The sequence below is a fragment of the Oncorhynchus masou genome, unplaced genomic scaffold (genome assembly GCF_036934945.1).
Source record: "Oncorhynchus masou masou isolate Uvic2021 unplaced genomic scaffold, UVic_Omas_1.1 unplaced_scaffold_617, whole genome shotgun sequence".
Lineage (NCBI taxonomy): Eukaryota > Metazoa > Chordata > Actinopteri > Salmoniformes > Salmonidae > Oncorhynchus > Oncorhynchus masou.
The window spans coordinates 1-52500 of NW_027012598.1; the positions used below are offsets into that span (position 1 = coordinate 1).

General features: G+C 45.2%; 1 protein-coding gene across 1 annotated transcript; it reads right to left on the bottom strand.

The window, feature by feature from the left end:
• Window positions 1-5256: 5256 nt before the first annotated feature.
• On the bottom strand, window positions 5257-39647 carry LOC135536429 (protein phosphatase 1 regulatory subunit 14B-like; the record flags this gene model as incomplete). The annotated part of the gene is made up of 2 exons (XM_064962766.1): window positions 39414-39647; window positions 5257-5341 (listed from the first exon to the last, which is right to left on the bottom strand). Coding segments are annotated over exons 1-2 (319 nt in total), but the record flags the coding sequence as incomplete, so codon positions are not given.
• Between the last annotated feature and the right edge of the window lie 12853 nt (window positions 39648-52500).

The window sequence follows — 52500 nt, forward strand, 5'->3', positions numbered from 1 at the left end:
GGAGGTTTAATATCCTGACCTAGTGAGATATACATGGAGGTTTAATACCCTGACCTAGTGAGATATACATGGAGGAGGTTTAATATCCTGACCTAGTGAGATATACATGGAGGAGGTTTAATATCCTGACCTAGTGAGATATACATGGAGGAGGTTTAATATCCTGACCTAGTGAGATATACATGGAGGTTTAATACCCTGACCTAGTGAGATATACATGGAGGAGGTTTAATATCCTGACCTAGTGAGATATACATGGAGGAGTGACCTAGTGAGATATACATGGAGGAGGTTTAATATCCTGACCTAGTGAGATATACATGGAGGTTTAATATCCTGACCTAGTGAGATATACATGGAGGTTTAATACCCTGACCTAGTGAGATATACATTGAGGAGGTTTAATATCCTGACCTAGTGAGATATACATGGAGGAGGTTTAATATCCTGACCTAGTGAGATATACATGGAGGTTTAGTATCCTGACCTAGTGAGATATACATGGAGGAGGTTTAATATCCTGACCTAGTGAGATATACATGGAGGAGGTTTAATATCCTGACCTAGTGAGAGATACATGGAGGTTTAATATCCTGACCTAGTGAGATATACATGGAGGAGCTTTAATACCCTGACCTAGTGAGATATACATGGAGGAGGTTTAATATCCTGACCTAGTGAGATATACATGGAGGTTTAATATCCTGACCTAGTGAGATATACATGGAGGTTTAATACCCTGACCTAGTGAGATATACATGGAGGAGGTTTAATATCCTGACCTAGTGAGAGATACATGGAGGTTTAATATCCTGACCTAGTGAGATATACATGGAGGTTTAATATCCTGACCTAGTGAGATATACATGGAGGTTTAATATCCTGACCTAGTGAGATATACATGGAGGAGGTTTAATACCCTGACCTAGTGAGATATACATGGAGGAGGTTTAATATCCTGACCTCGTTAGATATACATGGAGGTTTAATACCCTGACCTAGTGAGATATACATGGAGGAGCTTTAATACCCTGACCTAGTGAGATATACATGGAGGAGGTTTAATATCCTGACCTAGTGAGAGATACATGGAGGTTTAATATCCTGACCTAGTGAGATATACATGGAGGTTTAATACCCTGACCTAGTGAGATATACATTGAGGAGGTTTAATATCCTGACCTAGTGAGATATACATGGAGGAGGTTTAATATCCTGACCTAGTGAGATATACATGGAGGTTTAATATCCTGACCTAGTGAGATATACATGGAGGAGGTTTAAAATCCTGACCTAGAGAGATATACATGGAGGAGGTTTAATATCGTGACCTCGTGAGGTATACATGGAGGTTTAATACCCTGACCTAGTGAGATATACATGGAGGAGGTTTAATATCCTGACCTAGTGAGATATACATGGAGGAGGTTTAATATCCTGACCTAGTGAGATATACATGGAGGAGGTTTAATATCCTGACCTAGTGAGATATACATGAGTTTAATATGACCTAGTGAGATATACATGGAGGTTTAATATCCTGACCTAGTGAGATATACATGGAGGTTTAATATCCTGACCTAGTGAGATATACATGGAGGAGGTTTAATATCCTGACCTAGTGAGATATACATGGAGGAGGTTTAATATCCTGACCTAGTGAGATATACATGGAGGTTTAATATCCTGACCTAGTGAGATATACATGGAGGAGGTTTAATACCCTGACCTAGTGAGATATACATGGAGGTTTAATATCCTGACCTAGTGAGATATACATGGAGGAGGTTTAATATCCTGACCTAGTGAGATATACATGGAGGTTTAATATCCTGACCTAGTGAGATATACATGGAGGAGGTTTAATATCCTGACCTAGTGAGATATACATGGAGGTTTAATATCCTGACCTAGTGAGATATACATGGAGGTTTAATATCCTGACCTAGTGAGATATACATGGAGGAGGTTTAATATCCTGACCTAGTGAGATATACATGGAGGAGGTTTAATATCCTGACCTAGTGAGATATACATGGAGGTTTAATATCCTGACCTAGTGAGATATACATGGAGGAGGTTTAATATCCTGACCTAGTGAGATATACATGGAGGAGGTTTAATATCCTGACCTGAGATATACATGGAGGTTTAATATACTAGTGGAGGTTTAATATCCTGACCTAGTGAGATATACATGGAGGAGGTTTAATATCCTGACCTAGTGAGATATACATGGAGGAGGTTTAATATCCTGACCTAGTGAGATATACATGGAGGAGGTTTAATATCCTGACCTAGTGAGATATACATGGAGGAGGTTTAATATCCTGACCTAGTGAGATATACATGGAGGTTTAATATCCTGACCTAGTGAGATATACATGGAGGAGCTTTAATATCCTGACCTAGTGAGATATACATGGAGGTTTAATACCCTGACCTAGTGAGATATACATGGAGGTTTAATATCCTGACCTAGTGAGATATACATGGAGGTTTAATATCCTGACCTAGTGAGATATACATGGAGGTTTAATATCCTGACCTAGTGAGATATACATGAGAGGAGGTTTAATATCCTGACCTAGTGAGATATACATGGAGGTTTAATATCCTGACCTAGTGAGATATACATGGAGGAGGTTTAATATCCTGACCTAGTGAGATATACATGGAGGAGGTTTAATATCCTGACCTAGTGAGATATACATGGAGGAGGTTTAATATCCTGACCTAGTGAGATATACATGGAGGAGGTTTAATATCCTGACCTAGTGAGATATACATTGAGGAGGTTTAATATCCTGACCTAGTGAGATATACATGGAGGAGGTTTAATATCCTGACCTAGTGAGATATACATGGAGGAGGTTTAATACCCTGACCTAGTGAGATATACATGGAGGAGGTTTAATATCCTGACCTAGTGAGATATACATGGAGGTTTAATATCCTGACCTAGTGAGATATACATGGAGGTTTAATATCCTGACCTAGTGAGATATACATGGAGGAGGTTTAATATCCTGACCTAGTGAGATATACATGGAGGAGGTTTAATACCCTGACCTAGTGAGATATACATGGAGGAGGTTTAATATCCTGACCTAGTGAGATATACATGGAGGAGGTTTAATACCCTGACCTAGTGAGATATACATGGAGGAGGTTTAATATCCTGACCTAGTGAGATATACATGGAGGAGGTTTAATATCCTGACCTAGTGAGATATACATGGAGGAGGTTTAATATCCTGACCTAGTGAGATATACATGGAGGAGGTTTAATACCCTGACCTAGTGAGATATACATGGAGGTTTAATATCCTGACCTAGTGAGATATACATGGAGGTTTATTACCCTGAACTAGTGAGATATACATGGAGGAGGTTTAATATCCTGACCTAGTTAGATATACATGGAGGTTTAATATCCTGACCTAGTGAGATATACATGGAGGAGCTTTAATATCTTGACCTAGTGAGATATACATGGAGGAGGTTTAATATCCTGACCTAGTGAGATATACATGGAGGTTTAATATCCTGACCTAGTGAGATATACATGGAGGAGGTTTAATATCCTGACCTAGTGAGATATACATGGAGGTTTAATATCCTGACCTAGTGAGATATACATGGAGGTTTAATATCCTGACCTAGTGAGAGATACATGGAGGTTTAAAATCCTGACCTAGAGATATACATGGAGGAGGTTTTAATATCCTGACCTAGTGAGATATACATGGAGGAGGTTTAATACCCTGACCTAGTGAGATATACATGGAGGAGGTTTAATATCCTGACCTAGTGAGATATACATGGAGGTTTAATATCCTGACCTAGTGAGATATACATGGAGGAGGTTTAATATCCTGACCTAGTGAGATATACATGGAGGAGGTTTAATATCCTGACCTAGTGAGATATACATGGAGGAGGTTTAATATCCTGACCTAGTGAGATATACATGGAGGTTTAATATCCTGACCTAGTGAGATATACATGGAGGTTTAATACCCTGACCTAGTGAGATATACATGGAGGTTTAATATCCTGACCTAGTGAGATATACATGGAGGAGGTTTAATATCGTGACCTCGTGAGGTATACATGGAGGTTTAATACCCTGACCTAGTGAGATATACATGGAGGAGGTTTAATATCCTGACCTAGTGAGATATACATGGAGGAGGTTTAATATCCTGACCTAGTGAGATATACATGGAGGAGGTTTAATATCCTGACCTAGTGAGATATACATGGAGGTTTAATATCCTGACCTAGTGAGATATACATGGAGGTTTAATATCCTGACCTAGTGAGATATACATGGAGGAGGTTTAATATCCTGACCTAGTGAGATATACATGGAGAGGTTTAATATCCTGACCTAGTGAGATATACATGGAGGAGGTTTAATACCCTGACCTAGTGAGATATACATGGAGGAGGTTTAATACCCTGACCTAGTGAGATATACATGGAGGAGGTTTAATATCCTGACCTAGTGAGATATACATGGAGGAGGTTTAATATCCTGACCTAGTGAGATATACATGGAGGTTTAATATCCTGACCTAGTGAGATATACATGGAGGAGGTTTAATATCCTGACCTAGTGAGATATACATGGAGGTTTAATATCCTGACCTAGTGAGATATACATGGAGGAGGTTTAATATCCTGACCTAGTGAGATATACATGGAGGAGGTTTAATACCCTGACCTAGTGAGATATACATGGAGGAGGTTTAATATCCTGACCTAGTGAGATATACATGGAGGAGGTTTAATATCCTGACCTAGTGAGATATACATGGAGGAGGTTTAATATCCTGACCTAGTGAGATATACATGGAGGAGGTTTACGGGGTGAGAGAGCGTCGAGCTATTGTCAACCAATTTCCAAGCTGATCTGACCCATTGTGATCCTCACAGGACAGGCATAACATAACAGATGTCAACAAGGCAAAGGGTTGTTTTGGCTAATTTGAAGAATCTAAAATATATATTTGATTTCTTTAACACACTTTTTTGGTTACTACATTATTCCAAATGTGTTATTTTATAGTGTTGATGTCTTCACTATTATTCTACAACGGGAAAATAGTTTTTTTGAAATAAAGAAAAACCCTTGAATGAGTAGGTGTGTCCAAACTTTTGACTACAAAATAAAATATGGGGGGTTGGAAATGAATTAAAGCTGATCTACCCCCCCGCCCAAAATATTAACAAATAAATACAATTTACCTGTAGTTTTGACAGCTCTCTCATCTTCACTGTTGACTTCCAGCAGGTCATCAATATCTATCTCTACCTCCGGCATCTCCTCTTCCTGCAACACAAGGCACACACAGTCAGTGATACACACACCAGAAAGTATTACATATGGAGATCAGCGAAAATGGGCTACAGGACGTCGTCACGGCATCTCTGTTCATTCACATTGTGTTCCTTGTCCGTAGCTTCATGCCTGCTCATACCAGAACCCCCACTGCCACCATGGGGTCCTACTCTGTTCAAAACTTTGACATCAGAAAACCGTTTGCCCACCATCTGCCGGGAACAGTTGAAACTGGGATTCATCCGTGAAGGGCACACTTCTCCAGTATGTGCAAAAATTCGTTTGTTGTGTAAACCCAGCTTGTTTTAGCTTGTTGTAGTCAGCCTGTTGCTAGCGAGCATCACTGGTAAACACATGGATGTAATGTTAGCTAGCAAGCTAAGGATGTTGGGTAATGCACTGATAAACACCATGTAGCTTGTCACTTATTTAGGATAGTTTGGCAGATTCCTGATGAAGTTGTAGACATGTTCCCATCAGTCGGTCCGTACTTCAGCATGTTTCCAAGCACCAATCGTTGTAACGTTGGGTCAGCTAAATGTGCAGCATCAGATTTATATGTCTGCATTGCATTGTCTTCATTTTGGCAGATTAACTCAAGTTTGTTTCTGAACATTAACTCTTGTTTTGCTCCTTTTATCTTCTCAGGAATGCAGACAACCATCCATACTATTCTGTTCCATAAAGACAGACAACAACCCATACTATTCTGTTCCATAAAGACAGACAACAACCCATACTATTCTGTTCCATAAAGACAGACAACAACCCATACTATTCTGTTCCATAAAGACAGACAACAACCCATACTATTCTGTTCCATAAAGACAGACAACAACCCATACTATTCTGTTCCATAAAGACAGACAACAACCCATACTATTCTGTTCCATAAAGAAGACAGACAACAACCCATACTATTATGTTCCATAAAGACAGACAACAACCCATACTATTCTGTTCCATAAAGACAGATAACAACCCATACTATTCTGTTCCATAAAGAAGACAGACAACAACCCTTACTATTCTGTTCCATAAAGACAGACAGACAACAACCCATACTATTCTGTTCCATAAAGACAGACAGACAACAACCCATACTATTCTGTTCCATAAAGACAGACAACAACCCATACTATTCTGTTCCATAAAGACAGACAACAACCCATACTATTCTGTTCCATAAAGAAGACAGACAACAACCCATACTATTCTGTTCCATAAAGACAGACAACAACCCATACTATTCTGTTCCATAAAGAAGACAGACAACAACCCATACTATTCTGTTCCATAAAGACAGACAACAACCCATACTATTCTGTTCCATAAAGACAGACAACAACCCATACTATTCTGTTCCATATAAAGACAGATAACAACCCATACTATTCTGTTCCATAAAGAAGACAGACAATTCTGTTCCAACCCATACTATTCTGTTCCATAAAGAATTCTGACAGACAACAACCCATACTATTCTGTTCCATAAAGAAGACAGACAACAACCCATACAATTCTGTTCCATAAAGACAGACAACAACCCATACTATTCTGTTCCATAAAGAAGACAGACAACAACCCATACTATTCTGTTCCATAAAGACAGACAACAACCCATACTATTCTGTTCCATAAAGACAGACAACAACCCATACTATTCTGTTCCATAAAGACAGATAACAACCCATACTATTCTGTTCCATAAAGAAGACAGACAACAACCCATACTATTCTGTTCCATAAAGACAGACAACAACCCATACTATTCTGTTCCATAAAGAAGACAGACAACAACCCATACTATTCTGTTCCATAAAGACAGACAACAACCCATACTATTCTGTTCCATAAAGAAGACAGACAACAACCCATACTATTCTGTTCCATAAAGACAGACAACAACCCATACTATTCTGTTCCATAAAGAAGACAGACAACAACCCATACTATTCTGTTCCATAAATTCTGTTCCATAAAGACAGACAACAACCCATACTATTCTGTTCCATAAAGACAGACAACAACCCATACTATAAAGACAGACAACAACCCATCTGTTCTGTTCCATAAAGAAGACAGACAACAACCCATACTATTCTGTTCCATAAAGACAGACAACAACCCATACTATTCTGTTCCATAAAGAAGACAGACAACAACCCATACTATTCTGTTCCATAAAGAAGACAGACAACAACCCATACTATTCTGTTCCATAAAGACAGACAACAACCCATACTATTCTGTTCCATAAAAAGAAGACAACAACCCATACTATTCTGTTCCATAAAGACAGACAAACCCATACTATTCTGTTCCATAAAGAAGACAGACAACAACCCATACTATTATGTTCCATAAAGACAGACAACAACCCATACTATTCTGTTCCATAAAGACATTCTGATAACAACCCATACTATTCTGTTCCATAAAGAAGACAGACAACAACCCATACTATTCTGTTCCATAAAGACAGATTCTGTTCCATAAAGACAGATAACAACCCATACTATTCTGTTCCATAAAGAAGACAGACAACAACCCATACTATTCTGTTTAAAGAAGACAGACAACAACCCATACTATTCTGTTCCATAAAGAAGACAGACAACAACCCATACTATTCTGTTCCATAAAGACAGATACTATTCTGTTCCATAAAAGAAGACAGACAACAACCCATACTATTCTGTTCCATAAAGACAGACAACAACCCATACTATTCTGTTCCATAAAGAAGACAGACAACAACCCATACTATTCTGTTCCATAAAGAAGACAGACAACAACCCATACTATTCTGTTCCATAAAGACAGACAACAACCCATACTATTCTGTTCCATAAAGAAGACAGACAACAACCCATACTATTCTGTTCCATAAAGAAGACAGACAACAACCCATACTAATCTGTTCCATAAAGAAGACAGACAACAACCCATACTATTCTGTTCCATAAAGAAGACAGACAACAACCCATACTATTCTGTTCCATAAAGACAGACAACAACCCATACTATTCTGTTCCATAAAGAAGACAGACAACAACCCATACTATTCTGTTCCATAAAGACAGACAACAACCCATACTATTCTGTTCCATAAAGAAGACAGACAACAACCCATACTATTCTGTTCCATAAAGAAGACAGACAACAACCCATACTATTCTGTTCCATAAAGACAGACAACAACCCATACTATTATGTTCCATAAAGAAGACAGACAACAACCCACACTATTCTGTTTCCATAAAGAAGACAGACAACAACCCATACTATTCTGTTCCATAAAGACAGACAACAACCCAAACTATTCTGTTCCATAAAGACAGATAACAACCCATACTATTCTGTTCCATAAAGAAGACATACTATTCTGTTCCCATAAAGACAACAACCCATACTATTCTGTTCCATAAAGACAGACAACAACCCATACTATTCTGTTCCATAAAGAAGACAGACAACAACCCATACTATTCTGTTCCATAAAGACAGACAACAACCCATACTATTCTGTTCCATAAAGAAGACAGACAACAACCATACTATTCTGTTCCATAAAGACAGACAACAACCCATACTATTCTGTTCCATAAAAGAAGACAGACAACAACCCATACTATTCTGTTCCATAAAGACAGACAACAACCCATACTATTCTGTTCCATAAAGACAGATAACAACCCTGTTCCATAAAGACAGACAACAATACTATTCTGTTCCATAAAGAAGACAGACAACAACAACTATTCTGTTCCATAAAGACAGACAACAACCCATACTATTCTGTTCCATAAAGAAGACAGACAACAACCCATACTATTCTGTTCCATAAAGAAGACAGACAACAACCCATACTATTCTGTTCCATAAAGACAGACAACAACCCATACTATTCTGTTCCATAAAGAAGACAGACAACAACCCATACTATTCTGTTCCATAAAGACAGACAACAACCCATACTATTCTGTTCCATAAAGACAGACAACAACCCATACTATTCTGTTCCATAAAGACAGATAACTAACCCATACTATTCTGTTCCATAAAGAAGACAGACAACAACCCATACTATTCTGTTCCATAAAGACAGACAACAACCCATACTATTCTGTTCCATAAAGAAGACAGACAACAACCCATACTATTCTGTTCCATAAAGACAGACAACAACCCATACTATTCTGTTCCATAAAGAAGACAGACAACAACCCATACTATTCTGTTCCATAAAGACAGACAACAACCCATACTATTCTGTTCCATAAAGAAGACAGACAACAACCCATACTATTCTGTTCCATAAAGAAGACAGACAACAACCCATACTATTCTGTTCCATAAAGACAGACAACAACCCATACTATTCTGTTCCATAAAGACAGATAACAACCCATACTATTCTGTTCCATAAAGAAGACAGACAACAACCCATACTATTCTGTTCCATAAAAAGACAGACAACAACCCATACTATTCTGTTCCATAAAGAAGACAGACAACAACCCATACTATTCTGTTCCATAAAGTTCCATAAAGACAGACAACAACCCATACTATTCTGTTCCATAAAGACAGACAACAACCCATACTATTCTGTTCCATAAAGACAGACAACAACCCATACTATTCTGAGAAACAACCCATACTATTCTGTTCCATAAAAAGACAGACAACAACCCAAATTCTGAAGACAGACAACAACCCATACTATTCTGTTCCATAAAGAAGACAGACAACAACCCATACTATTCTGTTCCATAAAGACAGACAACAACCCATACTATTCTGTTCCATAAAGAAGACAGACAACAACCCATACTATTCTGTTCCATAAAGACAGACAACAACCCATACTATTCTGTTCCATAAAGAAGACAGACAACAACCCATACTATTCTGTTCCATAAAGACAGACAACAACCCATACTATTCTGTTCCATAAAGACAGACAACAACCCATACTATTCAGACAACAACCCATACTATTCTGTTCCATAAAGAAGACAGACAACAACCCATACTATTCTGTTCCATAAAGACAGACAACAACCCATACTATTCTGTTCCATAAAAAGACAGACAACAACCCATACTATTCTGTTCCATAAAGAAGAAGACAGACAACAACCCATACTATTCTGTTCCATAAAGAAGACAGACAACAACCCATACTATTCTGTTCCATAAAGACAGACAACAACCCAAACTATTCTGTTCCATAAAGACAGACAACAACCCATACTATTCTGTTCCATAAAGAAGACAGACAACAACCCATACTATTCTGTTCCATAAAGACAGACAACAACCCATACTATTCTGTTCCATAAAGAAGACAGACAACAACCCATACTATTCTGTTCCATAAAGACAGACAACAACCCATACTATTCTGTTCCATAAAGAAGACAGACAACAACCCATACTATTCTGTTCCATAAAGACAGACAACAACCCATACTATTCTGTTCCATAAAGAAGACAGACAACAACCCATACTATTCTGTTCCATAAAGAAGACAGTTCCACATAAAGAAGACAGACAACCCATACTATTCTGTTCCATAAAGACAGACAACAACCCATACTATTCTGTTCCATAAAAAGAAGACAGACAACAACCCATACTATTCTGTTCCATAAAGAAGACAGACAACAACCCATACTATTCTGTTCCATAAAGAAGACAGACAACAACCCTTACTATTCTGTTCCATAAAGACAGACAGACAACAACCCATACTATTCTGTTCCATAAAGACAGACAGACAACAACCCATACTATTCTGTTCCATAAAGACAGACAGACAACAACCCATACTATTCTGTTCCATAAAGACAGACAACAACCCATACTATTCTGTTCCATAAAGAAGACAGACAACAACCCATACTATTCTGTTCCATAAAGACAGACAACAACCCATACTATTCTGTTCCATAAAGACAGACAACAACCCATACTATTCTGTTCCATAAAGAAGACAGACAACAACCCATACTATTCTGTTCCATAAAGAAGACAGACAACAACCCATACTATTCTGTTCCATAAAGACAGACAACAACCCATACTATTCTGTTCCATAAAGAAGACAGACAACAACCCATACTATTCTGTTCCATAAAGAAGACAGACAACAACCCATACTATTCTGTTCCATAAAGACAGACAACAACCCATACTATTCTGTTCCATAAAGAAGACAGACAACAACCCATACTATTCTGTTCCATAAAGAAGACAGACAACAACCCATACTATTCTGTTCCATAAAGACAGACAACAACCCATACTATTCTGTTCCATAAAGACAGACAACAACCCATACTATTCTGTTCCATAAAGACAGATAACAACCCATACTATTCTGTTCCATAAAGAAGACAGACAACAACCCATACTATTCTGTTCCATAAAGACAGACAACAACCCATACTATTCTGTTCCATAAAGAAGACAGACAACAACCCATACTATTCTGTTCCATAAAGACAGACAACAACCCATACTATTCTGTTCCATAAAGAAGACAGACAACAACCCATACTATTCTGTTCCATAAAGACAGACAACAACCCATACTATTCTGTTCCATAAAGAAGACAGACAACAACCCATACTATTCTGTTCCATAAAGACAGACAACAACCCATACTATTCTGTTCCATAAAGAAGACAGACAACAACCCATACTATTCTGTTCCATAAAGAAGACAGACAACAACCCATACTATTCTGTTCCATAAAGACAGACAACAACCCATACTATTCTGTTCCATAAAGAAGACAGACAACAACCCATACTATTCTGTTCCATAAAGAAGACAGACAACAACCCATACTATTCTGTTCCATAAAGACAGACAACAACCCATACTATTCTGTTCCATAAAGAAGACAGACAACAACCCATACTATTCTGTTCCATAAAGACAGACAACAACCCATACTATTCTGTTCCATAAAGAAGACAGACAACAACCCATACTATTCTGTTCCATAAAGAAGACAGACAACAACCCATACTATTCTGTTCCATAAAGAAGACAGACAACAACCCATACTATTCTGTTCCATAAAGAAGACAGACAACAACCCATACTATTCTGTTCCATAAAGAAGACAGACAACAACCCATACTATTCTGTTCCATAAAGACAGATAACAACCCATACTATTCTGTTCCATAAAGAAGACAGACAACAACCCATACTATTCTGTTCCATAAAGACAGACAACAACCCATACTATTCTGTTCCATAAAGAAGACAGACAACAACCCATACTATTCTGTTCCATAAAGACAGACAACAACCCATACTATTCTGTTCCATAAAGAAGACAGACAACAACCCATACTATTCTGTTCCATAAAGACAGACAACAACCCATACTATTCTGTTCCATAAAGAAGACAGACAACAACCCATACTATTCTGTTCCATAAAGACAGACAACAACCCATACTATTCTGTTCCATAAAGACAGATAACAACCCTTACTATTCTGTTCCATAAAGAAGACAGACAGATAACAACCCATACTATTCTGTTAAATAAAGAAGTCAGACAGAGTTGGTACCAAGATTGAACTGGGTCATTATTCCTCACTGGCCACCTGGGAATATTTACAAACTATGTTTGCACATAATGATTTCATTGTGTATTACATCATATTCTTAGCTAGGAATATGACTATTAGCATCAGCCATAATTCATCAATGGCACCATACAGGGTTCTATATGGAACACATTTTGGTTCAGTGAAGAGGAACTCTTGGGGTTTTATATTTGGTTCAGTGAAGAGGAACTCTTGGGGTTTTATATTTGGTTCAGTGAAGAGGAACTCTTGGGGTTCTATATTTGGTTCAGTGAAGAGGAACTCTTGGGGTTCTATATTTGGCTCAGTGAAGAGGAACTCTTTGGGTTCTATATTTGGTTCAGTGAAGAGGAACTCTTGGGGTTTTATATTTGGTTCAGTGAAGAGGAACTCTTGGGGTTTTATATTTGGTTCAGTGAAGAGGAACTCTTGGGGTTCTATATTTGGTTCAGTGAAGAGGAACTCTTGGGGTTCTATATTTGGTTCAGTTCAGTGAAGAAGAACCGCTAGGGTATATGAAGCAAGCGATAGAACATTCTTGCAACCAAAACGGGTGCACGTGCACAGTCCTGCAATATGCATGATATAGAACACACAGCAGAATTAGAGAGAGATAAGTGGGTCATGGTGATTATATGAGGTCTGTGGGGCTGAGGACATGATGATGATGATGATGAGGAGTAACAGGAGGAGGAGGAGTGGGTGTCGGGAAATGTCAAAGCTCAGCCCTCTAATCTGCAGCGCAATAAGGTGAGAGAGAAGGAAGATCCCTCCCCCATTGAGAAAGAGAGTGGTAGAGGAAGGAAAAGGTTAAAGAGGAGAACAGAGAGAAGCTCTCCCTCTCCCTCCCTCTCTTCTCATCTCGCTCCTCTCCTTCTCCCTCTCCACTCCTCTCCTCTGCCTCCTCTCCCTCTCCCTCCCCTCCCTCTATATTCCCTAAATACATCCTGTAGCTGTAGAGCTCCTTAGATGGAGGAAGGGACACGGTGAGCTGTGGAATGAAGAACCAGCTAAGTGAATCACACTGAACAGGCTTAAAAAAAACAGTGAAGGGATACAGTGAATTGTGGAATGAAGACACAGCTAACAGCTAAGAACAGAAAGAAGGCTGTGTGTCTTTAAAATAATGGTGTTAATGTTTAAAACCCATAAAATAATGATGTTAATGTTTATAACCCATTCAGAAGTCTTAAACAAGCTGCATATTGACTGGCTGGCCTGACTGGCAGGTCTCTCTCTAGTGATGTCTCTATAAAGGGTCCTAGCTGGCCTGACAATACACATTCTCTCTAGTGATGTCTCTATAAAGGGTCCTAGCTGGCCTGACAATACACATTCTCTCTAGTGATGTCTCTATAAAGGGTTGTATCTTCCTGGTCTCTGGGGAGGAATAGGAAAATTTGAGGAGAGAGGAGAGAGAGAAAGGGAGAGAGAGAGAACGCGAGACAGAGAGGGAGGGTGAGAGAGGGCGAGAGAGAGAGAAGGGTCTAAACAACCTCTGACCTTTTCTCCTTGTTTTAAGTCAGATATCTGGCACTGGGCTGTGTGTTGTAATGCACACACTTATCGGTGTATGTTGTGAATCTATTCCAGTCAGCATCTAGCAGTATCATCCATCTATAATTGGGGACAGATTAGCGGCTTTCCGCTTCACAAAATGAGCACTCGACAGTCGACCGGGGAAAGCTTGAGCAAATTTGACGAGCCGACTTGTTGGAAAGGTGTGCATCCTGTGACGATGCCATGTTGAAAGTCACGGAGCTCTTCAGTACGGGTCATTCTACTGCCAACGTTTGTCTATGGAGATCGCATGGCGGTGCGCTTGATTTTTATGCACACGTCAGCAACGAAATAGCCGAATCCACTAATTTGAAGGGGTGTCCACATACTTTGGGCAAAGTAGTGTATCTAGGCGTGAATCCAAGTTTATGATGGTTTTTAGGTTAATATTTGTGCATAAAAAAAGTGTTTTGACCGCCATTTTCCCCCTTAATTTTACCGACACAAAAAGATCCCACCAATGTTGAATGAACAAATTATCTGTCAACATTTAGAAAAATTGTACCAGAAACGTCCTGTTTCCATCACAGCTGTCATTACTATTTTTATACGGTATGATGTGAAAATGAAAACTGGAAACGTGGTTTGTTTTCTACAGCGGCTAGTAAATAAATCACACAGAGGAAGACGAGGAGAAAAAAATACCTATAAAACCCTTCCCCCCTCAGCTCAGGAGAAAAACCCTTTACTTAGCTACGGGGGTAAAGGGGGGATTTAAAAAAAAAAAATCAGGGTCAGTTGTTTAAACAGCCGTTATCATTTATGGTGTTTCGATGAGCTCGTTCCCCTCAGGCCTGACCTGTCAGTCAGTCAGTCTGAGGAGCCTGCAGGGCCTAATGATCAATGACAATCTGTTCAATGATGGACGGACATATGATGGCTGGTCGTCTACATGTGTTTGCTGGTTAGTCTGACCTAGAACTCCGGGTAATCATTAGTGCATTACTAATAATGTGTTAATATGTGGCCTGTCTGTCCATGGTAATAATGTAGCCTGTCTGTCCTTGGTAATAATGTAGCCTGTCTGTCCTTGGTAATAATGTAGCCTGTCTGTCCTTGGTAATAATGTAGCCTGTCTGTCCTTGGTAATAATGTAGCCTGTCTGTCCTTGGTAATAATGTAGCCTGTCTGTCCATGGTAATAATGTAGCCTGTCTGTCCATGGTAATAATGTAGCCTGTCTGTCCTTGGTAATAATGTAGCCTGTCTGTCCATGGTAATAATGTAGCCTGTCTGTCCTTGGTAATAATGTAGCCTGTCTGTCCATGCTAATAATGTAGCCTATGTCCATGGTAATAATGTAGCCTGTCTGTCCATGGTAATAATGTAGCCTGTCTGTCCATGGTAATAATGTAGCCTGTCTGTCCATGGTAATAATGTAGCCTGTCTGTCCTTGGTAATAATGTAGCCTGTCTGTCCTTGGTAATAATGTAGCCTGTCTGTCCTTGGTAATAATGTAGCCTGTCTGTCAATGGTAATAATGTAGCCTGTCTGTCCATGGTAATAATGTAGCCTGTCTGTCCTTGGTAATAATGTAGCCTGTCTGTCCTTGGTAATAATGTAGCCTGTCTGTCCATGGTAATAATGTAGCCTGTCTGTCCATGGTAATAATGTAGCCTGTCTGTCCTTGGTAATAATGTAGCCTGTCTGTCCATGGTAATATTGTAGCCTATGTCCATGGTAATAATGTAGCCTGTCTGTCCATGGTAATAATGTAGCCTGTCTGTCCATGGTAATAATGTAGCCTGTCTGTCCATGGTAATAATGTAGCCTGTCTGTCCATGGTAATAATGTAGCCTATGTCCATGGTAATAATGTAGCCTGTCTGTCCATGGTAATAATGTAGCCTGTCTGTCCATGGTAATAATGTAGCCTATGTCCATGGTAATAATGTAGCCTGTCTGTCCATGGTAATAATGTAGCCTGATGGTCCTTGGTAATAATGTAGCCTGTCTGTCCATGGTAATAATGTAGCCTATGTCCATAGTAATAATGTAGCCTGTCTGTCCATGATAATAATGTAGCCTGTCTGTCCATGGTAATAATGTAGCCTGTCTGTCCATGGTAATAATGTAGCCTGTCTGTCCATGGTAATAATGTAGCCTGTCTGTCCATGGTAATAATGTAGACTGTCTGTACTTGGTAATAATGTAGCCTGTCTGTACTTGGTAATAATGTAGCCTGTCTGTCCATGGTAATAATGTAGCCTGTCAGTCATTGGTAATAATGTAGCCTATGTCCATAGTAATAATGTAGCCCGTCTGTCCATGGTAATAATGTAGCCTGTCTGTCCATGATAATAATGTAGCCTGTCTGTCCATAGTAATAATGTAGCATGTCTGTCCATTGTAATAATGTAGCCTGTCTGTCCATGGTAATAATGTAGCCTGTCTGTCCATTGTAATAATGTAGCCTGTCTGTCCATGGTAATAATGCAGCATGTCTGTCCATGGTAATAATGTAGCCTGTCTGTCCATGGTAATAATGTAGCCTGTCTGTCCATGGTAATAATGTAGCATGTCTGTCCATGGTAATAACGTAGCCTGTCTGTCCATGATAATAATGTAGCCTGTCTGTCCATATTAATAATGTAGCCTGTCTGTCCATGGTAATAATGTAGCCTGTCTGTCCATGGTAATAATGTAGCCTGTCTGTACTTGGTAATAATGTAGCCTGTCTGTACTTGGTAATAATGTAGCCTGTCTGTCCATGGTAATAATGTAGCCTGTCAGTCATTGGTAATAATGTAGCCTATGTCCATAGTAATAATGTAGCCCGTCTGTCCATGGTAATAATGTAGCCTGTCTGTCCATGATAATAATGTAGCCTGTCTGTCCATAGTAATAATGTAGCATGTCTGTCCATGGTAATAATGTAGCCTGATGGTCCTTGGTAATAATGTAGCCTGTCTGTCCATGGTAATAATGTAGCCTATGTCCATAGTAATAATGTAGCCTGTCTGTCCATGATAATAATGTAGCCTGTCTGTCCATGGTAATAATGTAGCCTGTCTGTCCATGGTAATAATGTAGCCTGTCTGTCCATGGTAATAATGTAGCCTGTCTGTCCATGGTAATAATGTAGCCTGTCTGTACTTGGTAATAATGTAGCCTGTCTGTACTTGGTAATAATGTAGCCTGTCTGTCCATGGTAATAATGTAGCCTGTCAGTCATTGGTAATAATGTAGCCTATGTCCATAGTAATAATGTAGCCCGTCTGTCCATGGTAATAATGTAGCCTGTCTGTCCATGATAATAATGTAGCCTGTCTGTCCATAGTAATAATGTAGCATGTCTGTCCATTGTAATAATGTAGCCTGTCTGTCCATGGTAATAATGTAGCCTGTCTGTCCATTGTAATAATGTAGCCTGTCTGTCCATGGTAATAATGCAGCATGTCTGTCCATGGTAATAATGTAGCCTGTCTGTCCATGGTAATAATGTAGCCTGTCTGTCCATGGTAATAATGTAGCATGTCTGTCCATGGTAATAACGTAGCCTGTCTGTCCATGATAATAATGTAGCCTGTCTGTCCATAGTAATAATGTAGCATGTCTGTCCATTGTAATAATGTAGCCTGTCTGTCCATGGTAATAATGTAGCCTGTCTGTCCATTGTAATAATGTAGCCTGTCTGTCCATGGTAATAATGCAGCATGTCTGTCCATGGTAATAATGTAGCCTGTCTGTCCATGGTAATAATGTAGCCTGTCTGTCCATGATAATAATGTAGCCTGTCTGTCCATGGTAATAATGTAGCATGTCTGTCCATGGTAATAATGTAGCCTGTCTGTCCTTGGTAATAATGTAGCCTGTCTGTCCATGGTAATAATGTAGCCTGTCTGTCCATGGTAATAATGTAGCCTGTCTGTCCATGGTAATAATGTAGCATGTCTGTCCATGGTAATAATGTAGCCTATGTCCATGGTAATAATGTAGCCTGTCTGTCCATGGTAATAATGTAGCCTGTCTGTCCATGGTAATAATGTAGCATGTCTGTCCATGGTAATAATGTAGCCTATGTCCATGGTAATAATGTAGCCTGTCTGTCCATGGTAATAATGTAGCCTGTCTGTCCATGGTAATAATGTAGCCTATGTCTGTCCATGGTAATAATGTAGCCTACGTCCATGGTAATAATGTAGCCTGTCTGTCCATGGTAATAATGTAGCCTATGTCCATGGTAATAATGTAGACTGTCTGTCCATGGTAATAATGTAGCCTGTCTGTCCATGGTAATAATGTAGCCTGTCTGTCCATGGTAATAATGTAGCCTATGTCCATGGTAATAATGTAGCCTGTCTGTCCATGGTAATAATGTAGCCTGTCTGTCCATGGTAATAATGTAGCCTGTCTGTCCATGGTAATAATGTAGCCTGTCTGTCCATGGTAATAATGTAGCCTGTCTGTCCATGGTAATAATGTAGTCATGTCTGTCCATGGTAATAATGTAGCATGTCTGTCCATGGTAATAATGTAGCCTGTCTGTCCATGGTAATAATGTAGCCTGTCTGTCCATGGTAATAATGTAGCCTATGTCCATAGTAATAATGTAGCCTATGTCCATAGTAATAATGTAGCCCGTCTGTCCATGGTAATAATGTAGCCCGTCTGTCCATGGTAATAATGTAGCCTATGTCCATGGTAATAATGTAGCCCGTCTGCCCATGGTAATAATGTAGCCCGTCTGTCCATGGTAATAATGTAGCCTGTCTGTCCATAGTAATAATGTAGCATGTCTGTCCATTGTAATAATGTAGCCTGTCTGTCCATGGTAATAATGTAGCCTGTCTGTCCATTGTAATAATGTAGCCTGTCTGTCCATGGTAATAATGCAGCCTGTCTGTCCATGGTAATAATGTAGCCTGTCTGTCCATGATAATAATGTAGCCTGTCTGTCCATGGTAATAATGTAGCCTGTCTGTCCATGGTAATAATGTAGCCTATGTCTATGGTAATAATGTAGCATGTCTGTCCATTGTAATAATGTAGCCTGTCTGTCCATGGTAATAATGTAGCCTGTCTGTCCATTGTAATAATGTAGCCTGTCTGTCCATGGTAATAATGCAGCCTGTCTGTCCATGGTAATAATGTAGCCTGTCTGTCCATGGTAATAATGTAGCCTGTCTGTCCATGGTAATAATGTAGCCTGTCTGTCCATGGTAATAATGTAGCCTATCTGTCCATGGTAATAATGTATCATGTCTGTCCATGGTAATAATGTAGCCTATGTCCATGGTAATAATGTAGCCTGTCTGTCCATGGTAATAATGTAGCCTATGTCCATGGTAATAATGTAGCCTATGTCTGTCCATGGTAATAATGTAGCCTACGTCCATGGTAATAATGTAGCATGTCTGTCCATGGTAATAATGTAGCCTATGTCCATGGTAATAATGTAGCCTATGTCCATGGTAATAATGTAGCCTATGTCCATGGTAATAATGTAGCCTATGTCCATGGTAATAATGTAGCCTGTCTGTCCATGGTAATAATGTAGCCTATGTCCATGGTAATAATGTAGCCTGTCTGTCCATGGTAATAATGTAGCCTTTCTGTCCATGGTAATAATGTTGCCTTTCTGTCCATGGTAATAATGTAGCCTGTCTGTCCATGGTAATAATGTAGCATATGTCCATGGTAATAATGTAGCCTGTCTGTCCATGGTAATAATGTAGCCTGTCTGTCCATGGTAATAATGTAGCCTGTCTGTCCATGGTAATAATGTAGCCTGTCTGTCCATGGTAATAATGTAGCCTGTCTGTCCATGGTAATAATGTAGCATCTGTCCATGGTAATAATGTAGCCTGTCTGTCCATGGTAATAATGTAGCCTGTCTGTCCATGGTAATAATGTAGCCTGTCTGTCCATGGTAATAATGTAGCCTGTCTGTCCATGGTAATAATGTAGCCTGTCTGTCCATGGTAATAATGTGGCCTGTCTGTCCATGGTAATAATGTGGCCTGTCTGTCCATGGTAATAATGTAGCCTGTCTGTCCATGGTAATAATGTAGCCTGTCTGTCCATGGTAATAATGTAGCCTGTCTGTCCATGGTAATAATGTAGCCTGTCTGTCCATGGTAATAATGTAGCCTGTCTGTCCATGATAATAATGTAGCCTGTCTGTCCATGGTAATAATGTAGCCTGTCTGTCCATGGTAATAATGTAGCCTGTCTGTCCATTGTAATAATGTAGCCTGTCTGTCCATGGTAATAATGTAGCCTGTCTGTCCATGGTAATAATGTAGCCTGTCTGTCCATGGTAATAATGTAGCCTGTCTGTCCATGGTAATAATGTAGCCTATGTCCATGGTAATAATGTAGCCTATGTCCATGGTAATAATGTAGCCTATGTCCATGGTAATAATGTAGCCTATGTCCATAGTAATAATTTAGCCTATACTGTGATACCACTGACAGATACTGACAGATGGAACCATGGGAATACGCAGGTCTCTTGGCTTAGTGAAGACCAATAATATAATAACAATGTCTTCTGAGACTTCGTTGGACAACATGGCTGTTGTCCAGTGTTACTTTAATTCAAGGTCGCCTTTGAGGTCAAATGAAACCAGAATTGACTTCTGTACATTCATTCTATAAAAAGGTCAACAGACCAGACCTGTTCAATCAATCACAGAGACATATCACATACATTAACAAAACACTCCAACCAGGACCGAATGAAGCACAGACCAGACCTGTTCAATCGATCACAGAGACAGATCACATACATTAACACAACACTCCAACCAGGACCGAATGAAGCACAGATCAGACCTGTTCAATCGATCACAGAGACAGATCACATACATTAACAAAACACTCCAACCAGGACCGAATGAAGCACAGACCAGACCAGGAAATCGAGCTCCCAATCAAATATATTTTATAAAGCATCAACAGTGGCTAGGAAACCTCCCTAGAAAGACAGGAACCGGGAGGAACTGGGGCTGGGATGGGACCAGAATTGTGACAAAATTAAAACACGAAGCAGACCAAACTCTAAAATCCTGCTGTGTGTTATAATATAATGTGCTACAGCTTGGAAAATACATACATGAGACTCTGGATAACAACATAATGTTTGTTTTCAACATCAGGGCTGTTTTCCTAAAGAAGTTACATCCACTTCGTGTTTTGTTTCCTTGCCACGATACTAACAAATATCGTCATACTGGTAGCGTCTCAGCCCCAGAGGAACCAGGCTCTGAGGGGTGACCTGTCCTCTACTGGCTGTACTGGGTAGAGAGGAACCAGGCTCTGAGGGGTAACCAGTCCACTACTGGCTGTACTGGGTAGAGAGGAACCAGGCTCTGAGGGGTGACCAGTCCTCTACTGGCTGTACTGGGTAGAGAGGAACGAGGCTCTGAGGGGTGACCAGTCCTCTGCTGGCTGTACCAGTAGAGATTATAGAAGGCATTGCCATTTAGGCCAGATCGTTCTTCAAGATGGTCAAACATAGATAACCAGTAGGGTCAAATTACAGCAGTTCAACACTTCAGGAGTAAATGTCAGTTGGCTTTTCCCAAACCTTCAAGGACATAGTGGATTCAGTGTTCAATCAACAGACTGTAGCCACAGTAGAGGACAGTCTTCACAGTACTGTATAACATATTGACCAACGCATCAGCTTCATGTTAATGAATGATCTGTTCTCCGTTTGTCTAACATTGAGCTTCACATGATAGTGTGGATCTGGTTCGAACAGAGGAAGGGGAAGAGAGGGGGAGGAGACAAGGTCATAGGAGACACAGACAGAGAGAGATAGAAGCTAGGACTTATAGTCAAGCTCTGAAAACCAGACTGTATAATATGTATAAGCTGGAAGTAGAAGCCTAAGTGTTGTTGTTCATTAGGTTACTGTAATTAGGGGAGAGGTGGTAGGGTGAGGGGAACATAATAAAATGAACATTTAAAAAAAATACCAAACCCTAACCACACTGCTAACCTCATGCCTAACCCAAACCACACTGCTAACCTCATGCCTATCCCTAACCACACTGCTAACCGTAATGCATAACCCTACCGATAATGTTGCTGCTACCCTCTCTTACGACCGAAAAGAGCTTCTGGATATCAGAACAGTGATTACTCACCTCGAACTGGACAAATATTTTCCTTTAATAAGTCCGATGAGAAGGATATACTGCTATCCGAAGAACAGGCCCAAATCCCCATCATTCGCGTGGAGAAAAGACAGAAGTACAGGGGCAGAGATCAGGGTGCATCGTCGGCGAGTGGGTAACCCGCCTCTACTAGCCGTTATATCGGACAGCATGCAATCACTGGAGAATAAACTGGATGATCTCCGTTCGAGACTATCCTACCAACGGGATATTAAAAACTGTAATATCTTATTTCTCACCTAGTAGTGGCTGAACGACGACACGGATTGGCTAGGTCTTCTGTGTATCATAAGGCCACTCAATGACGCTGTATAAGGTCCTCCTATTGGCTGGGGACTTTAATGCAGGCAAACTTTAATCTATTTTACCTAACTTCTACCAGCATGTCACGTGCAAACAGAGGGGAAAAATCTAGACCCCCTTTACTCCACACACAGAGACACATCCCCCACTCTCCATTTGGCAAATCTGACCATAAATCTATCCTCCTCTGTGACGTAGAAGTCCGTCACTGGCCGCGGGCAGCATTTGGTTCTTTAACGCACACACATATTCATCACTCCTCCCTGCGCCATAATAAGATAAGTTAACAATGTGGGTCGACACACAAATTAACTTCTGTCTTGGTGCATACATTTCACACTTGTCAATGTTCATATTTGAGAGATACAATAATTATTATACTTATCAATGTTGTGGATGAGCGCATTGTTTGTTTGTTCTGTTCCTCTCTCGCCATCTCTGTAGCTTCCGGGTATGCTGGAAAGGACCCGAGCTAAGGGAATTGGGTTGGCTTTATAGTGCCTGTCCCAAATGGCTCATTAATGCATATGGGCATATTGAAAGATATTGTCAGTAGTGATGTAATGTTGTAAATGTTATGTTGTGATATTGTTTAAAACCGTGTTGCAATGTATATCCTTTAGTATGTTTAGTTCATGGAAAATGTAGGTTTGTATTGTTAATTGATTAATTAATTAGGGTTAATTGTTCTGAGGGGAGGGGCTAGCCCTACAAAAGGAGCCTCTCTTTCAATCATGGAGAGGCAGTTTTGGATTAAGCTGTGGATGGGGCAGCATTGTTTTTAAGCTGTCCCATAAGGTAGACGTTGATGGCAGTACTGTTGTTTTTTGTTCCGGAATCACTTGTAAATAAACACCTTTGCACAGAAGAACTTTTGCGGTTCCGCCATCTTTTTTATTTTGATAGAGGTTAGGTTATCCAGTTTAGCCTTCTGGCCTACTCTACGTGACATCCTCATTCTTGCTTACAAGAAAAAACTAAAGCAGGAAGTACCAGTGGCTCGCTCAATTCGGAAGAGGTCAGATGACGTGGATGCTACGCTACAGGACTGTTTTGCACAGACTAGAATATGTTCCGAGATTCATCCAATGGCGTTGAGGAGTACACCACCTCAGTCACTGGCTTCATCAATAAGAACATCGACGCCGTCATCCCCACAGTGACCGTATTTACATATCCCAAACAGAAGGATTACAGGCAACATCCGCACTGAGCAAAAGGCTAGAGGAGCGGGACACTAAATCCCACTCTGCCTCTCCCACTCCCACCTCAATTACCTCGACTAACCAGATCTGTACCGACACCCCTGTATATAGGCTCCACATTGACTCTGTACCGGTACCCCCTGTATATAGGCTCCACATTGACTCTGTACTGGTACCCCCTGTATATAGGCTCCACATTGACTCTGTACCGGTACCCCTGTATATAGCCTCGTTATTGCTATTTGTGTTAATTTTTTACTTTAGTTTAGTTTATTTAGTAAATCATAATTGGTTAATAAGGGCTTGTAAGTAAGCATTTCACTGTAAATTTGATTTAATTTGTTTGACATTAGAGAAGCTTCCATTTAAGAAAACCCTCTGAGTAAAGTTAGTGTGGGAGAGGTGGGAAAATGATTGTTATCCATCAATAATGACAAAACTCCTGGCCTTGACAACTTGATGGAAAGCTACTGAGGATGGTAGCTGACTCTATAGCCACTCCTACTGAGGATGGTAGCTGACTCTAGAGCCCCTCCTACTGAGGATGGTAGCTGACTCTATAGCCACTCCTACTGAGGATGGTAGCTGACTCTATAGCCCCTCCTACTGAGGATGGTAGCTGACTCTATAGCCCCTCCTACTGAGGATGGTAGCTGACTCTATAGCCCCTCCTACTGAGGATGGTAGCTGACTCTATAGCCACTCCTACTGAGGATGGTAGCTGACTCTATAGCCCCTCCTACTGAGGATGGTAGCTGACTCTATAGCCCCTCCTACTGAGGATGGTAGCTGACTCTATAGCCCCTCCTACTGAGGATGGTAGCTGACTCTATAGCCACTCCTACTGAGGATGGTAGCTGACTCTATAGCCCCTCCTACTGAGGATGGTAGCTGACTCTATAGCCACTCCTACTGAGGATGGTAACTGACTCTACAGCCCCTCCTACTGAGGATGGTAGCTGACTCTACAGCCCCTCCTACTGAGGATGGTAGCTGACTCTGTAGCCACTCCTACTGAGGATGGTAACTGACTCTACAGCCCCTCCTACTGAGGATGTTAGCTGACTCTATGGCCAGTCCTACTGAGGATGGTAGCTGACACTATACCCACTCCTACTGAGGATGGTAGCTGACTCTATAGCCACTCCTACTGACTCTATAGCCCCTCCTACTGAGGATGGTAGCTGACTCTATAGCCACTCCTACTGAGGATGGTAGCTGACTCTATAGCCACTCCTACTGACTCTATAGCCCCTCCTACTGAGGATGGTAGCTGACTCTATAGCCACTCCTACTGAGGATGGTAGCTGACTCTATAGCCCCTCCTACTGAGGATGGTAGCTGACTCTATAGCCACTCCTACTGACTCTATAGCCCCTCCTACTGAGGATGGTAGCTGACTCTATAGCCACTCCTACTGAGGATGGTAGCTGACTCTATAGCCCCTCCTACTGAGGATGGTAGCTGACTCTATAGCCCCTCCTACTGAGGATGGTAGCTGACTCTATAGCCACTCCTACTGAGGATGGTAGCTGACTCTATAGCCCCTCCTACTGAGGATGGTAGCTGACTCTATAGCCCCTCCTACTGAGGATGGTAGCTGACTCTATAGCCACTCCTACTGAGGATGGTAGCTGACTCTATAGCCCCTCCTACTGAGGATGGTAGCTGACTCTATAGCCACTCCTACTGAGGATGGTAGCTGACTCTATAGCCACTCCTACTGAGGATGGTAGCTGACTCTATAGCCACTCCTACTGAGGATGGTAGCTGACTCTATAGCCCCTCCTACTGACTCTATAGCCACTCCTACTGAGGATGGTAGCTGACTCTATAGCCACTCCTACTGACTCTATAGCCCCTCCTACTGAGGATGGTAGCTGACTCTATAGCCACTCCTACTGAGGATGGTAGCTGACTCTATAGCCCCTCCTACTGAGGATGGTAACTGACTCTACAGCCCCTCCTACTGAGGATGGTAGCTGACTCTATAGCCCCTCCTACTGACTCTATAGCCCCTCCTACTGAGGATGGTAACTGACTCTATAGTCACTCCTACTGAGGATGGTAGCTGACTCTATAGCCCCTCCTACTGAGGATGGTAACTGACTCTACAGCCCCTCCTACTGAGGATGGTAGCTGACTCTATAGCCCCTCCTACTGACTCTATAGCCCCTCCTACTGAGGATGGTAGCTGACTCTATAGTCACTCCTACTGAGGATGGTAGCTGACTCTATAGCCCCTCCTACTGAGGATGGTAGCTGACTCTATAGCCACTCCTACTGAGGATGGTAACTGACTCTACAGCCCCTCCTACTGAGGATGGTAGCTGACTCTATAGCCCCTCCTACTGAGGATGGTAGCTGACTCTATAGCCCCTCCTACTGACTCTATAGCCACTCCTACTGAGGATGGTAGCTGACTCTATAGCCCCTCCTACTGAGGATGGTAACTGACTCTACAGCCCCTCCTACTGAGGATGGTAGCTGACTCTATAGCCACTCCTACTGAGGATGGTAACTGACTCTATAGCCCCTCCTACTGACTCTATAGCCACTCCTACTGAGGATGGTAGCTGACTCTATAGCCCCTCCTACTGAGGATGGTAACTGACTCTACAGCCCCTCCTACTGAGGATGGTAGCTGACTCTATAGCCACTCCTACTGAGGATGGTAGCTGACTCTATAGCCCCTCCTACTGAGGATGGTAACTGACTCTACAGCCCCTCCTACTGAGGATGGTAGCTGACTCTATAGCCACTCCTACTGAGGATGGTAGCTGACTCTATAGTCACTCCTACTGAGGATGGTAGCTGACTCTATAGCCCCTCCTACTGACTCTATAGCCACTCCTACTGAGGATGGTAGCTGACTCTATAGCCCCTCCTACTGACTCTATAGCCACTCCTACTGAGGATGGTAGCTGACTCTATAGCCACTCCTACTGAGGATGGTAGCTGACTCTATAGCCACTCCTACTGAGGATGGTAGCTGACTCTATAGCCACTCCTACTGAGGATGGTAGCTGAGTCTATAGCCCCTCCTACTGAGGAGGGTGGCTGACTCTATAGCCACTCCTACTGAGGATGGTAGCTGACTCTATAGCCACTCCTACTGAGGATGGTATCTGACTCTATAGCCACTCCTACTGAGGATGGTAGCTGACTCTATAGCCCCTCCTACTGAGGATGGTAGCTGACTCTATAGCCACTCCTACTGAGGATGGTAGCTGACTCTATAGCCACTCCTACTGAGGATGGTAGCTGACTCTATAGCCACTCCTACTGAGGATGGTAGCTGACTCTATAGCCACTCCTACTGAGGATGGTAGCTGACTCTATAGCCACTCCTACTGACTCTATAGCCACTCCTACTGACTCTATAGCCACTCCTACTGAGGATGGTAGCTGACTCTATAGCCCCTCCTACTGACTCTATAGCCACTCCTACTGAGGATGGTAGCTGACTCTATAGCCCCTCCTACTGACTCTATAGCCACTCCTACTGAGGATGGTAGCTGACTCTATAGCCACTCCTACTGAGGATGGTAGCTGACTCTATAGCCCCTCCTACTGACTCTATAGCCCCTCCTACTGACTCTATAGCCCCTCCTACTGACTCTATAGTCACTCCTACTGAGGATGGTAGCTGACTCTATAGCCACTCCTACTGAGGATGGTAGCTGACTCTATAGCCACTCCTACTGAGGATGGTAGCTGACTCTATAGCCACTCCTACTGAGGATGGTAGCTGACTCTATAGCCCCTCCTACTGAGGATGGTAGCTGACTCTATAGCCACTCCTACTGAGGATGGTAACTGACTCTACAGCCCCTCCTACTGAGGATGGTAGCTGACTCTATAGCCCCTCCTACTGAGGATGGTAGCTGACTCTATAGCCCCTCCTACTGACTCTATAGCCACTCCTACTGAGGATGGTAGCTGACTCTATAGCCCCTCCTACTGAGGATGGTAACTGACTCTACAGCCCCTCCTACTGAGGATGGTAGCTGACTCTATAGCCACTCCTACTGAGGATGGTAACTGACTCTATAGCCCCTCCTACTGACTCTATAGCCACTCCTACTGAGGATGGTAGCTGACTCTATAGCCCCTCCTACTGAGGATGGTAACTGACTCTACAGCCCCTCCTACTGAGGATGGTAGCTGACTCTATAGCCACTCCTACTGAGGATGGTAGCTGACTCTATAGCCCCTCCTACTGAGGATGGTAGCTGACTCTATAGCCACTCCTACTGAGGATGGTAGCTGACTCTATAGCCACTCCTACTGAGGATGGTAGCTGACTCTATAGCCCCTCCTACTGACTCTATAGCCACTCCTACTGAGGATGGTAGCTGACTCTATAGCCCCTCCTACTGACTCTATAGCCACTCCTACTGAGGATGGTAGCTGACTCTATAGCCACTCCTACTGAGGATGGTAGCTGACTCTATAGCCACTCCTACTGAGGATGGTAGCTGACTCTATAGCCCCTCCTACTGAGGATGGTAGCTGACTCTATAGCCCCTCCTACTGAGGATGGTATCTGACTCTATAGCCACTCCTACTGAGGATGGTAGCTGACTCTATAGCCACTCCTACTGAGGATGGTAGCTGACTCTATAGCCACTCCTACTGAGGATGGTATCTGACTCTATAGCCACTCCTACTGAGGATGGTAGCTGACTCTATAGCCCCTCCTACTGAGGATGGTAGCTGACTCTATAGCCCCTCCTACTGAGGATGGTAGCTGACTCTATAGCCACTCCTACTGAGGATGGTAGCTGACTCTATAGCCACTCCTACTGAGGATGGTAGCTGACTCTATAGCCACTCCTACTGACTCTATAGCCCCTCCTACTGACTCTATAGCCACTCCTACTGAGGATGGTAGCTGACTCTATAGCCCCTCCTACTGACTCTATAGCCACTCCTACTGAGGATGGTAGCTGACTCTATAGCCCCTCCTACTGACTCTATAGCCACTCCTACTGAGGATGGTAGCTGACTCTATAGCCACTCCTACTGAGGATGGTGGCTGACTCTATGGCCACTCCTACTGACTCTATAGCCCCTCCTACTGACTCTATAGCCCCTCCTACTGACTCTATAGCCCCTCCTACTGACTCTATAGCCCCTCCTACTGACTCTATAGCCACTCCTACTGAGGATGGTGGCTGACTCTATAGCCCCTCCTACTGACTCTATAGCCACTCCTACTGAGGATGGTGGCTGACTCTATAGCCCCTCCTACTGACTCTATAGCCACTCCTACTGAGGATGGTGGCTGACTCTATAGCCACTCCTACTGAGGATGGTAGCTGACTCTATAGCCACTCCTACTGAGGATGGTAGCTGACTCTATAGCCACTCCTACTGAGGATGGTAGCTGACTCTATAGCCACTCCTACTGAGGATGGTAGCTGACTCTATAGCCACTCCTACTGAGGATGGTAGCTGACTCTATAGCCAATCCTATCTGTCATATCTTTAATCTGAGCCGAGAGGAAAGTCCTCAGGTCTGGTGGGAAGCCAAAGTCATCCGACAGAAAACTGTTGGAAAACAAATTTTGTATTTTGTTTGACCAAATACAATGCTATTTCTCTGTAAACAAATTAATAACAGACTCTCAGCATGCTTATAGAGAAGGGCACTCAACATGCACTGACACAATTCACTGATTGGTTGAAAGAAATTGATAATAAGACCCAAATTCAAAACATACAATTATTTTTTCATTATTATTATTATTATTTGTAATCTAAATTGTCAGTACGATGGCTCACGGTTCGTTGTTGGCATTTCCTGCATAAGTTTGCCCACCTTGCCAATGACATAATATTAAAATTGAATACATTAAAATAATTGCCAACATCAAATTAATATGCCATCTTTTACAGTTTCTTCTTCGTTTTGTTGAGTTTAGTCACATCATTTCTCAATTTGCAGTAAGTCAGTCAGATTTACTAGCCACTCCTGTTGCTCCATCTCATTCAACAATACAGTTTTTCAATTCCTCATCGCCCTGCCGATCAACCAGCCCTCTCCCCGCCCTCTCCTCTCTCAAATTCAATATTCTGTAGTGGCATGAAGGGCAAGGTCAATGTTGCCAAGTGACAGACAGACAGACTGACAGACTGTCAGACAGACAGACAGACAGAAAGGGAATCACAATAGCTCCATTCTGACAGACAGACAGACAGACAGACAGACCGACAGACAGACAGACAATCACAATAGCTCCATTCAGACAGACAGACAGACAGACAGACAGACAGACAGACAGACAGACAGACAGACAGACAGACAGACAGATAGAGACAGACAGAAAGACAAAGGGAATCACAATAGCTCCATTGTGACAGACAGACAGACAGTCAGACAGACAGTCAGAAAAACAGACAGACTGTCAGACAGACAGACACAGAAAGACTGTCAGACAGAGAGAGAGACAGACAGATAGACAGACTGTCAGACAGACAGAAAGGGAATCACAATAGCTCCATTGTGACAGACAGACACAGACAGAGATATACTAAGGTAGTACATAGTACTAATAATACTAACAGACAAACAGACAGACAGAGACTGTCAGACAAACAGACAGTCAGACAGACAGATAGACAGACAGAGACTGTCAGACAGACTGTCAGACAGACAGAGACAGAGTCAGACAGACTGTCAGTCAGACAGACTGACAGACAGACTGACAGACAGACAGAAAGGGAATCACAATAGCTCCATTGTGACAGACAGACAGACAGACAATAGCTCCATTCTGATAGACAGACAGACAGAGACAGACAGACAGACAGACAGTCAGACAGACAGACACAGAAAGACTGTCAGACAGACAGACAGAGAGAGACTGTCAGACAGACAGACAGACAGACAGACAGACAGACAGACAGGTGTTGTTATGAACCATGATGATGTAGGATGCCTGTAGGCCACTGGGTCCACTTGGTCCAAACACAATGACCCAGATCGCATTGTCTCCCTCCGTGTGTGTGTGTGTGTGTGTGTGTGTGTGTGTGTGTGTGTGTGTGTGTGTGTGTGTGTGTGTGTGTGTGTGTGTGTGTGTGTGTGTGTGTGTGTGTGTGTGTGTGTGTGTGACAAAGAGAGGAAAGGCTTGAGCAGTACTAACGCCAACATCAGACTGACTCTCTCTCAGCCATATAGATCCATCACCATAAAACCTGTCTTCTCAACCATACAGACTCTTTTCTAGAAGTAGGCTGGACTCCTAACCTTAACCTCGGCACTGAACACACACACAGCTCAACACAGTAGGCTACTGAACACACACACAGCTCAACACAGTAGTCTACTGAACACACACACAGCTCAACACAGTAGGCTACTGAACACACACACAGCTCAACACAGCAGGCTACTGAACACACACACAGCTCAACACAGTAGTCTACTGAACACACACACAGCTCAACACAGTAGGCTACTGAACACACACACAGCTCAACACAGCAGGCTACTGAACACACACACAGCTCAACACAGCAGGCTACTGAACACACAGACCATCGAGAACAGGGTCTGAGCTCCACACAGACAGACAACACTGAGCTAGAGAGGAGTAATGTTGGGGGGATCGCTCTCTCTCTCTTCCCCTCTGTGTTTCCTGAAAAAAGCAGAGTCCCACAAGAGACAGGAGATAAATTCATCACTTATTATGTAATACTATGCCCAGAGAGAGACAATATACAGAGAGAGAGAGGGGTAAGAGAGAGGAGAGGGAGAGGTATGAGAGAGGAGAGGGAGAGGTATAAGAGAGGAGAGGGAGAGGTATGAGAGAGGAGAGGGAGAGGAGAGGGAGAGGTATGAGAGAGGAGAGGAGAGGTATGAGAGAGGAGAGGGAGAGGTATGATAGAGGAGAGGAAGAGCTATGAGAGAGGAGAGGGAGAGGTATGAGAGAGGAGAGGGAGGTATGAGAGAGGAGAGGGAGAGGTATGAGAGAGGAGAGGGAGAGGTATTTGTTAGTCCCTTAACGGTTGCAGTACAGAACGACTCAATGAAGGCTGCAACTGAAGACCAGGGATAACCAGCTACAGCCAGGAGGGACTGGCATGGTTACAGACCAGGGATAACCAGCTACAGCCAGGAGGGACTGGCATGGCTACAGACCAGGGATAACCAGCTAAGGCGAGGAAGGACTGGCATGGCTACAGACCAGGGATAACCAGCTACAGCCAGGAGGGACTGGCATGGCTACAGACCAGGGATAACCAGCTACAGCCAGGAGGGACTGGCATGGCTACAGACCAGGGATAACCAGCTACAGCCAGGAGGGACTGGCTTGGTTACAGACCAGGGATAACCAGCTACAGCCAGGAAGGACTGGCATGGCTACAGACCAGGGATAACCAGCTACAGCCAGGAGGGACTGGCATGGCTACAGACCAGGGATAACCAGCTACGGCCAGGAGGGAATGGCATGGCTACAGACCAGGGATAACCAGCTACAGCCAGGAGGGACTGGCATGGCTACAGACCAGGGATAACCAGCTACAGCCAGGAGGGACTGGCATGGTTACAGACCAGGGATAACCAGCTACAGCCAGGAGGGACTGGCATGGTTACAGACCAGGGATAACCAGCTACAGCCAGGAAGGACTGGCATGGTTACAGACCAGGGATAACCAGCTACAGCCAGGAAGGACTGGCATGGCTACAGACCAGGGATAACCAGCTACAGCCAGGAGGGACTGGCATGGCTACAGACCAGGGATAACCAGCTACAGCCAGGAGGGACTGGCATGGCTACAGACCAGGGATAACCAGCTACGGCCAGGAGGGACTGGCATGGTTACAGACCAGGGATAACCAGCTAAGGCGAGGAAGGACTGGCATGGTTACAGACCAGGGATAACCAGCTAAGGCGAGGAAGGACTGGCATGGTTACAGACCAGGGATAACCAGCTAAGGCCAGGAGGGACTGGCATGGCTACAGACCAGGGATAACCAGCTACAGCCAGGAAGGACTGGCATGGCTACAGACCAGGGATAACCAGCTAAGGCCAGGAGGGACTGGCATGGCTACAGACCAGGGATAACCAGCTACAGCCAGGAGGGAATGGCATGGCTACAGACCAGGGATAACCAGCTAAGGCGAGGAAGGACTGGCATGGCTACAGACCAGGGATAACCAGCTAAGGCGAGGAAGGACTGGCATGGCTACAGACCAGGGATAACCAGCTAAGGCAAGGAAGGACTGGCATGGCTACAGACCAGGGATAACCAGCTACAGCCAGGAGGGACTGGCTTGGTTACAGACCAGGGATAACCAGCTAAGGCCAGGAGGGACTGGCATGGTTACAGACCAGGGATAACCAGCTACAGCCAGGAGGAACTGGCATGGCTACAGACCAGGGATAACCAGCTACGGCCAGGAGGGACTGGCATGGTTACAGACCAGGGATAACCAGCTACAGCCAGGAGGGACTGGCATGGCTACAGACCAGGGATAACCAGCTACAGCCAGGAGGGACTGGCATGGCTACAGACCAGGGATAACCAGCTAAGGCGAGGAAGGACTGGCTTGGCTACAGACCAGGGATAACCAGCTAAGGCGAGGAAGGACTGACATGGCTACAGACCAGGGATAACCAGCTAAGGCCAGGGGGACTGGCATGGCTACAGACCAGGGATAACCAGCTACAGCCAGGGGGACTGGCATGGCTACAGACCAGGGATAACCAGCTAAGGCGAGGAAGGACTGACATGTCTACAGACCAGGGATAACCAGCTAAGGCGAGGAAGGACTGGCTTGGTTACAGACCAGGGATAACCAGCTACAGCCAGGAGGGACTGGCATGGATACAGACCAGGGATAACCAGCTAAGGCGAGGAAGGACTGGCATGGCTACAGACCAGGGATAACCAGCTAAGGCGAGGAAGGACTGGCATGGCTACAGACCAGGGATAGCCAGCTAAGGCGAGGAAGGACTGGCTTGGTTACAGACCAGGGATAACCAGCTACAGCCAGGAAGGACTGGCATGGCTACAGACCAGGGATAACCAGCTAAGGCGAGGAAGGACTGGCATGGCTACAGACCAGGGATAACCAGCTAAGGCGAGGAAGGACTGACATGGCTACAGACCAGGGATAACCAGCTAAGGCCAGGGGGGACTGGCATGGCTACAGACCAGGGATAACCAGCTAAGGCGAGGAAGGACTGGCATGGCTACAGACCAGGGATAACCAGCTAAGGCAAGGAAGGACTGGCATGGCTACAGACCAGGGATAACCAGCTAAGGCGAGGAAGGACTGGCTTGGCTACAGACCAGGGATAACCAGCTACAGCCAGGAAGGACTGACATGGCTACAGACCAGGGATAACCAGCTAAGGCCAGGGGGACTGGCATGGCTACAGACCAGGGATAACCAGCTAAGGCCAGGGGGACTGGCATGGCTACAGACCAGGGATAACCAGCTAAGGCGAGGAAGGACTGGCATGGCTACAGACCAGGGATAACCAGCTAAGGCGAGGAAGGACTGACATGGTTACAGACCAGGGATAACCAGCTACTTGGTTACAGACCATTAGAACTGTCAGTTCAGAAGTGCTCAGTCTTCATCATGCAGGTATCAGGGAGATGTTTCAATAGAGAACATGTTCGTCACATTGTTGCCAGGGATGAGAGACCAATGCTTTGGGATACAACCAGTGGCAGTTCTAGACCATTTCAACATGGGGGGGGGCAAGCTGTGGCCAGTTGTACTGTTAGAGGGGCCAGTTGTACTGTTAGAGGGCCAGTTGTACTGTTAGATGGGCCAAGCTGGGGCCAGTTGTACTGTTAGATGGACCAAGCTGTGGCCAGTTGTACTGTTAGAGGGGCCAGTTGTACTGTTAGAGGGGCCAGTTGTACTGTTAGATGGGCCAAGCTGTGGCCAGTTGTACTGTTAGAGGGGCCAGTTGTACTGTTAGATGGGCCAGGCTGGGGCCAGTTGTACTGTTAGATGGGCCAAGCTGTGGCCAGTTGTACTGTTAGATGGACCAAGCTGTGGCCAGTTGTACTGTTAGAGGGGCCAGTTGTACTGTTAGAGGGGCCAAGCTGTGGCCAGTTGTACTGATAGAGGGGCCAGTTGTACTGTTAGATGGGCCAAGCTGTGGCCAGTTGTACTGTTAGAGGGGCCAGTTGTACTGTTAGAGGGGCCAAGCTGTGGCCAGTTGTATTGTTAGATGGGCCAAGCTGTGGCCAGTTGTACTGTTAGATGGGCCAGTTGTACTGTTAGAGGGGCCAGTTGTACTGTTAGAGGGGCCAGTTGTACTGTTAGATGGGCCAGTTGTACTGTTAGATGGGCCAAGCTGTGGCCAGTTGTACTGTTAGAGGGGCCAAGCTGTGGCCAGTTGTACTGTTAGAGGGGCCAGTTGTACTGTTAGAGGGGCCAGGCTGGGGCCAGTTGTACTGTTAGAGGGGCCAGTTGTACTGTTAGAGGGGCCAGTTGTACTGTTAGAGGGACCAAGCTGGGGCCAGTTGTACTGTTAGAGGGGCCAGTTGTACTGTTAGAGGGGCCAGTTGTACTGTTAGAGGGGCCAGGCTGGGGCCAGTTGTACTGTTAGAGGGGCCAAGCTGGGGCCAGTTGTACTGTTAGAGGGGCCAGGCTGGGGCCAGTTGTACTGTTAGAGGGGCCAGTTGTACTGTTAGAGGGGCCAGTTGTACTGTTAGAGGGACCAAGCTGGGGCCAGTTGTACTGTTAGAGGGGCCAGGCTGGGGCCAGTTGTACTGTTAGAGGGGCCAGTTGTACTGTTAGATGGGCCAGGCTGGGGCCAGTTGTACTGTTAGATGGGCCAGTTGTACTGTTAGGTGGGCCAGGCTGGGGCCAGTTGTACTGTTAGAGGGGCCAAGCTGTGGCCAGTTGTACTGATAGAGGGGCCAGTTGTACTGTTAGATGGGCCAAGCTGTGGCCAGTTGTACTGTTAGAGGGGCCAAGCTGTGGCCAGTTGTATTGTTAGATGGGCCAAGCTGTGGCCAGTTGTACTGTTAGAGGGGCCAGTTGTACTGTTAGATGGGCCAAGCTGTGGCCAGTTGTATTGTTAGATGGGCCAGTTGTACTGTTAGAGGGGCCAGTTGTACTGTTAGATGGGCCAGTTGTACTGTTAGAGGGGCCAAGCTGTGGCCAGTTGTACTGTTAGAGGGGCCAGTTGTACTGTTAGATGGGCCAAGCTGGGGCCAGTTGTACTGTTAGAGGGGCCAGGCTGGGGCCAGTTGTACTGTTAGATGGGCCAGGCTGTGGCCAGTTGTACTGTTAGAGGGGCCAGTTGTACTGTTAGAGGGGCCAAGCTGGGGCCAGTTGTACTGTTAGAGGGGCCAGGCTGTGGCCAGTTGTACTGTTAGAGGGGCCAGGCTGGGGCCAGTTGTACTGTTAGAGGGGCCAGGCTGGGGCCAGTTGTACTGTTAGAGGGGCCAGGCTGGGGCCAGTTGTACTGTTAGATGGACCAAGCTGGGGCCAGTTGTACTGTTAGAGGGGCCAGGCTGGGGCCAGTTGTACTGTTAGAGGGGCCAGGCTGGGGCCAGTTGTACTGTTAGAGGGGCCAAGCTGGGGCCAGTTGTACTGTTAGATGGGCCAGGCTGGGGCCAGTTGTACTGTTAGAGGGGCCAGGCTGGGGCCAGTTGTACTGTTAGAGGGGCCAGGCTGGGGCCAGTTGTACTGTTAGAGGGGCCAGGCTGTGGCCAGTTGTACTGTTAGAGGGGCCAGGCTGGGGCCAGTTGTACTGTTAGAGGGGCCAGGCTGGGGCCAGTTGTACTGTTAGAGGGGCCAAGCTGGGGCCAGTTGTACTGTTAGAGGGGCCAGTTGTACTGTTAGAGGGGCCAGGCTGGGGCCAGTTGTACTGTTAGAGGGGCCAGTTGTACTGTTAGAGGGGCCAGTTGTACTGTTAGAGGGGCCAGGCTGGGGCCAGTTGTACTGTTAGAGGGGCCAAGCTGGGGCCAGTTGTACTGTTAGAGGGGCCAGTTGTACTGTTAGAGGGGCCAGTTGTACTGTTAGAGGGGCCAGTTGTACTGTTAGAGGGACCAAGCTGGGGCCAGTTGTACTGTTAGAGGGGCAAGTTACATGATTAATATATGTAAAAAAAGAACGATAGCAGAAATTAGTAGTGACTACTACCTCCCCCTCAGAACCGCTAGTGGATACATTAAACACAGTTCCTATCAGTCTGTGCAGGGTCTGTACCTCTGGAGCCCGGCCCTCTCCTCGTCTCATTGGTTAGCCCACTGCCCTGCTCTACTCGTCTCATTGGTTAGCCCACTGCCCTGCTCTCCTCATCTCATTGGTTAGCCCACTGCCCTGCTCTCCTCATCTCATTGGTTAGCCCACTGCCCTGCTCTCCTCATCTCATTGGTTAGCCCACTGCACTGCCCTGCTCTCCTCATCTCATTGGTTAGCCCACTGCACTGCCCTCCTCATCTCATTGGTTAGCCCACTGCACTGCCCTGCTCTCCTCATCTCATTGGTTAACCCACTGCCCTGCTCTCCTCGTCTCATTGGTTAGCCCACTGCCCTGCTCTCCTCATCTCATTGGTTAGCCCACTGCCCTGCTCTCCTCATCTCATTGGTTAGCCCACTGCACTGCTCTCCTCATCTCATTGGTTAGCCCACTGCACTGCCCTGCTCTCCTCATCTCATTGGTTAACCCACTGCCCTGCTCTCCTCGTCTCATTGGTTAGCCCACTGCCCTGCTCTCCTCATCTCATTGGTTAGCCCACTGCCCTGCTCTCCTCGTCTCATTGGTTAGCCCACTGCCCTGCTCTCCTCACCTCATTGGTTAACCCACTGCCCTGCTCTCCTCACCTCATTGGTTAACCCACTGCCCTGCTCTCCTCATCTCATTGGTTAGCCCACTGCCCTGCTCTCCTCACCTCATTGGTTAACCCACTGCTCTGTCCTCGTCTCATTGGTTAACCCACTGCTCTGTCCTCATCTCATTGGTTAACCCACTGCCCTCCCCTCCTCCTGTCATTGGTTAACCCACTGCTCTGTCCTCATCTCATTGGTTATCCCACTGCCCTCCCCTCCTCCTGTCATTGGTTAACCCACTGCCCTCCCCTCCTCCTGTCATTGGTTAACCCACTGCCCTCCCCCTCCTCCTGTCATTGGTTAACCCACTGCCCTCTCCTCCTCCTGTCATAGGTTAACCCACTGCTCTGTCCTCATCTCATTGGTTAACCCACTGCTCTGTCCTCTCCTCTCCTCTCCAGCAGCATCCTGCATGATATAGATCACCCAGCACTGTGGAGAAGCTCTCAGCTCTTCAAATGTTAAATTATGTACCGACCACCGCAGAGCGCATTCCAATGTTTCGGTCGATACCATCTCTCAGGGAAAGACACAGACTTACCTGTGATCAGAAGGGTTAAGAATATTCCCGACTCGACACATCACAGGCAGATGGTAACATGAATGGGCTCACATACCAGACAACCAATCATCATCTAGACAGCACTTTCCCTTTCCTTCAAGCATTATTCTGAATCAATAGAAAACACAAGCTACACGGGTCGACATTATGAATTAATGAAACAGATTGTGTATTCTGGTAAAGGGCGCAGATTATTTAATGCCTTTCGTGGAAAGAAAAAATAGTGTCAGACAATGTTTGTCTGTCTGTAGGCCTATGAACAAATCAGCCCTCTAGAGCCGACTGTGAACGCAGCAGTTAAAGGAGATGGGACTCGGCTACAAAAAGAGTGCTTATAGCGCAGTTGTGTGGTGTGTTTTACGACCTCAAACAGTCATTCCCCACTGGGCACAGACTTCAGTTGAATGTCTACATTTGGTTGGGTTGTCAACTAACGTGAATTCAACGTGAACTCAACAAATGTCACAATGTCATTGGATTTAGGTTAAAAGTTCGGTGGAAAAATTACGAAATGCCCTAACATTGATAACATATTTGGTTGAAATAACGTGGAAACGTTGATTCAAACCGTTTCTGCCCAGTGGTTCATCTGTTCGGTGCGACCCTCTCTTGGGAAGCTGCCTGCCCAGGGGAGAGAGGGGACAATAGACCGGAGTGACACGCGGATTTACACAGTTAACCAAACCACCTCCATGTCCCCTTCCCCGGGCATTACGCACCACCACTGCAAACATACCAAAACACGCTCCAAACTCTAAAGATAACATTTTAAACACTGATTATCTTGGCAATTAATGATTCATCCCGAATCCTCCAAGAATAACCGAACCAAAGCGCCAATAAAACCTCCTCTCCTCACCTCACAGTCGTACAGATCGCTGAGTTGTTCAATGATCCACTCCTCCAGTATCAGTCTCTTCCGCAGCTCCTTCCTGTCGTACTTCACCGTCACTTTTCCCTGCTTCCTCTGGACCGGGTCATCCCGCGGAATGGGGCCGGAACCAGCGCACCCAACCCCGGCCGGCGGCTGGAAGAACACCCGGCTGGCGGACGCGGGCAACTGGGCGCTCGTCTCGGTGCTGGCGGCTGACATCGCGTGTGTTTTGACTGGGTTAAAGAGAGGGACGCAGCAGGCAGACCTACAGTAGTGACAGGCTGAGCATGAACAGTTTTTAAACACCTGCTATTTAAAGCGCAGCGCGTCCAGTGGAGTACAGCCGAGGGGGCCAGCAGAATTCCATCAACGGACCTGAAGACCGTTCCTCTCTGTCAGATTATGTGATTAGTGCTGGGATGAAACGAAACCCTGCTCTTTACAGAAGGTGGCACCACAGGTTCAAAAGTTGAGTGTCAAAATTCGTACATCTTTACTGAGTCCTGGAGTTTTTCCTGATCTAATGACATGGTCAGATAAAAGCCTACTGTACATGGTGGAGAAACAACCATAACTATAACTACTATAACCAGTCACTACCATTACTACTGTAGTCACTACCATTACTATAACCAGTCAATACCATTACTACTGTAGTCACTACCACTACTATAACCAGTCACTACCACTACTGTAACCAGTCACTACCACTACTGTAACCAGTCACTACCATTACTATTGTAGTCACTACCATTACTATAACCAGTTACTACCACTACTATAACCAGTCACTACCACTACTATAACTATAAACAGTCCCTACCACTACTATAACTATAACCAGTCACTACCATTACTATAACTATAACCAGTCACTACCACTGCTATAACTATAACCAGTCACTACCATTACTATAACTATAACAGTCACTACCACTACTATAACCAGACACTAACACTACTATAACCAGACACTAACACTACTATAACCAGACACTAACACTACTATAACCAGACACTACCACTACTGTAACTATAACCAGTCACTATCACTACTATAACTATAACCAGACATGACCATTACTACTGTTGACACTACCACTACTATAACCAGTCACTACCACTACTACTGTAGTCACAACCACTAGTTTAACCAGTCACTACTACTACTATAACCAGTCACTACCACTACTATAACTATAACCAGTCACGACCATTACTACTGTAGACACTACCATTACTATAACCAGTCACTACCACTACTATAACCAGTCACTACCACTACTACTGTAGTCACTACTACTACTATAACCAGTCACTACCACTACTATAACCAGTCACTACCACTACTATAACTATAACCAGTCACGACCATGACTAATGTAGACACTACCACTACTATAACCAGTCACCACCACTACTATAACCAGTCACTACCACTACTATAACCAGTCACTACCACTACTATAACTATAACCAGTCACTACCACTACTATAACCAGTCACTACCACTACTATAACTATAACCAGTCACTACCACTACTATAACTATAACCAGACACTACCACTACTATAACCAGTCACTACCATTACTACTACTATAACTATAACCAGTCAGTACCATTATTTCTGCAGACACTACCACTACGATAACTATAACCAGTCACTACCACTACTTTAACCAGACACTACCATTACTACTCTAGAGACTACCACTACTATAACCAGTCACTACCACTACTATAACCAGTCACTACCACTACTATAACCAGTCACTACCACTACTATAACCAGTCACTACCACTACTGTAACCAGTCACTACCACTACTATAACCAGTCACTACTATTACTACTGTAGTCACTACCACTACTGTAACCAGTCACTACCACTACTATAACCAGTCACTACCACTACTACTGTAGTCACTACTACTACTATAACCAGTCACTACCACTACTATAACCAGTCACTACCACTACTATAACTATAACCAGTCACGACCATGACTAATGTAGACACTACCACTACTATAACCAGTCACCACCACTACTATAACCAGTCACTACCACTACTATAACTATAACCAGTCACTACCACTACTATAACCAGTCACTACCACTACTATAACCAGTCACTACCACTACTATAACCATAACCAGTCACTACCACTACTATAACTATATCCAGACACTACCACTACTATAACCAGTCACTACCACTACTATAACCAGTCACTACCACTACTATAACTATAACCAGACACTACCACTACTATAACCAGTCACTACCATTACTACTACTATAACTATAACCAGTCAGTACCATTATTTCTGCAGACACTACCACTACGATAACTATAACCAGTCACTACCACTACTTTAACCAGACACTGCCATTACTACTCTAGAGACTACCACTACTATAACCAGTCACTACCACTACTATAACCAGTCACTACCACTACTATAACTATAACCAGTCACTACCACTACTATAACTAATCACTACCACTACTATAACCAGTCACTACCACTACTATATGTAACGGCGTTCTTCGTTTGTTGGAAGAGAGTCGGACCGAAATGCAGCGTGGTGGTTACTCGTGTCTTTAATGAAGGAAAAACGGAACGATACATGAAATAGCTAATAAATACAAAAAAACAACAAACGGAACGTGAAACCTATTACAGCCTATCTGGTGAACACTACACAGAGACAGGAACAATCACCCCGAAATACACAGTGAAACCCAGGCAACCTAAATACGGTTCCCTATCAGAGACAACAAGAATCACCTGACTCTGATTGAGAACCGCCAAAGGCAGCCAAACCTAAACTAAACACACCCCTAATCAAACACAATCCCAATGCCTACAAAAAACCCAATACGACAACACAATAACATAAACCCATGTCACACCCTGGCCTGACCAACTAATTAACTAAAACACAAAATACTAAGACCAAGGCGTGACAGAACCCCCCCCAAGGTGCGGACTCCCCGGACGCACCTCAAAACCATAGGGAGGGTCCGGGTGGGCGTCTGTCCATGGTGGCGGTTCCGGCTCGGGACGTGGACCCCACTCCATAAATGTCATAGTTCCTCCCCTTCGCGTCCTGAGATAATCCACCCCGCCGCCGACCATGGCCGAATAGTCCTCACCCAGAACCCCACTGAACTGAGGAGTAGCTCGTGACTGATGGGGCAGCTCGGGACTGAAGCAGCTCGGGACTGAAGCAGCTCGGGACTGAGGGGAAGCTCGGGACTGAGGGGCAGCCCGGCACTGAGAGGAAGCCCAGCCAGAAGGTTGAATCCGGCAGATCCTGGCTGACTGGCGGATCAGGAAGAGTCTGGCTGACTAGCAGATCTGGAAGAGTCTGGTTGACTAGCAGATCAGGAAGAGTCTGGCTGACTGGCAGATCTGGAAGAGTCTGGTTGACTGGCGGATCTGGAAGATCCTGGCTGACTGGCGGATCTGGAAGAGTCTGGTTGACTGGCGGATCTGGAAGATCCTGGCTGACTGGCAGATCTGGAAGAGTCTGGCTGACTGGCAGATCTGGAAGAGTCTGGCTGACTGGCAGATCTGGAAGAGTCTGGCTGACTGGCAGATCTGGAAGAGTCTGGTTGACTGGCAGATCTGGAAGAGTCTGGCTGACTGGCGGATCCTGGCAGACTGACGGCTCTGGCTGTTTCATGCTGACTGACGACTCTGGCTGCTCCATGCTGACTGGCGGCTCTGGCTGCTCCATGCAGATTGACAGCTCTGGCTGCTTCTTGCAGACTGACAGCTCTGACTGTTCCATGCAGACTAACAGCTTTGGCAGCTCTTGCCGACTACAGCTCCTTGCAGACTGGCAGCTCCTTGCAGACTGGCAGCTCCTTGCAGACTGGCAGCTCCTTGCAGACTGGCAGCTCCATGCAGACTGGCAGCTCCATGTAGACTGGCAGCTCCATGCAGACTGGCAGCTCCTTGCAGACTGGCAACTCCATGCAGACTGGCAGCTCCATGCAGACTGGCAGCTCCATGTAGACTGGCAGCTCCATGCAGACTGGCAGCTCCATGCAGACTGGCAGCTCTGGCCGCTCCAAGCAGACTGCTCCCCCCCCAATAAATTTTTGGGGCTGACTCACGGGCTTTCCTCTGCGCCGTCGTGATTGCCTCTCCAACTCCATTATCCTATAGCCCTCTTCGCACTGCTCCAGCGAATCCCAGGCGGGCTCCGGCACTCTCTCTGGTTCGCCTGCCCATCTGTCTATTTCATCCCACGTCGTATACTCCATGCTTCTGCTGTCCATAACGACCTCCCTTCACTGCTCCTGCTGTCGCTGCCTGTTACCACGCCGCTCGGTCCGTGTGTGGTGGGTGATTCTGTAACGGCGTTCTTCGTTTGTTGGAAGAGAGTCGGACCGAAATGCAGCGTGGTGGTTACTCATGTCTTTAATGAAGGAAAAACGGAACGATACATGAAATAACTAATAAATACAAAAAAACAACAAATGGAACGTGAAACCTATTACAGCCTATCGGGTGAACACTACACAGAGACAGGAACAATCACCCACGAAATACACAGTGAAACCCAGGCTACCTAAATACGGTTCCCTATCAGAGACAACAAGAATCACCTGACTGATTGAGAACCGCCTCAGGCAGCCAAACCTAAACTAAACACACCCCTAATCAACCACAATCCCAATGCCTATAAAAAACCCAATACGACAACACAATAACATAAACCCATGTCACACCCTGGCCTGACCAACTAATTAACTAAAACACAAAATACTAAGACCAAGGCGTGACACTATAACTATAACCAGTCACTACCACTAATATAACCAGTCACTACCACTACTATAACTAGAACCAGTCACTACCACTACTATAACTATAACCAGACACTACCACTACTATAACTATAACCAGTCACTACCATTACTGCTATAGACACAACCACTACTATAACCAGTCACTACCACTAATATAACTATAACCAGTCACTACCACTACTTTAACCAGTCACTACCATTACTACTATAGACACTACCACTACTATAACCAGTCACTACCACTACTATAACTATAACCAGTCACTACCACTACTTTAACCAGACACTACCATTACTACTGCAGACACTACCACTACTATAACTTTTTTCACAACTGTCATGACTGTACTGTCAGGAGTCGAATGGGTCAGATCATCTTGGCTATGGTTGATAGTAACCAGACTTCTCTCACCCACAGAAGTGGGTAGGAGGGAACTGGGATGGTTTGACAGCTCACACCGTGTTGTACATTAATGGAGAAGAGATGCAGAGAGATCTTCCATTCCAAAATCCACCAAAGAATGTTCTTTGTTAACATACTTTTCCTGCTGAATCTCTGAACAGGTTCAAAAAACAAATACGGGGACAATATTTCTAACATAGGAATGTGTGGAATGGTCAGTGATGATCTATAGAACACTAATCAGTTGTTGTTTTGTGATGTCATTAAAAAGGTTATAAAAGAAATACTGCAACTTGAAAAGTATTTACACTACAGGTATGAAGTCTCCATGAATCAGATAAATTGCAAAGTCCCTCTTTGCCATGCAAATGAACTGAATCCCCCAAAAACATTTCCACTGCATTTCAGCCCTGCCACAAAAGGACCAAGACTTTTGGAGGATGGCCTGGTGTCAAGAAGGCCATCAAAGAAGCCACTTCTCTCCAGGAAAACATCAGGGACAGACTGATATTCTGCAAAAGGTACAGGGATTGGACTGCTGAGGACTGGGGTAAAGTCATTTTCTCTGAATCCCCTTTCCGATTGTTTGGGGCATCCAGAAAAAAAGCTTATCCGGAGAAGACAAGGTGAGCGCTACCATCAGTCCTGTGTCATGCCAACAGTAAAACATCCTGAGACCATTCATGTGTGGGGTTGCTTCTCAGCCAAGGGAGTGGACTCACTCACAATTTTGCTTAAGAACACAGCCAGGAATAAAGAATGGTACCCACACATCCTCCGAGAGCAACTTCTCCCAACCATCCATGAACAGTTTGGTGATGAACAATGCCTTTTCCAGCATGATGGAGCACCTTCCCATAAGGAAAAGTGATAACTAAGTGGCTCAAAACATAGATATTTGGGGTCCATGGCCAGGATACTCCCCAGACCTTAATCCCATTGAGAACTTGTGGTCAATCCTCAACAGGCGGGTGGACAAACAAAACCCCACGAATTCTGACAAACTCCAAGCATTGATTATGCAAGAATGGGCTGCCATCAGTCAGGTTGTGGACCAGATGTTTAATTGATAGCATGCTAGGGCCGGATTGCAGAGGTCTTGAAAAGAAGAGTCAATACCACAAATATTGACTCTTTGCATCAACTTCATGTAATTGTCAATAAAAGCCTTTGACACTTATGAAATGCTTATAATTATACTTCAGTATTCCATAGTAACGTCTGACAATATTATCTAAAGACACTGAAGCTGCAAACTCTGGAAATAAATTTTTGTGTCATTCTCAAAACTTTTGCTCACGACTGTACATAGCTCATCTGTAAACAGTATGGGGATGAGGTAGTTGGATGGGCTGTTATTTTATTTATTTTGCTCCAGTTGTAAATGAGAACTTGTTCTCAACTGTCCAACCTGGTTAAATAAAGGTGAAAAAATAATAATTTAAAACTCAGGGGAGCAGAACCTCGAGACTTCCTTAATATTAGAGATCAGTTCTTGTTAAAGAGACACCCCCCGAGCTGCCCCGACACCACCGTTCTGTCCTGCCGATCTATAAAAAAAACAGCTAGATATATATTTACATTAGATTTCGTCAGATCACTTTGATAGGATAGTCTCAAACAGAGTTCATCCAGTTTATTCTCCAGTGATTGCACGTTTGCCAATAGAACGGAGGGTAAAGGCGATTTAACCACTCTCCGAAGTAGTCTCTTCAGGTATCCCGCATGCCGGCCTCTATAGCACCATCCGTCTCTTCCTCCTTCGAGTGTTCGGGATGTGGGTCTGGTCCGAAATAGTCGATATGTCTTTCACCTCTGACTTATTGAAGTAGAAGTTCTCATCCAAATCTAGGTTAGGCTGTTCTGATGTACTATAAGGAAATTAGTTAATTGAAATGAATTCATTAGGCGCTAAACTATGGATTTGTCATGACAGGGTAGGGCCCACCCACTGGGGAACCAGGCCCAGCCGATCAGAAGGAGTTTTTCGCCACAAAAGGGCTTTATTACAGAAAGAAACAGTCCTCAGTTTCATCAGATGTCCGTGTGGCTGGTCTCAGACTATCTCGCAGGTGAAGAAGCCCGGATGCGGAGGTCCTGGGCTGGCGTGGATACATGTGGTCTGCGGTTGTGAGGCCGGTTGAACGTACTGCCAAATTCTCAAAAATGACGTTGGAGGCGGCTTATGGTAGAGAAAATAAATATGTAATTCTCTAGCAACAGCTCTGGTGGACATTCTTGCAGTCAGCATGCCAACGTTTTCTGGCAGATCTGCTTTAAACAAATCCTTTTTCTCACTGTGATGAGATGCTGTGGCGACGTTCATTCTCATTCATTTTCTGAATCAAATTTATTTATTTCTGGGATGAAACCCTTCACTTTAATCAAATCCTTTCCACACTGTGAAATTAGATGCGGTGATGGCCTACCAATGATGTATAGGCCATATACCAATTAGTGCTGGAATGGAAAGAAAAGCTGCATTGTAAATAAACAACTTGGAAAGCTTAACGAAGCCTTCATAATGCCTATAGATACTTCACGTTATTTACAACAATTTCACACGTGTGAGATCCTGAAGCCTACGTCCTGAGGCCTATGTCCTAAAGCCTACATTGTTATTTAAAAGGAAATGCTAATTAAACATGTTTTGCACAACTGACTAAAGTTAAGGAAACATTAAATTAAAAGATGAGGGGACATGAACATAAGATGTTATGCAACCAGGCCCTGACACTCAGCCTGTACTGTCCCACTGTTCAGTAGCAGAGTGTCGTCTGACTGGCCTGTACTGTCCCACTGTTCAGTAGCAGAGTGTCGTCTGACTGGCCTGTACTGTCCCACTGTTCAGTAGCAGAGTGTCTTCTGACTGGCCTGTACTGTCCCACTGTTCAGTAGCAGAGTGTCGTCTGACTGGCCTGTACTGTCCCACTGTTCAGTAGCAGAGTGTTGTCTGACTGGCCTGTACTGTCCCACTGTTCAGTAGCAGAGTGTTGTCTGACTGGCCTGTACTGTCCCACTGTTCAGTAGCAGAGTGTTGTCTGACTGGCCTGTACTGTCCCACTGTTCAGTAGCAGAGTGTTGTCTGACTGGCCTGTACTGTCCCACTGTTCAGTAGCAGAGTGTTGTCTGACTGGCCTGTACTGTCCCACTGTTCAGTAGCAGAGTGTTGTCTGACTGGCCTGTACTGTCCCACCGTTCAGTAGCAGAGTGTTGTCTGACTGGCCTGTACTGTCCCACTGTTCAGTAGCAGAGTGTTGTCTGACTGGCCTGTACTGTCCCACTGTTCAGTAGCAGAGTGTTGTCTGACTGGCCTGTACTGTCCCACTGTTCAGTGGCAGAGTGTTGTCTGACTGGCCTGTACTGTCCCACTGTTCAGTAGCAGAGTGTTGTCTGACTGGCCTGTACTGTCCCACTGTTCAGTGGCAGAGTGTTGTCTGACTGGCCTGTACTGTCCCACTGTTCAGTAGCAGAGTGTTGTCTGACTGGCCTGTACTGTCCCACTGTTCAGTAGCAGAGTGTTGTCTGACTGGCCTGTACTGTCCCACTGTTCAGTAGCAGAGTGTTGTCTGACTGGCCTGTACTGTCCCACTGTTCAGTAGCAGAGTGTTGTCTGACTGGCCTGTACTGTCCCACCGTTCAGTAGCAGAGTGTTGTCTGACTGGCCTGTACTGTCCCACTGTTCAGTAGCAGAGTGTTGTCTGACTGGCCTGTACTGTCCCACTGTTCAGTAGCAGAGTGTTGTCTGACTGGCCTGTACTGTCCCACTGTTCAGTAGCAGAGTGTTGTCTGACTGGCCTGTACTGTTCAGTAGCAGAGTGTTGTCTGACTGGCCTGTACTGTCCCACCGTTCAGTAGCAGAGTGACGTCTGACTGGCCTGTACTGTTCAGTAGCAGTGTCTTCTGACTGGCCTGTACTGTCCCACTGTTCAGTAGCAGAGTGTCTTCTGACTGGCCTGTACTGTTCAGTAGCAGAGTGTCTTCTGACTGGCCTGTACTGTCCCACTGTTCAGTAGCAGAGTGTCGACTGACTGGCCTGTACTGTCCCACTGTTCAGTAGCAGAGTGTTGTCTGACTGGCCTGTACTGTCCCACTGTTCAGTAGCAGAGTGTTGTCTGACTGGCCTGTACTGTCCCACTGTTCAGTAGCAGAGTGTCGTCTGACTGGCCTGTACTGTCCCACTGTTCAGTAGCAGAGTGTCTTCTGACTGGCCTGTACTGTCCCACTGTTCAGTAGCAGAGTGTTGTCTGACTGTCCTGTACTGTCCCACTGTTCAGTAGCAGAGTGTCTTCTGACTGGCCTGTACTGTTCAGTAGCAGAGTGTCGTCTGACTGGCCTGTACTGTCCCACCGTTCAGTAGCAGAGTGTTGTCTGACTGGCCTGTACTGTCCCACTGTTCAGTAGCAGAGTGTTGTCTGACTGGCCTGTACTGTCCCACTGTTCAGTAGCAGAGTGTTGTCTGACTGGCCTGTACTGTCCCACTGTTCAGTAGCAGTGTGTCGTCTGACTGGCCTGTACTGTCCCACTGTTCAGAAGCAGAGTGTTGTCTGACTGGCCTGTACTGTCCCACTGTTCAGTAGCAGAGTGTCTTCTGACTGGCCTGTACTGTCCCACTGTTCAGTAGCAGAGTGTCGTCTGACTGGCCTGTACTGTCCCACTGTTCAGTAGCAGAGTGTCGTCTGACTGGCCTGTACTGTCCCACTGTTCAGTAGCAGAGTGTTGTCTGACTGGCCTGTACTGTTCAGTAGCAGAGTGTCGTCTGACTGGCCTGTACTGTCCCACTGTTCAGTAGCAGAGTGTTGTCTGACTGGCCTGTACTGTCCCACTGTTCAGTAGCAGAGTGTCTTCTGACTGGCCTGTACTGTCCCACTGTTCAGTAGCAGAGTGTTGTCTGACTGGCCTGTACTGTCCCACTGTTCAGTAGCAGAGTGTCGACTGACTGGCCTGTACTGTCCCACTGTTCAGTAGCAGAGTGTCGTCTGACTGGCCTGTACTGTTCAGTAGCAGAGTGTCGTCTGACTGACCTGTACTGTCCCACTGTTCAGTGGCAGAGTGACGTCTGACTGGCCTGTACTGTCCCACTGTTCAGTAGCAGAGTGTTGTCTGACTGGCCTGTACTGTCCCACTGTTCAGTAGCAGAGTGTCGTCTGACTGGCCTGTACTGTTCAGTAGCAGAGTGTCGTCTGACTGGCCTGTACTGTCCCACTGTTCAGTAGCAGAGTGTCGTCTGACTGGCCTGTACTGTCCCACTGTTCAGTAGCAGAGTGTCGTCTGACTGGCCTGTACTGTTCAGTAGCAGAGTGTCGTCTGACTGGCCTGTACTGTCCCACTGTTCAGTAGCAGAGTGTCGTCTGACTGGCCTGTACTGTCCCACTGTTCAGTAGCAGAGTGTCGTCTGACTGGCCTGTACTGTTCAGTAGCAGAGTGTCGTCTGACTGGCCTGTACTGTCCCACTGTTCAGTAGCAGAGTGTCGTCTGACTGGCCTGTACTGTCCCACTGTTCAGTAGCAGAGTGTCGTCTGACTGGCCTGTACTGTTCAGTAGCAGAGTGTCGTCTGACTGGCCTGTACTGTCCCACTGTTCAGTAGCAGAGTGTCGTCTGACTGGCCTGTACTGTCCCACTGTTCAGTAGCAGAGTGTCGTCTGACTGGCCTGTACTGTTCAGTAGCAGAGTGTCGTCTGACTGGCCTGTACTGTCCCACTGTTCAGTAGCAGAGTGTCGTCTGACTGGCCTGTACTGTCCCACTGTTCAGTAGCAGAGTGACGTCTGACTGGCCTGTACTGTCCCACTGTTCAGTAGCAGAGTGACGTCTGACTGGCCTGTACTGTCCCACTGTTCAGTAGCAGAGTGTCGTCTGACTGGCCTGTACCGTTCAGTAGCAGAGTGTTGTCTGACTGGCCTGTACTGTCCCACTGTTCAGTAGCAGAGTGTTGTTTGACTGGCCTGTACTGTCCCACTGTTCAGTAGCAGAGTGTCGTCTGACTGGCCTGTACTGTCCCACTGTTCAGTAGCAGAGTGTCGTCTGACTGGCCTGTACTGTTCAGTAGCAGAGTGTCGTCTGACTGACCTGTACTGTCCCACTGTTCAGTGGCAGAGTGTCGTCTGACTGGCCTGTACTGTTCAGTAGCAGAGTGTCGTCTGACTGGCCTGTACTGTTCAGTAGCAGAGTGTTGTCTGACTGGCCTGTACTGTCCCACTGTTCAGTAGCAGAGTGTTGTCTGACTGGCCTGTACTGTCCCACTGTTCAGTAGCAGAGTGTCGTCTGACTGGCCTGTACTGTCCCACTGTTCAGTAGCAGAGTGTTGTCTGACTGGCCTGTACTGTCCCACTGTTCAGTAGCAGAGTGTTGTCTGACTGGCCTGTACTGTCCCACTGTTCAGTAGCAGAGTGTTGTCTGACTGGCCTGTACTGTCCCACTGTTCAGTAGCAGAGTGTCGTCTGACTGGCCTGTACTGTCCCACTGTTCAGTAGCAGAGTGTTGTCTGACTGGCCTGTACTGTCCCACTGTTCAGTAGCAGAGTGTTGTCTGACTGGCCTGTACTGTCCCACTGTTCAGTAGCAGAGTGTCGTCTGACTGGCCTGTACTGTCCCACTGTTCAGTAGCAGAGTGACGTCTGACTGGCCTGTACTGTCCCACTGTTCAGTAGCAGAGTGTTGTCTGACTGGCCTGTACTGTCCCACTGTTCAGTGGCAGAGTGTCGTCTGACTGACCTGTACTGTTCAGTAGCAGAGTGTTGTCTGACTGGCCTGTACTGTCCCACTGTTCAGTAGCAGAGTGTTGTCTGACTGGCCTGTACTGTCCCACTGTTCAGTAGCAGAGTGTCGTCTGACTGGCCTGTACTGTCCCACTGTTCAGTAGCAGAGTGTCGTCTGACTGGCCTGTACTGTCCCACTGTTCAGTAGCAGAGTGTTGTCTGACTGGCCTGTACTGTCCCACTGTTCAGTGGCAGAGTGTCGTCTGACTGACCTGTACTGTTCAGTAGCAGAGTGTTGTCTGACTGGCCTGTACTGTCCCACTGTTCAGTAGCAGAGTGTTGTCTGACTGGCCTGTACTGTCCCACTGTTCAGTGGCAGAGTGTCGTCTGACTGACCTGTACTGTTCAGTAGCAGAGTGTTGTCTGACTGGCCTGTACTGTCCCACTGTTCAGTAGCAGAGTGTCGTCTGACTGGCCTGTACTGTTCCACTGTTCAGTAGCAGAGTGTCGTCTGACTGGCCTGTACTGTCCCACTGTTCAGTAGCAGAGTGTTGTCTGACTGGCCTGTACTGTTCCACTGTTCAGTAGCAGAGTGTCGTCTGACTGGCCTGTACTGTTCAGTAGCAGAGTGTCGTCTGACTGGCCTGTACTGTCCCACTGTTCAGTAGCAGAGTGTTGTCTGACTGGCCTGTACTGTCCCACTGTTCAGTAGCAGAGTGTCGTCTGACTGGCCTGTACTGTTCAGTAGCAGAGTGTCGTCTGACTGGCCTGTACTGTCCCACTGTTCAGTAGCAGAGTGTTGTCTGACTGGCCTGTACTGTCCCACTGTTCAGTAGCAGAGTGTTGTCTGACTGGCCTGTACTGTCCCACTGTTCAGTAGCAGAGTGTTGTCTGACTGGCCTGTACTGTCCCACTGTTCAGTAGCAGAGTGTTGTCTGACTGGCCTGTACTGTCCCACTGTTCAGTAGCAGAGTGTCGTCTGACTGGCCTGTACTGTCCCACTGTTCAGTAGCAGAGTGTTGTCTGACTGGCCTGTACTGTCCCACTGTTCAGTAGCAGAGTGTTGTCTGACTGGCCTGTACTGTCCCACTGTTCAGTAGCAGAGTGTTGTCTGACTGGCCTGTACTGTCCCACTGTTCA